Source organism: Malus domestica, chromosome 12, assembly GCF_042453785.1.
Source record: "Malus domestica chromosome 12, GDT2T_hap1".
In the NCBI taxonomy this organism is placed as follows: Eukaryota; Viridiplantae; Streptophyta; class Magnoliopsida; order Rosales; family Rosaceae; genus Malus; species Malus domestica.
In genome coordinates this window covers 5795582-5865874 of record NC_091672.1, presented here as the reverse complement: position 1 = coordinate 5865874, position 70293 = coordinate 5795582, and the positions used below count along the sequence as shown (strand labels likewise).

The 70293-nt window shown below is 36.3% G+C and overlaps 7 protein-coding genes and 1 pseudogene across 9 annotated transcripts in view; 4 read left to right on the top strand and 4 right to left on the bottom strand.

Moving 5' to 3' along the window:
- LOC103449659 (uncharacterized) overlaps positions 1-1361 on the bottom strand; it is a 3045-nt gene extending 1684 nt beyond the window's left edge. The window contains exons 1-5 of the mRNA XM_070809924.1: positions 1235-1361; positions 1051-1136; positions 873-951; positions 333-412; positions 150-216 (exon numbers count right to left, since the gene is read on the bottom strand). Coding sequence (XP_070666025.1) covers positions 150-216; positions 333-412; positions 873-939 — 214 coding nt within the window. The 5' untranslated portion in view covers positions 940-951; positions 1051-1136; positions 1235-1361. The remainder of the gene's footprint in view (positions 1-149; positions 217-332; positions 413-872; positions 952-1050; positions 1137-1234) is intronic.
- A 12079-nt stretch (positions 1362-13440) lies between these two features.
- LOC114819976 (3'-5' exonuclease-like) lies at positions 13441-14076 on the top strand. The gene has a single exon (XM_029089787.1). It carries the CDS (start codon positions 13441-13443, stop codon positions 14074-14076), a length of 636 nt encoding a protein of 211 aa, XP_028945620.1.
- Positions 14077-35538: 21462 nt separating this feature from the next.
- Positions 35539-42004, top strand: LOC103413578 (carbon catabolite repressor protein 4 homolog 1-like). The gene is made up of 12 exons (XM_029090409.2): positions 35539-36311; positions 38286-39039; positions 39384-39470; positions 39581-39664; positions 39748-39834; positions 39933-40019; positions 40180-40233; positions 40332-40423; positions 40516-40630; positions 40741-40888; positions 40982-41136; positions 41558-42004. The coding sequence occupies exons 1-11, from the start codon at positions 36154-36156 to the stop codon at positions 41125-41127; spliced, it is 1812 nt and encodes a 603-aa protein (XP_028946242.1). The 5' UTR covers positions 35539-36153; the 3' UTR covers positions 41128-41136; positions 41558-42004.
- A 500-nt stretch (positions 42005-42504) lies between these two features.
- LOC103449658 (F-box protein At3g58530-like) lies at positions 42505-47476 on the bottom strand. Its single transcript, XM_008388987.4, has 13 exons — positions 47237-47476; positions 47039-47098; positions 46590-46673; positions 45674-45804; positions 45508-45583; positions 45137-45207; positions 44706-44792; positions 44552-44624; positions 44393-44460; positions 44225-44293; positions 43690-43795; positions 43493-43605; positions 42505-42869 (listed from the first exon to the last, which is right to left on the bottom strand). The coding sequence occupies exons 1-12, from the start codon at positions 47411-47413 to the stop codon at positions 43540-43542; spliced, it is 1068 nt and encodes a 355-aa protein (XP_008387209.2). The 5' UTR covers positions 47414-47476; the 3' UTR covers positions 42505-42869; positions 43493-43539.
- Positions 47477-49715: 2239 nt separating this feature from the next.
- On the top strand, positions 49716-51387 carry LOC103449679 (protein WHAT'S THIS FACTOR 9, mitochondrial-like; annotated as a pseudogene).
- Positions 51388-52473: 1086 nt separating this feature from the next.
- LOC103449657 (DEAD-box ATP-dependent RNA helicase 37-like) lies at positions 52474-58151 on the bottom strand. 2 transcript variants are annotated; one of them, XM_008388986.4, is made up of 7 exons: positions 57810-58151; positions 56512-57312; positions 56345-56428; positions 54222-54464; positions 53901-54068; positions 53678-53791; positions 52474-53077 (listed from the first exon to the last, which is right to left on the bottom strand). In XM_008388986.4, the coding sequence occupies exons 2-7, from the start codon at positions 57262-57264 to the stop codon at positions 52574-52576; spliced, it is 1866 nt and encodes a 621-aa protein (XP_008387208.2). In that variant the 5' UTR covers positions 57265-57312; positions 57810-58151; the 3' UTR covers positions 52474-52573. The 2 variants fall into 2 exon arrangements, with proteins under 2 accessions (XP_008387208.2, XP_070666296.1); XM_070810195.1 differs by having other exon boundaries at positions 56512-57286; positions 57810-57991.
- Positions 58152-59177: 1026 nt separating this feature from the next.
- LOC103449655 (serine/threonine-protein phosphatase PP2A-4 catalytic subunit) lies at positions 59178-65666 on the top strand. Its single transcript, XM_008388985.4, has 11 exons — positions 59178-59492; positions 60787-60843; positions 61028-61111; positions 61821-61892; positions 62629-62700; positions 62978-63018; positions 64023-64089; positions 64492-64683; positions 64818-64907; positions 65002-65109; positions 65230-65666. Exons 1-11 carry the CDS (start codon positions 59400-59402, stop codon positions 65293-65295), a joined length of 942 nt encoding a protein of 313 aa, XP_008387207.1. The 5' UTR covers positions 59178-59399; the 3' UTR covers positions 65296-65666.
- A 586-nt stretch (positions 65667-66252) lies between these two features.
- Positions 66253-69494, bottom strand: LOC103449654 (lipid phosphate phosphatase delta-like). 2 transcript variants are annotated; one of them, XM_008388984.4, is made up of 8 exons: positions 68840-69494; positions 68625-68720; positions 68410-68484; positions 68187-68317; positions 67737-67840; positions 67522-67650; positions 66872-66987; positions 66253-66779 (listed from the first exon to the last, which is right to left on the bottom strand). In XM_008388984.4, exons 1-8 carry the CDS (start codon positions 68999-69001, stop codon positions 66369-66371), a joined length of 1224 nt encoding a protein of 407 aa, XP_008387206.1. In that variant the 5' UTR covers positions 69002-69494; the 3' UTR covers positions 66253-66368. The 2 variants fall into 2 exon arrangements, with proteins under 2 accessions (XP_008387206.1, XP_070666311.1); XM_070810210.1 differs by lacking the exon at positions 68410-68484 and having other exon boundaries at positions 68840-69156.
- Positions 69495-70293: the final 799 nt, after the last annotated feature.

Genomic DNA, 70293 nt, shown 5'->3' with positions numbered 1-70293 from the left:
TTTTTTTTTTTTTTTTTAAGAGAGAGTATTACAAGCATATGGGAAGACCTACTACAAGTTCATAATTCCCTAGAGGTACAAAAAGTACCAAAAATAAACTTCAGCCTAAAGAATTCACTGTAAGAAACATTAAAAACTGGAAAACTTACATCCTCTTTGCATTTGGCCCATACTTTGCAAACTGAACAGATATCTCCCGGCCATCAACAACTCTCCCTGCATAAGTATTTAGAATTGTCAAGACACTTAATAAGCAGTGACAATTAAAAAAAGGTAGCAGAAACACAATTATTAACAGTAATAGTAATTATAAAATCGGAAAATTCAAATACCATCGAGCCTTTCACCTGCTTTCTGAGCCTCATCTGCGTATTTGTATCAAACAAAAGCAAACCCCCTTGACTCTCCAGTCCTAAACCAGAGGAGGGAAATAAAGGTCCAAAATTCAGTCATCGAAAACAAAACAATTTTTGTTAACCATAAACAACAAAAAAAAAATTGAGGGAAGGACATAAATTCAAATGTGCAGTTCCTACAGTTAACTAGTACTCCACTTCAAGAGAAGCTATTGCTCCCCCAAACACCATAAACAGGTGATCATAAGCGTCGAATTCCCATATCTTCTCAGCATTCATAAAAATAAGAAAAATAATGATTAAATAAGAGATTGCACAAATAACAATAATTTGAATGTTTAGGTACAACCACAAACAAAACATTCGTAACTTGTCGTAATACCGATTTTCTCACATGATTTTTCTAAGTACATAGACATTGTTTTCAAACAAATCAAAGATATTCAATTTCTCAGGAACGAAACAGACTAATAAGCATTAAAAAAGAAAAAAAAAAACATCTTCATCGAGACAAACCTCGGGTCTCTGGGGATGAAGATGTCAACAACTTTGCCATACTTATCGAAAAGCGGAAACAGATCATCAGCGCTCGTACCTGTTCATAACAATTGCAATCAATCTACAAACTACCACCTTCAAACCAGCCAAAAACAAATTAAAAACAGAGAGAGAGAGAGAGAGAGAGAGCGCTTACGGAAGGTGATGTTGAGGACGAGGAGAGAGTAGGTGTCGGTGATGTCCGGAGGGCCAGACCTACCGAAGTGAGATATGGTTCTTGCACTGTTAGTGAGAGAGAGATTGGGAAATTGGAAATTAGGAATTTGGAATTAGGGCTAGGGTTTGTGGTTAGTATAATTTGGAGGGTACCAAGATCGAACCTTCGTTAAGTGTCCTTCGGAATCTGCACTCGAGTGCGCTGATAAATGTAAATGAGATGAGGAGGCTTCTGGAGGCTGGACTCTGTTTTCGGGGGACGTTGGCGATTGGATGATCGAATTTGGGTATTTGGCCCCATGGAAAGACTACTTTGGAAAATTTCAAATATTGCCCCCTTTTAAAGGGATCATTTTGCCCCTAAGTAAGTTTTATCATCTTACCTTCTTAATGTGTGAAGGAACTCAATTTTTTTTTACCAAAAACATAACAATATTCATTAAAAACAATTATAATAGTGCATTAAAGACGTGTAAAATATACGTATTTCAACATAATTATAAAAAGAAAAAAACTCTATTATCTTTGTTGATTATTTATTTATTTTTTATTTTTTTTGGCGAAACATCACAAGGGGATCTCGAGTTCGTTGTCGATATTTCTATCCCTTAATTCAAGTGTTTATATTTTCTTATAGGCTTAAATGTCAAAATGGTCACTGTGTTATAGCCATAAGGCCAATTTAGTTCCCGTGTTTTTTATTTTGCTAATTTAGTCCTCATATTTGTCTCTATTAACCAATTAAAGACATTTCATTCAATCTCTTTTTAAAAAATCATACGAAATGGCTAATTTAGTTCCCATGTTTTTTATTTGGCTAATTTAGTCCTTATGTTTGTCTCTATTAGCCAATTAAGGACATTTCATTCAATCTCTTTTAAAAAATTCATAAGAAAAATTATATAAGATATAATTACTCTTTCTCTTTATAGAAAAATTCAAATCAATAAGAAAAACACATATAATAGATGAAAAATGATTAAGGTAGTGACATAGAAAAGAGGAGGTAATGTTAAGGAAGAGGTCGGAGAGTTGAAAGGTGAATAATTTTTCTTTTAATTTTTAGTTTTATTTCATTTTTTAATATTTTAAATCAAATAAATAATTTTGTAAATAAGTTTATTTATATATATTTTTTTTTTACAAAAATTAGATGGAAGTGTCCTTAATTGGCGAAAAAAGATAAATACAAGGACTAAATTGGCCAAATTGAAAACACAGAGACTAAATTGACCCAATGACTAAAACACAGAGATCATTTTAACATTTAAGCCTTTCTTATACTGTCCCATTAGACCATCTCCAACCCTGGCCTAAAACCTAAAAATATTTAGCCCAAAAAATTTAGGTTTTAACCCAGAAACAGTTTTTCTGCTCCAACCTTTAGACCATCTTCAATGGTGGCTTATAACCTAAAAATATTTAGCCCAGAAAATTTAGGTTTTAGCCCAGAAACAGTTTTTCTGCTCCAACCCTTTTAGCCCAAAATTTTAGCTCGAGATTATCAAAGAATGGATTAAGGCTAATGTTTTTTAAATTAACTTTTAAAAAAAAATTATGTTGACTATCCTAAATTAATTATATGAACATTTTAACCTAAAAATATTTAAATTCCGATAAATTTTGAAAAATCACTAAATCAATACATGAAAATCATGATAAACCACATAAACTTAATACAAACGATATTTAATAAACCACATAAACTTAATACAAATGACAATTAATAAACCACATAAACTTTAAAAAAAAAAAAAAAAAAAAGACAATTAATAAACCACATAAACTCTAATATGCTCTTTTGCCATCTTGAAAATTTTGGAAATGAGAAGAAATGGTAGAAAGAAAAATTGGAAGAATTGTAGGAGAAAAGTGAATTTTGTGTGGATGTTTGAACAAATACATAGGTATTTATAAAGTTTTTGGTTGAATTTTAAGTTAAATAATTTTTTTAAAATTATTTTAGCAGTTGGATTTAAATTTGGACCGTTAGATCTTCTTTTTTACCGTTAGATTTGATAATATTCGATCTAAGCCGTTAGATTCAATAAATATATAAATATATAAATAAAAAAAATTTGAACGTGGACCGTTGGATTAACCAACGGTCCAATTAAACTGGTCGTTGGATGAACAAAAGTAGCCGTTGGATTTAAATTTGGACCGTTAGATCTTTTTTACCGTTAGATTTGATAATATTCGATCTAAGCCGTTAGATTCAATAAATATATAAATATATAAATAAAAAAAATTTGAACGTGGACCGTTGGATTAACCAACGGTCCAATTAAACTGGTCGTTGGATGAACAAAAGTAGCCGTTGGGCTACAGTAAGGCTGACAGCAGAGGGGACCAACCCATGTGGGTGGGCCTTCGGCTGGAAAAAAAGGGCGCGTGAGGCGCGTTGGGGGGACTGGGTTTTGGGGTGTGGGCTTCACAACCCACTTTTCACTTTCACTCATGGGTTCCATTTTACTTTGTAGGCTAAATTGTGGCTGGTATTTGCCTTCCTTTTAGGTTTGGTTTTGGTTTTGGGTTGGAGTGGGTTGGGGGGGGGGGAAGAGAATTTTAGGTTATAAGTCTTATAGCCTAAACTTTTAGCCCGATATTATTAAAGAATGAAGTTAGGTTAATTTTTTTCTTAAATTAACTTTAAAAAAAAATTATGTAGAATATCGTAATTTAATTTTATGAACATTTTAATCTAAAAATATTTAAATTCCGATAAATATTGAAAAATCACTAAATCGACACATGAAACTCACCAAACTTTCAACATTCACTAATCGTTCAACTTTCACCAACATTCACCAAACTTTCAACTTTCACCAATCATCCCCGATATAAACACATGTTGAATGTTAGTTGATCACACAATTACCTTCAATCATCCTTTATATTCATCAATCTTTCAACTTTCAAAGTGTTTTGGTTTCTTAAAAATCCTCAATATCTCATCAATGGGTGATAGAAGAAGACGTAGCAGGGCAATGCAGATGGCACAATACCAAGCAAGCATTGACATTAAGGATACATAAATGATCAACACAGAAGTTGAACTAGCAAACTCACTTATTCAATATGAGCACCATGCCAAATCTAGCTATTATGGTTCTGTCACGAGGCGTTCATCTGTGCAACGTGATAGAGAAGAGTGTCATGACCAAATGATGAAAGATTATTGCAAGAGATGTTATAGCTAATGGGTGCTCTGCAGACTCAACTGACGAGTATTGCCGACTTGCGAAAAGTACTGCTATTGAGAACCTGAAGCGCTTCTGTTAGGCAATTCAAGCCATATATGGAGCCACATACCCCCCGAAAGCCAAATCGTGAAGACTTGAAGAGGCTTCTACACAAGGCAGACAAAAAAGGCTTCCCTGGCATGATAGGAAGTCTCGATTGTATGCATTGGGAGTGGAAGAATTGTCCTACTGCTTGGGCTGGCCAATTCAATGGCCATTATAACAAGCCAACCATCGTGCTTAAGGTTGTGGCGTCTTATGACACATGGATTTGGCATGCATTCTTCGGCATTCCTGGATCAAACAACGATATTAATGTTCTTTGGTCTTCACCTCTATTCAATAATGTTGTCAATGGATGGGCACCAGAATTTTAGTACAAGGTAAATGGTAATAGGTATGAGCTAGGTTACTACCTAACTAATGGTATTTATCCTAGTTGGTCTACCTTTGTTAAAAGTTTTTCTCATCCCGATAGTGCAAAGAAGAAATTATTTTCGCAGAGGCAAAAGTCTTACATGAAGGATGTGGAAAGAGCATTTGGGATCTTACAAGCTTAATGGGACATTATTAGAGGGCCTGCATGACTTTGGCGTACCGAAGACCTTCATTTAATCATAATGACGTGCATAATTTTGCACAACATGATTGTGCAAGATGAGTACATCAAAATTGAAGAAGATTCAGACAAAGATGTGGATGATGACCAACCAACACATGCGAGAGCTATTGCAAGTGATGTTAAATATCTCGCTGAAACCACATATGAGACCCGACATGTAGGGTCACATTGAGTGAGTATATGAGACGTTTAATTAGAATTCAAGCTCTTCAAGGTCATGACACACTCCGTAAGGATTTGGTTAAGCATGTATGGCGCCGAGAAGGTGAACGTTGATGATGTTAGTTGAGCATTTATGTAATAATTTAAGTGTACTATGTTGGTATTTTCTAATAATAAATAAGTGTCTTCTTGTGCAAAGTATTTTGTGTAGTACATTGAATAAATTATTGAATGGAGGTTAAATTATTAAAGGCATCTATTCTACATCAAAGTGTGGAATAATAAGTACAATAATTATTGAAGGCATCTAGATTAATAGAAACAATAATTAATACACACGACAATTAATAAAGTACATAAACTTAATACAAACGACAATTAATAAACCACATAAACTTAATACAATCGAAAATTCATAAACTACATAAACTTAATAATGATATCCACCATCTTGATATGGTGATGGACTTAGTGGTGGACTTGGGATATAGCCTTGAGATAAATTATCTTCTTGAAATATACTCTTTATGGCATCCCTTTGCAGAATTTCCCTTTACTTACCACGTAAGTACTTCTTCCTCTCTGGAGTGTATTTGTTGAGGGCTTCCATCATCAAATTTATTTTGAACCTCTCTTGCTCCCTATCCCCGTTTTCCTTCATTTGCAAACGCATTCGAGCCGCTTCTTTTTTGCTAGCATTATGGATTTCGCTCAATTTTGCAATTCCAGTAGCAATGGGTCCACTCATTGGATCTTGGGACTTCCTTTTTCTCTTTGCTTCCTTTTGCTTATCTCATCCGGGGGGCCTTGCAAAAGAAGAAGTTGGGGTCATTTGTTCGATACCTTCATTGACACCTTCATTCGCACCTTCATTGAAATCATTTGGGGGCGGGGCTTCACTATGAAATAATCTTCCCCATTGTTGGTCCGCATCGGTTCCCCACCTCGGACAATCCTTGAGGACGTTTCAAGCATGATGCAACTTAAAAGCTTGATTTTTTGGTCAAGTAGTTCTTGCGGACATACTGAGCTATCAGAGTAATAACTTAAAAGCTTGAGGACGTTTCAAACCAGAGTTTTTTCTTCTTCTAATTTTTATGTCATAACTAGATTATCAGGATATGTTTCTTTAAAAAAAAAAGGTTGTTGCCTTAGTTCTTGATATTCACATTTGGGTATAAATAGTTTTCTATTATCGTCTATGTACTATCTTTTTCTAATTATTAACGTATCCAATTAAAAAAAAGGCATAACTAGATTATTGAACTACCAAAAATTAGAGTGCTGCCATTATCCTATTTTGCCACATGCATTTTATACAAATGCTAATGACATATTTATCCTTTTAAGAAAAAGACTTTTAGGCCTCTATTTATAAATTCTCGTCACTATTAATAAATACCTCCTTAATTCCAAAACATAACAAAGTTAGTAAAATAATTAAATTAAATAAAAATTAATAATTAATGAAAACATAAAAACCCAACTGCCACCCCATCTCCTCACACCCACTTAATCAAGTTTCCAGGGGGTCCCGAGGACACACCCAGGTCTCTTAATGCATTTTGTGCTGCTTTCTACTCATGCTCTTCTTCTTAGTAGTCACTATAGCGCGTAAGACTCAACCTGGAAGATCCAAATGACCAGCCACTAGAGTCGAAGGAGTCAATCGACGTCATGCCGAGTGTCAAGTGTTAGGTTTTGAACTTACACATATCATGATAAGGATGCCTAAACGTGGGTTTAAACCAATTAGGAGTCATGGCCATGTCAATAACTGATCTCCTAGAATTAAGGGATATGGGACGTGATAAGGATGTCTGCATTGCTCCACATCAAAGGAAACTGATTACTGCAGTTCATAGCAGTGGCTATCCAATCATCATGATAGATGGAAGTTGGAGAAGTTCAGTTTAATATAATAAAGGATTCCCTGCTCACAAAGAACACGTTCTGTAATCAGGGGTTCTATCACCATTGGAACATAAGGTCTTGAGTGAGTAGAAGAATTCCTATGCGTTACCAGTAAACACAGCCTGCACCAGATCTTATGGTCGATCTCTTTTTAATGCCAGCTCTTGTAAATGTTATATGTAAGATATGTTGTTTGTGATCCTTGTTGAAGACTAACCATTTATAGTTCCTACATTTGGTATCAGAGCAAGGTTAGTCTACTTGGATTCAAACTTAATTATCTTAACATTTATACCTATATCATTTACTGGAAATATTTGTTGTACGGGGAAGAAAATTGCCTCAACCTAGCCCCTAATGTTAGCATCGGTGATTGTTGCCTTGATTCATGACAACATCTAATTCCCTACTTCATGGCTGCCTTGGTTAATGATAGTTTCATTTATTATTTTGAGGCATTTATTTATGACTATTTTGATTTCTTGGTTCATGGTTGCCTCGATATCTTGTTGCCTAATTCCTAATTGCAAGTTCCTGTAATGTTTCTTGATTGTTTATATATGCAAGAACAAGTAAAAAGATGATTAGATCACCAAACTTGTGAAACTCAATCTCTGCTTAGAGAACCTGCATGTGGTGTTCATCTTGGTTGAAAAGACACAGAATTAGGCAAATTCTACAAAGAAGGGAAATTTTGAGTGGTTTGTTTTTGTGCTATGTTGCATGCTCGTAAATTTTTCTCTTCATAAGCATGTGTTTTTTATTTCACTTTTCTTCCTTGATCTCCTTGGGTGCATGCAAGTAAAGTTGAAACTAAACTATTTTCATGCACCGGTTGATGGTGTGTAAATGAACATTGCGAGAATGTATCTTTGTAAAATTATACTGCAGTGTGTGTGCTATCTGCTGCTGTGATTCTTCTGGTAAAGTTTCCTCGTTAAACAACATATTGAGTGCATGCTCTGGGACATGACTAATCAAATGATGTTTTTCATTAGTTTATTAGTATGATTATATCCCATTTATTTAAAAATGGAAGGTGAAGTGGCTTTATGATATGCATATGCAACGTGTTTGGCTGCAGTGAGAATGCAGTTTTCATCTATTTCTGTTGTGATCAATATAATGATTCGTATATTGTTGGAACTATATCACTTTGAGGTTTATCTTTTCCGCTACTATACTAACAGTTTGGTTTGCAGTAATGTTAAGAGCAATTAAGAACATTGTTCGATTACAGTAAAGGAAGAATGTTTGTGGTTTAAAACTCAAGAAATGTTCACATTCTTTTCCAAAGAAGGGGATGTATAAATTATTGGTAGTTTTAATCAGTGTATGGCATCATGTAGATCAGGCCATATTCTTGTCCAAAGATTTGTAATAATTGCATGATAAGATCCCTGAATGATGGCTATACAATGAAGGTCAATGGCAGTTTATATCTCTTGCCCAAAGGTGTGATATAAACATGCATTTAACAATCACTAATGATTGTTTCAAGTTTTCCATGTCTTCTTAATATAGTCCTTACAGTTTTCCAGATGATTTCAACTGGCGTATCAGGATAGATTTAAGGACTGGGAATCTTCACGTTTTGAGATTGTGCCGCTGCTGTGTTATGCGGGCAGAAGCAGATGCTAAGGTATCATTCTAATGCCTTCATTCTTTCCCATGTGTGCTGTCAGAAGCATTCCCATGTGGTTACTGTTAAAGTGTAACCTTCAGATTTCTTTCCCATGTTTGTTACACAAATCTTTCCCATGCGTGCTGTCAGAAGACAGCAGATGGTGCTACTGCATGTGTGCTGCCATATACTTGATATAATTGCATGAAAAGATCCTATAATGGTGGGTGTACAATAAAGAATGAATGGTTGCTTATAGTTTTAACTAAAGGTATGTTATAAGTATGCATCTCAACGATTTTTCCATGTCTTCTTCAGTGAATACCTTGACTATGAACTTGTGATAAGAAATCCTAATGCTTTATGCATGTATAAAATTCGTATGATGATTGCTACAGTTTTTTCTATAGCATGATTAATTGTTCTAATGCCATATGTTGCTGCCAAAGTTTTATTCACAGCAGGAAAAGGAATATATGGTTTGGAGATTAAAACATTGTAAGCATTGTGCTTTTGTCATTCTAGAATTGGTCGTCATGCAAACGATGATCGATATGTGATTGAAATCTGGAATATGATTGAAATCAGTTTCTTGATATCTAAGTATGTATTGGCAATAGCCATTGGTGTAGATTGTAGCTTAGTAACTTTAGGTTGAACCTGATACATGTGAAAATAATCTATAATTAGATTTTACTTGTGTAGAAAGTTGGTTTTTCATTTGACGTTTGGATGATTTCTACAATCAAATTGAAATGCTAAAGTTTTATGCAGGTTTTCAACACTAATAATCTCTATACTTGAACAAATGTTTGAATAAATCTTCATCAAAGTGGGAATTATTAGAAAATTTTGTTCAAGGGATTCTTAATTGAATTTTGTGAGTGACAGTTCATTGCATAAGACCAATCTTTCAAAAGAAAGAAATAGTGAATGGCTTGAACTGTGATAAAGTGTGTAGTATTTTATAAAAGTTTTAAGTCAACTTTGTTCCCTTGTCCAAAGACATGATTTGAGTTGTAACTTGAAATTTTTGTGAAATAACTATGCAAATAAAGATGCATGATTAAGATTGCATAACTGATATTTTATGTCTCTTGCCCAAAGGTGTTACATAAATTGCATGTCATGGTTATTCACTCAATGACTAGTTTATCTGCATAAGGCAGAATTGTGGCTTGGTTGGAAGCATTAGGCAAACTCATTGGAGTTTGATAAAGGATCGAATATGATTGTATCATATTTGATGTTGTTTCATATATATATGCAGTGTTTGAAATGATGAATTACTAATCAAACCGAGGTTTAATGAGCTGGTTATTGTAAAAGGCTTATCATTGGAGCCAAACAAAGGCTTGACAATGATGTTTGGTTTGATCAGTGGGAGTGTAAATAATAGACATGTTAAATATGTCTATTTGCTCTGTTAATATCATGCATGAGTAGTATTGGGGGATGTGATTTCAGAGTGTTAGTACAAATTATGAAGTACTAATTTTCTGGGGTTCAACTTTTAAAGCTATTCATGGATGAGTTGTTGTATGGTTGACATGACTTAAGTGATCACATAAGGGATTGGTTTAATACATTGGACAAGGAACATGATAAGTGGAAGTTCAAAAGTGGGAGAATGTTAGGTTTTGAACTTACACATATCATGATAAGGATACCTAAACGTGGGTTTAAACGAATTATGAGTCATGGCCATGTCAATAACTGATCTCCTAGAATTAAGGGATGTGGGACGTGATAAGGATGCCTGCATTGCTCCACGTCAAAGGAAACTGATTGCTGCAGTTCATAGCAGTTGCTATCCAATCATCATGATAGATGGAAGTTGGAGAAGTTCAGTTCAATATAATAAAGGATTCCCTGCTCACAAAGAACACGTTCTGTAATAAGGGGTTCTATCACCATTGGAACATAAGGTCTTGAGTGAGTAGAAGAATTCTTATGCGTTACCAGTAAACACAGCCTGCACCAGATCTTTTAGTTGGTGTTGCTGCTGTCTTTGTTGCTGGACAGATGGGTTCTTAGGTATGGTCGATCTCTTTTTAATGCCAACTCTTGTAAATGTTATATGTAAGATATGTTGTTTGTGATCCTTGTTGAAGACTAACCATTTATAGTTCCTACATCAAGATTATGAAGGTGGACAGTGGGTTCGAGTGCTCGATTTGCTTGAAGCAATTTAAGATTGACGACATGGCGAAGGAGAATAAAGTGGACGGGAACTTTGATGGGATGGGTCGGTGAATTTCTTAACCAACTTTCAAATAAGATGTGGAGGGTATGTAGAAGTGAATTTGGGAATCTTACAATTGGTTCCAAATTCGGAGCTAGGAAAAAGAAATAATGAAAGAAAAATAGGAGGAGAGAGAAGCAAAGAGAGGTTGTCGGCCGTGGAGTTGAGTGGTTAATGGGTCAGGGTGGCTGGCGGGCTTCGGTGATGCTAGACTTTTTGTTTCAATTCTTACTTTTGATTTTTGTTTAAGTTAACAGTGTTGGATCTAATCCAACGACACTTTTTCTACACCATATGATGTAAGAGAACGAGACTGATTAAAAGTTATTTTAGGAATAATAATAGTTGGAAAATACCAAGAGAGAGAGAATAGAAAGATGTAGTTCTGAGGTGTATGTTGAATCACCATATTGTGCCTTTATTTATAGTAGTAGGATAAGTTAAATTTTTACCCTTATAGGATTACAACTCTAGTAGGATATTAACTACTGATGGGAATATTTAAAGATATCCCTATATACATTAAGATTTGCAGAATCACATTCCTAATCTAATAGGACTGCAACACATTTTTATTTTATTTTATTTGTTTTATGGGTGGAATTATAATTTGAGTATGAAAATAGGACAATCGAGTAAAATCTAGGAACACTCAAAAATTAAAAAGAAGCAATAGTCTTTGTGGGCTCTTAACTTTTACCCTTCTCAAAATAAACCCAACCCAAAATTTTTTTTTTGTCAAATAAAACCCAAATATGTTTACTTTTATTATACTACATCAAAACTAAAAAGTAAAGTCAATTAATACTACAGACTAGTCGTATTTCTTTTCACTTGTAAGTGAAGGGTCTTAAATTTGATTTTCGCCAAGGGCGACTTTGAATTGCATTATTGTAACATCCCACATCGCCCAAGGAAGTGGATCTTGTAAGCCTCATATGTATATTCTCATCTCTACCTAGCACGAGACCTTTTGAGAGCTCACTGGCTGTGGGTTCCATCGGAACTCCGAAGTTAAGCGAGTTTGGCGAGAGCATTCCCAGGATGGGTGACCCACTGGGAAGTTCTCGTGTAAGTTCCCAGAAACAAAACCGTGATGGTGTGGTCGGGGCCCAAAGCGGACAATATCGTACTACGGTGGAGTCGAACCCAGGATATGGTGGTGGCCCGGGCCGGGATGTGACAATTATTGTTAGCTCATTGTGAATGCTAAGTTCATCCTCTCCCTAATATCATTTGTTCAAAAAAAAAAACACCTTCTACAGTAAGGAAAGAAGTGAAACATCGTTTTACCCTAATAAAAAAACGAAATCTAATGAAAAGAGCTTGAAAAAATTTAGTTTTAATAAAAAAAAACCATGTTATAAGTTTTGTTTAATGATTAGTACAAGGTCCATATTAAAGTAGTCCAACTAAAAATGACCTAACCATAATAAATTATGATTTGTCGATTTTACCCCTAACTTTTTTAGGTTGAGTTCCAGATTTTCGTCGTTAATGGAGTTCATCGTTGTTTTGCAGACCTTCTTCTTTTTCTTTGAAACAAAAATATAGATCCTCATGCTATTTAATTTATATTTTGTATTATTTTGTTGAAACGTGATCGTCGTTATTATTCATAAAGTATTCGAGGTACTATTTTTCAATTTTTTTTCGTTAGTGGAGTTCATCGTTTGTTTCTCCAGAAAATAAATTTGAGATCTGCATGTTATTCAATAATAACGACGGGTCACTATTTCTGGACTGTAAAAATAAACTATTTCTGGATTTTAAGTAACACTGTTTCTGGAATCTAAGTTACTGTTTCTGGAATCTAAGTCACTGTTTCTGGATCCAAATGAAATAGACACATTGTCTCTTAAAAGTAAGCTAGAAAATAAATAGTGAAATTCATTGTATATGGATTCAAAGCAAAATAAGCATCCTACTTCTTAAATATAATCAACTGATGCATGAAAGAAAAGAAACAATCAAAGGTTAAAACATAGACTGTATGTCGCTGTTTCTAGATTTTGGTTCTTTTCTTTCCAGATACAATGTTTGTTTGTGCACAGAAAAAACAAACACTATATCTTTTTTTTTTTCCAGAAACAGTGTTATATTTTGGGTTCTTTAGAAACAGTTTTATGTTTTGGTTCTTTTTTTTCCTATTTACATACGCCTGACATGTACGTACATCACCGGGACCGTAGATCCTTATTGGATTTGATTGGAATAAAATACTAACACTATAAATTGTTCGTCGTGCAGATAAGAGGATGAGAATGAGGACGATGATGAGGAAGATGAGGATAAGGGCACGAAAAAGGTAGACAATAGTTTTGAATGATTTTTTATTAAACTTTTAGCCATTTTAATTAAATAACATTTTTAGATGATTTTTTATTAAACATTTGTTGGCCAAGCCCTTTTCATTAAAAAAAAACCCCTTTTACCGCTGTCATTCCTCATTCATCGCCGCATACCTTTTGCGTCTATGCCCTAATCTTCGTAAAGTTATTCCCCAAACCCTTCAAAACTTCTCCACTCCATCTTCTTCGTCTTCACAAACCCTAGCCATGTCTATCAGTATCACAGACTACAAGTTGGACTACGATACGCACAGCCTATACAGAGTAGATTTCTTCGACGACTACATCACAACCCTTGTGACACACACTCCCTCCAAGGTCAAGTCCTGGATCAACAAAACCCGATACTTACACCGTTACCGACTTCACAAACTCATCATTGGACTTGATGTTGAGTGGCGTCCCAGTTTCAGTAACGGCGTGAACAACCCGGTCGCAACCCTACAATTGTGTGTTGGCCATCGCTGCCTTATATTTCAGTTGCTTCATACACCGGGGATCCCTAGTCGTCTTTTCAACTTTCTGGCAGATCCAGACTTTACCTTTGTCGGGGTTGGGATTAAGGACGATGTTCGAAAGCTTTACCTTGAGTATGGCCTCGCAGTAAGGAGGTTTGTCGATCTTAGGGAATTGGAAGCGAGAAGGTATGGCTGGAGTGTGCAGCGGAACATAGGGCTTAAGGACATGGCAGCGGATGTTCTGGGGCAAGAATTTGAAAAGCCAAAGACTATTACAATGAGTCACTGGGATAACCCGTCCCTTTCACTTGCGCAAATCAAGTATGCTTGCATCGATGCTTTTGTTTCTTTTGAAATTGGGAGGGCTTTACGCGCAGCCAAGTAAAGCGGTTGGGTCGATTATGTTCACAGTTTTTTTTTTTTTTTTCTGTTTTTTTTCGCTATGGATGGACAACTACTAATAAGTTTAATGCATGTGTTAGGCATATTTACTATTAATGTATGTCCTTTTGAATTTTTTATCCATGTCAAAATATTATGTTAGACATATGATTACATATGGTAAGTTCGGCAACTTTTGTGTAATAAGTAAATTGCTGTATATGTGTGTTTTGAAAAGTTTTTTTCCAAATCTTAGGTCTCTCCTATGTTTCTCAATTTGGGTATTTAAGAAATATACGTTAAGAGCTAATGAAATTAATTGGTGACTGACAAATTGATTGGTGTCTTGAACTAAATTTGTCCGCTTCAACAAATTGATTAGTTGCTTTTCTATATATACTGCTACTGCCAGCTTTCCTTCTTTCAGTATTCTGCATTCTGTACATTGCCCACCTATAATTGATTGATTATGAATCGAGAAGGACATACATTTTTCTTCTTGAAAGTGAATAGCTTTTTTCTGCTTGGCATCATGTATTTGAGTAGTTGGTTGATAGATGTTTCATGTTGCACTATCGTGAACCTTGGAACTTAATTTGTTTTTTCTAAGATGTGGTGTTGGTGGTTTTTCTTCAAACTGTGAAGCTGCGATTCTATATTAGTGTGACAAAAAGCCATTGTGCACTCTTCTTGCTTTTTTACTTTTTACTTGCAAGAAATGCAGTTTTTAGTTTTTTTTGTAGTGCTAATAGCAATTTCTAAGTTAAAATCATCCTAATATTGACATATATAACTTACCAAATATAATAATGGCTTTACCAATGTATTATGTTAATGGGTGTTGCCCTTTGCTTGACTCATGTAATTTGCAAACTCACCACCTTATGATTCATTGTATAGCTTAGTCCATCCCCACTTTTCATGTAAATATATCATTATATTTATAAATAAATATTTTTGTCGTTGGTATGGGTGTTAATGGTTTGGGTAGCTAGATATAAACTTTGTCATGTACGAAATAATGTATATATTGTTATATGTGGATGATTTTACTTGTTTTCGAGTAGTTATATTATGAAAGGGTTTTACTAGTACGTTCCAATGCGGGTTTTTATCACAAATGATTCTTGAAATTGACCCACCCAATCAAGATGGTCCTTGAAATTGAAAATCGATCAATGTAATCCCTGAAATTGACCGTTGCAAATCAATGTGGTCATTCCATCACAATTCAGTTAAAATTTCTGTTAAGTGCTGATGTGGCACAAAAAGGGATCCACAAATTTAATTAAATATTATTATGTGAATAAAAATATTTAAATAATAAATAATAATTGTTATTTTTTATAATTAAAATCTTTAGAAAAAAAAGGGAAGGAGATGATTGAACACTGTTCATCATCTTCTTCCCCTCCCACCCCCCACCCCACCTCTCCCTGTTTTTTCACACCGCAGAAGAAAACAGAACAACTGGGTTATTTTGTATTGTTGAAAATCTGTACACTACCCATTTCTCATACGCCTTAAACCAAAAACCCAGAAGAAGAAAAATTATAAACGGTAAATGAAGGAGAGAATGAGAGAGAGACCTGAAATAGAAGGACAACTGGATTTGTTGAAGCAGAAATTCTCTGCGCACGAAGTTCTTTCTTTTCATGGTTTATGGGTCGTTTCGGAATTTGATTGGAAGGCAAGCTAAGGGGATGAAGTGAGAGATGGAAGTGGGAGGGATAATGGTGATGGGGCCTTTGTTAAAAGCAAAGAGGAGGAGCTTGAAATTGGCAAGCCAAGCGAGGAAGAAAGAGGACGGGCCGTCGAGAAAAATGGTGGTCAGATTGAGAGGGAGGTAGAAGAAGAAGAATGCTACGGGTAGGGTGGCGAGGAGTCTGGTGGTGCCAGAGAAGTGAGCTTGCCGACGGTGTGACAGTAGGATAGTGATGCCACAACCAAAATCCACACCATGAAAAAGTTTGGGATTTCTCCTTTCAATTTCATCATTTCTGTGAATATTTCTTGTGAGAGTATAAATTTTTTAGTGGGAGGTGAAGAAGATGATGAACAGTGTTCAATCATCTCCTTCTTCTTTTTTTTTTTAAATTTTTTTAAGATTTTAATTATAAAAATACCAATTGTTTTTTATTATTTAAATATTTTTTATTTACATAATAATATTTAATTAAATTTGTAGGACCCATTTATGTGCCACATCAGCACTTAACAGCCAATTTTAAGGACTACATTGATTTGCAACAACCAATTTTAGGGACTACATTGATCTATTTTCAATTTCAAGGACCATCTTGATTGGATAGGTCAATTTCAAAGACCATTTATGATAAAAACCCTTCCAATAATCATGCAGTAATGGCATGAGGTTTTGTCAAGATTGTGACTCAACAGAAAAATAAGATAAAAGAATTGGCAAACGTCAAATCCAAGAGTATAAGCTGAAGTCCATGAGCAATCCCAAATCCATCAGAAAATAGAGAAAGCTCTAAAGTTTAATTGATACTCCTAGGCATTATCCTAATTCTAGTAGTAATTGGAAATCTAAATGAAACATAAAAGAAACCCTAATTAACTAGAGGAAAGGAAGCCTAATCATTATGGAACAAGGAAAGATTAAGTTACCAAAACTTAAACTTTCCCAAAACCCATTCAAGCAACTATAGAATATTCCAATGATACACCTTCCCATATTTTATCACGAAATACTTTATGGTTGAACGTGAATTTTTTCTCTTTCTTTGTCTCCTACCAAGAAGATGGTTCATTTTTGTTTTTAGTTTATAAGGTAATTTTTTAGTTTCTTGTTTTTGTGGAAGGGAAACTTTTGTTCAAATGTCTAAAACCACATGAGCTCCTATAACATCAAAGGAAATAATGGGGTAAACTTAGACAAAAAATTGTTACATAATAGAGTGTAAAAGGTAATGAAATTTTGTATAAAGTATAGAGGGCATAGAAAATCATGCCAACAACTAAAGGAAATTTTTATTAGTATAAGGCAATTTTTTAGTTTTAGTTTTTGTGGTTTCAGATGTCTAAAACCACAAGAGTTCCTACCACATCAAAGGAAATAATGGGATAAACTTAGACACAAAGAATAATTACAAGGAGTAAATTGATACATAATAGAGCGTAAAAGGTAAAGTGAAATTTTGGGTAAAGTATAGAGGGCATATAGAAAAAATCAAGCTAACAACTTGTTTGGACCCAAAATTACATCATCGATCCGTGCAATGAAGGCCATTGAATGGGCATAGTTTCCAACCGTTGGATGGAAAAGTGAAGATAATTTTATTAACATTAAAAGATAACATTATGGTTTCTATCATAATTATCTTTCAATAATGATTTATCTTGACATTTTCTTACGAAAAAATATATCTCCAAGCTGAAAACAAGCGGCACAATTCAAACTGATGTGGATGTGTGGTTGGATTAGTTTGGGTTGACAGATATGCATGCATATGATAAGGGTGAAGTAAAAATGGTGATTTGCTTGGGAAATAATTTTACACGTGGTGGTGATAAGATGGCAACAATTATGCATGCCAGTTATCCTTTAGGTGATTAATGGGATGTGATAAGACTTGTATAGCATTGCAATTAAATTGTAAGTGCTTACGACATACATGATTTACATACACGTGGAGGATTTGGCTGCCAAGCAGCATGGAGGATTTGAAATTAAGGAAAGTTTTGTTGCACGTGGTTTACATCAGGCATTTCGAATATGCTGTCTGACTAGCCCCAATTCAGGTTGTGATAATTATTAGCAGGGGGTTGGCTTATCAAGAGTTAAAGTGTGGCGGTGATATCACGTATTAGCACGGGAAAGAGGTGGTAGAGTTGCAATTGGAGTCCACAAAATTATCAACCCCGTACTCGTCCCTATAAATGAAGGATACCTGCAACATTTCAGCCCCCCTCCAACTCAACAGACAAACTGCCTTGCGCAAACTCTCACTCCATGCGAAACCTCTCAACAACCTTGAGATTTTTATTTTCTTTTTCGCCAACACATCTTCAGTTTGGATAAACAGTACTGTGAAGGCAACTGGCGAACATCTTCAATTTGGATAAACAGTACTGTTGTCGTAGAATCAGCCGACCGCGAAGTACCTTTAGTTTGAATAAACAGCACTGCGACGAGATCGACTGGTTATCTATACAAGTCTCCGTCGAGAAGGATTTTCAAATCCCTATTGGCAGATGTCATCTCATCAGCCTTCTCGGCGAAGTGAGGTGTTACTAGGTTACTACATTCGGCACTCTAAGAGCCAAATTTGATATTGAACTTCGCAGAACTAGCAGCCTTGTCTTCAGGCTCTAGAACCCGAAGGCCGAGATGTGTTCCTTCCTCGGCCGCAATCGCGAGATTCATAAGTCAGCATCGCACAACGCAACATCAACAAATTTTACTCACCGGCCAATCTTGGCCATCTAGTTGGCACGCCCCGCACACAACCGAAGGACATAGTTAGCTTATTAATTACTCGGCATGTGCGCCACATAGGCTTAGTGGTTTTTAAGGTCAACACAACTAAAGGAAATTTTTATCGCCATTCCAAAAATGTCATTTTCCAATCCTCATTTTTATGAAAATATGAGGCATAAAATATACAAAAGAGATGTGCATGATAGCACTTTTCATTGAAGAACGATTATTAAAAAAAAAAAAATTGATAGTTAAATGAGGGAGTTATACATTGTCAAATGCCATATTGATTAACCCATTCATTGGGCAAATACATAGTCTAACGGTTTTACGCCCTTTTATTTTCTTATAAATATTATCATCCTTCGTTTTTCTCTAGAACTCTTAATCTTCAAAGTAATATTTTTCAAGTTTTGTATACCAATGGAAAATTGAGTTGTTCACCCAATCCAAGTATTGCGAGTGTATGCTTATAAGGATCATAAATTGTTGTATCTTGTAGGGTAAGGCGCCATAACCTGCTACACTGAGACATTGTCTTAGAGGGGTGAAATCTACTCTTAAGGACAATGATTACACGCCTCAACCTAAAATTTTGTTCTAATCAATGATTGACGAAGAGCATTCTCTAATTACGAAAGATAAGTATTTTATTTTATTTTGTTTATTTTATGTAATTAGATGTGGAAATAAAAATTATCATATACTAATATTTATCTTATGTAATTTGTAGGAAAAGTAGCATAATGTTTCCAACAGGTTTTTCTGCCCTTCACGAACATAAAGGCTATTTTGACAACAACAAAAAAACTTCCTTATTCTAAATTCCAATTATTTATTGTATTGATTGAGAATTAAGGTTAATGCTATTTTGATAATTTGGAGGACAAAACTGCATAGAAAATTTAGTTATGCATTTATAACATATGTGGATAATTGACTGACATAGTCTTTGTGGCATCCGGGGTGCAGTGGGTCGACCTCGTAAAATTGTGCACCAAATTTCTTTTTGTCGTTATAAACATATACACTTGGCTACAGCCCCTTAATTAATCTTTGCATAACTGTTAATTGTTAAAAGAGAATGTAACAAGTGACTGAAGTGAGGAATAAGAAGATGTACACAGCCTGTGTAGCCATGAAAGATTTAAAAAAAAAAAAAAAAAAGGAGTATAGTATTGAGAATAAACGAAAGAAGAGGCTGGGAAGCAGATAATGTGACGGCCGTACTTAATTGTTGCATGACTCAAGTATATATATAAGTGAAGTGCAAGTATGGTGAATAGGGTTTTTTTTCTTTCAATTTATTGGGTTTGGGGTTCAAACTCTACCAGGCCTACCCCCTCCTTTTAGCGGCCATAAAGATTTTAAACGAGAAAATATGAGTAGTATTGAGAAGCAACGAAAGAAAAGGCTAGGAAGCAGAAAATGTAATGGCCTAACAATTGCATGACACAATTTTATAAAGTGGTGGATTGATGGATACAGACTTTTCGTTCAACTTGTTTTATATAAGGTGAGTATATACGAGGAATGAAGTAAATAAAACCAAAAACGAAGTGGAAGTAGACGGGACATGATTTTATATATCAAAATTTGGCGGAAGAGGCAAACTGGACTAACCATGAAGTAGTGAGGCATCCAAGAGGGTCTCAACCCCAGAGTATTTACAGGGCTTTGCAATAGACAACGCCTCCTTCAACCGCACCAAAGCTCTTCTGTAAGGATTGTAGAGGGTGAACTGGGATTGGGAGCGGGTGAATGGTGTCTTGGAGGATGGCTAAGGGTGGGGGAATGAGTTAAGCCTCACAATAGACTAGCAATAATGTGGTTCAAATTCACATTTGGTGAGAATCGAACCTAAGACCATTAGACAGTAGTACTAAACAGGAAAAACTCCTCTTTTGTATTTTATTTATTTTTTTTTTATAGCAACGGTAATTTTATGCTACAATTGAAAAGAACGAGCCCGTATGTCTATAACATCTCATGTAATAAAAAAATTTGTAAATTTGGTTTGGTTATATGTAGTTATGTACCAAAAAATTGAGTGAATTAAAGCGGTAAGCCAAATCAAAACACATTTGTTGTTTAGGCTGACAAAGTTAAAGAATAAAAAATGCGAGTGAAACCAAACATGTTATAAGCGGACATTTGCACCACGTGGTTGAATCAATCAATGTAAAACTTTAATTTTAATGAAAAACCCTTAATTTTGAATAAAGAGGATAATAACCATGCTATAACTTTATGTTTGACCAATGATCTAATTATTAACAACTTCGTAATATAATATACTCTAGAGTATACAAGAAAGTCTCATAAACAAAGAGTGTGTAAGTATAAATATTCTTGCGATTTAATGAAAATTACTAATTTGCTCATTAGAACTAATCAAAGTTTACCAATTAGAAGGGAAAAAAAAGGGCTACTTAAAATTCTATTGATAATTTGCATCCCCCAACCTCTTCTGTTAAAAAATAAAATAAAATAGATCAATTGATAATGCAAGTTGCCCTCTACCACAGTAGTGGAGAGGAGTGTTGCTTTGCACCACAACGTGATTTCGAACCTCATCGGCTTCCTAATCTAATATCTATTCTAACAAATCTATCGTTTGACAAAAAATAAAAGTTCTATTGATAATGAATTACAATATTCATTATTGTAATTAAAATTCTATGGTGATGTTCTTAAGGCCTGCAATGAAGAAGTAGCCTTTCTTGTCTGTCTTGGCTTTCACTGCCACTGGGTTCTTAGTATTGTTGCATAACAGCTTTACAGTAGCACCTGCCACAGAAACAAAAGATGAAAAATGAAAAATGAAACAAAAAAACAAGTCATAAAAAATCTAAACCATAAACCCTAAAAATTGGTTATATTTATGCTAGCAAACGTGTGTACCAATAGGCACATTTTTTTGGAAGAATAATGAAATCATGATCGATCAACTGTTTCAATGTAATGAGTTTTTTTTTTTTTTTTGTGAAATAGAAATGTATTATGGTGTATGAATATATAACGAAGGCTAATTTGGAGTAACCTTGAAGTGGCGAGGCAACCACGAGGGTGTCAAACCTACTTGCAGGAGTTGCAATAAACAACTCCTTCAACCGCTATGAAGCTCTTTGGTAGTGCGTGGGGAGATGGAGAATGGCTAGGGGGTTGAACCGGTGTGCGAGCAGGTGATCAGGGAACTGGTGCACTGCTGGGTGGGTGTGCCGGTTCATGGCTTGGTGATTGAGGCGGTGCTTGCCTTGGTTGGTAAACTGGTGAACGACTAGGTGAGGGAATCGGTGAACGGTTTGGTGAATGAGCCGGTGCATGGCTTGGCAGGTGAACCGGTGAATGGGTAGGTGAGTGAACCGGTGCTTGCCTTGGTGGGTGAACCAGAGCATGGCTTGGTGGGTGAACCGGTGAGTGGCTCAGTGGGTGATGGTGATGGTGATGGTGATGGTGATGGTGGGAGTGGTGGTGCCCTTGGCGGTGACTAGGAGGATGAACCGGGAAAGCTATCGGGTGAAGGTTTTGACCTAATTCCTAACACAAAGAAGCTGCTAAATAAAAGCAGAGAGAGTTGCACGAGCATTATAGCTTGAGTTGCACGGAAACTCATCTTCTCTTTTACTCCTGTCTTTCTTTTTTCTTTAGAGAGATAAGCGAGAGACTGAAAAGAGAGATATGGAGAAAGGGGATCAAGGGAGTGAATTTATAGGGGGTTAAACCGTGCAGTTTAAAGCAAAAATTAATCTCCATAAGTTTTGGAATATGTCTTGAATTAGCCTTCAATAACTCTTTGCTATTGAGCGAAAATTTTGTCAAATTTGCTACATGATTGACAATTAATATTCAATAATTCTCTGATTCATGCATGAATTGGTTACTTCATCTTGTTTAGTAAATTGAGAGTGACTGTAGAATGAAAGGAATTTGTGCATGTACTATATGCCTTTCTCATTTATAGTTGACGTTTTTGTAGAGGCAGTAATATAATATTAAGAGTAATGCTAGGTAAACAAAATTCTAAAATCAAATTTACAAACCAAATTATATGTCAGCAACAGGAAATAAGAGCATCTCTAATGATGATGTCAAAAGATAAATGTCAAATGTTCATTTGATGGCTGACGTGATAATGTCAGATTTTCTTTTTTTCCAACCAATATGTTTTTTTTGTTATACATGATATTTGTATAACCCATTGTAAAAAGAAATCAATTATAATAAGTTTTCAAGATCTATAATTGGTGTATTAATGGGACCCACACAATAAAACAATTAAAAATTATTTAACATCACATTTTCTCATATGCCAATTCACATAGGATTGACATATCGTTTGGAGCTTACTTATACCTTCAAATTTGATTACATGACATTCCACTTAGGATTTGACATCTCATTTGGAGATAGTCTAAGCATGTTAATCAACACTTATGTCACATCCCGACTCGGGTCCCCACCACATCTTGGGCTCGACTCTGCCGTAGCACGATATTGTCCGATTTGGACCCTGACTATGCCCTCACGGTTTTGTTTCTGGGAACTCACAAGAGAACTTCCCAATGGGTCACATATCATGGGATTACTCTCGCGTGAACTTGCTTAACTTCGAAGTTCCGATGGAACCCGAAGCCAGTGAGCTCCCAAAAGGCCTCGTGCTAGGTAGAGATAAAAATATACATATAAGGCTTACCTGATCCTTGTCCCTGGGTGATGTGGGATCTTACAATCCACCCCTCTTTAGGGGGCCGAAGTTCTCGTCGGCACACTTCCGACCAAGGATTGGCTTTGATACCAAATTGTCACATCCCGGTCCGAGCCGGGATGTGACACTTAAGTAACAATCATCAACAACCATATTATTTGATTTAAAAATTTAGTCTTCCTAACATTACCCTAATATTAATAGGAAAAAAAAAACAAAATGATTTTAATAAAAAATTAAAATCTAAAACAATTTCAACTCTTTTTTAGATGAAACTTTAAGCTGAAATATTTCTAAATTCTTTGGTAGTTTCAAATGGAGTTAAGCCCAAGTTTGAAGGAAAAAAATGTGACAATCTATATAAAAAATTAGAATATTAAATTTAAACTAAAGAAATGTTAGAATTCATTAAAAAGCTCTTATCTGTGTGCTCCAAAAGTAATAAAAAAACAAAAAGAGAGTCACATTTCATGAGGGTTTTGAAAATGTCCTTAATAATAAAGAAAATGTCATTAATTAAGAAATTTGTTTAAGAGTTTTTTAATAAAAAAAAAAATTGTGTTGCGATTGACCATGCTTGTTCCACAATATACGGAAACCTAATCCACCAAGGAATCAACATGTTTCCTATAAATCTTGGACTTGGAGTCCTTACAATCTAAGGATTGGCGTGTGTAGCAAGTAATCACACTCCTAAAAGGATTCAATATCTACTTCCTAGATATCCTCTAAGATTCTCCCGATTTAATAATGATTCTACTATCCTAAAAGGTCCCATCCTTGACTGGTATAAACACACCATTCTAGAGTTCATCTCGGAAAACACAAATGTCGCATACTTATTCTCGTGGCCATTCACTGAGCCTTATATTGCTTACTAAATTGACCGTCAGAAAGCCTTTGACCGACACACTCATTCCTGATTTTAGCTTGCTCATGGTTATTTGTTCTTTTACAAGTTACTTGAATCTGTGCATCTCTACCTCCTACAACTGTACACGAATTTGATTCCAACAAAGGGAAGCAAAGCTCCAGTGTCCCTATGGACGAGTCGGCATAACAATTACAAGCTCGGGGTTAACAGATAGGCTATAAAATTTGAACTAAACCTTGACCACCAAGACAACATCACTCCAGAGTTCAAGGCAGGTGAAGAAGCAGTTTACAAAAGCATCGATCCTGACAAACTGAAACACAGAGTCAGGAACAGATCAAAGTCGACCAATCGAGAGAAATAACTGTTTACCGCTTTCCTGCAGCCTAACGAGGATGTGTTCATGTGAGATCCCGTATTTATAGAGTTTATTTTAGGTATTATTACTACCGTGATTTTATACCTATCCAACTCTTAGCTGAGGTGAATTACCATTCATCCTATTTATGTCTACGTGGCTAGCAATCATTTTTATCAATCCAAATTGCTATGGGAAAGAAGGATTATGCGCTTAGAGGGCACGTATATGTGCTGAGGTGAAGCTACCTTGTGGATGTGTGCTCTATATTGCTATGCAATTGACACCTCTCAATAGGATGGTTATCAAGTCCTTATAGTTTATCCGTGTATATTAAATTAATAATATTTTTACTTAGCCTCCAAGTTTTGCAACCGTCATATCCTAGTATAAATAGGACTTTCCTATCTTTGGTTTCAAACATGAATTGTTTGATGAATGCATGCTATGCATGCAAGTGTTAGTATGTACGTATAGGTGGTGTGTTTATGTAATATATGTATGTACGTGTGTGTGTGTGTGTGTATGTATATATAGAGAGATTAGGAAAGAAAATAGTGGAAGAAATACATAGCATTAGGAATGATCAAGGAGCTTGCTGAATTACATGGAACTTAGTTATTGCAGTAGTGATGTTGATCTTCGTTTTAGCTTTGGATTTGAGGTAGGGGATTTCTTTGGGAACTTATCACCATTGGGATATTTGTCTTGTTTAGCTTTGTGAAATATGTGTTATTCTTGATATATCTCTGTAATTGATATATTGGAATATGATTTATATTATTGTTGGTAATGTGGATACTGTGATGATGATTATATGCATATGTCATTGCATATTGGAGTGGATGGACTTGGTTGGAATATTTGAGATTGGCATACGAAAATGGAAATGTTATTTTGTGTGGTTGAGTTCGACTCTCATAGGTACCAGCAAGGGTGGCAAAAGTGAAATTATAGGAACGATACGAAGTAGTGAGGACTTTAGCAATCAAGAAGAGAACAAGATGACCAACAAAATAGGAAATTTGGATTGATTGAGTTACGGGGGTTAGTTTATATAATAGAGCATTCGGACCACCGCTACAGTGGTAAAATGCATGGTATGGGACATGCAGGTCCGCGTGTTTTATTATATGGATTAACAGGTTGGGTAATTGAAGTTAAGATGCATTCATGATAAATAATTTATGTTTGATAACATGTTATAATTGATTACGTGTTGCATGACACTTGGTTTGCCATGACAATTGTCCTTGATAAGATTTATGTCCTTACTAAGCTGTGGTTTCGCTCACCTTATACATTTTAGACCTTGCAGGTTCCTACAAGTGTAAAGAATGGTAGACGAGTGGAGATTGTGTTAGATGAGAGATTTAAGATTTTTGATGTATTTTTGAACACCTGTAAGGATTTTGGAGTTATTTTTTTTTTATAAGAGAAGTTTGGTTTTTCTTTTATTTTTACTTTTACTCGCACACCTGGCGCGGGGTTAATTTTTTCGCCGACCCCTGGGTCTGGGGTGTGACAGTTTGCTTGGTATGTCGAAGAGATGCCAGGGACATATCCCTTCATAATTTGTCATTGCCTCCATCTGGGCGCTTACTCCGTATATAACCAAATCAAGATGTACGAACCATACATGGAGAAAACATCATTCGTCATTGATTAAGGTACATATTGCTATAAGGTTATGCCTTTAGGTCTTAAAAACATAGGAGCAACTTATCAAAGATTGGAGGAATGAAGGAAGTGTACGTAGACGACATGGTCGTCAAAAACAAAGAAAAGAGGGATCGCCATACCCACCTTCAAAAGTCTTTGGACCTACTCCGCAAGTACAACATAAAGCTCAACCTGGAAAATGTATATTTAGAGTAGCTTCGTGCAAGTTCCTAGACTACTTAGTCACTAGGTGCGGAACAAAAGCTAATCCATACTAAATCAAAGCAATCATGGAGATGAAATCCTCTAGGATTGTGAATGAGATATAAAGTTTGACGGGAAGAGTGGCTACCCTCAGTCAGTTTCTTTCACGACCCACCAACAAGTGCAAGCCCTTCTTCACGACAATAAAGAAGAGCAAATGCTTACTCTAGACAAATGAATGTAAGGAAGCCTTCATGAAGTAAAAGAGTATTTGTCCAACTCACCACTATTATCTAAGCTTGTGGAAGATTTTTTACTTATACTTAGCGGTGTCGGACTGCGCGTTTAGTGCAGCTTTAATTTGAGAAGACTTGGGGGAGCAGAAATTGATACATTATGTGTCAAAAGATCTTCTCAAACCAGAAGCCAAATACTCAAAGATGGAAAAGTTCATCTTTGGGCTGGGAATGACAGCTAGAAAACTATGTTCGTACTTCTAGTTGTTTCGAGTCGTGTACATGACAAAGTACCCATTCCTCCATCCTACATGGTCCCGATGCGTCATCCAAAGTCACCAAATAGGCCATCAAAATGGAGCAGCAATAGATCGTCTATCATCACAATACTTTGATAAAGAATAGGTGTTCGTAGACTTTCTAAGAAGTTCACCCTGATGAATCAGGGTGTACTTATCCTCGCAGATCCGCGAAGAACACTTGAGAATCTTCGTCTTTAAAAAATCTACGTGGACGAATCGTCAAATGTGAATGGAGTAAGAGTAGGAATGGTTTTAATGACATCAGACATATCCATACGAGAACATGCTTTAAAGCTTAGATTCAAAGTAAGCAACAACGAGGCTGAGTATGAAGCATTGCTCACCAGACTTAGGGTCGCAATGGAATTGCAAGTCAAGAAACTATTGATGTGGTCGAAACTAACACACATTAAACCCTATAAATTATGCAATCGTAGTACAAGTAAGTAGGGATCGTTTTATTCCAGGGATTAGAAGGGATGCTAATCAACACAAATTAAAGTTAATAAACTGAAAACTAAGTTAAACTAACAACAAAACAATGACTGGGGGGATTTTGGACCAATTCAATTAAAAGAAAAGTAAATGGTAGCAAGTAAATTAAGTTGTAAATGAAATATGGATGAAATGATAGCTAAAGGATTCTTCTCCACACATGAATCATATGCATACAAATCGATTTCCAGTTTTTCTTCCTATAAACCATGAAGGACAATGCCCCAAATTAACTATGTACAACACTAATTAACTCTACAATTTTCTTAAGTTCATTGAATTGGACTCAGCTACGCAACCAAATTATTCTTCTCGAGTTCCCTAACTATGAAAAGCATGATAGAGATACATCTCGAAGATCATTAAGTTTTATGAAAATCATAAGCATTAACAAAGTATTCGTAACTATGAAAAACATGATACTCTTGCCAAGGATTTACTTAACTCAATTATGACTAGTGACTTTTACTACTTACAAATATAAGTTTATTACTATTAGGTGAAATTCCTTTATATTCTAACATCAAATCCCTCCATGCAAACTAAGTATGCATCCTTAATAAACATACAAGAATAAGTTTTCTATAAAGCATATAAGTAAATAGCATTCATGTTTTATGAAACAATAGCTGGATGTAATCAATTTATATATAACATATGATCATGGTTTTGAATTCACCTCTAGCTAAAAAGAAACTTAGTTACACATGTTCATCATAAATGAAAAACAATCTAAAATAAACATTGAAACTTAAAACAAAGAGAGAAAGAACGCTGAAAATTCCAGCAACTTCAATGGATGAATGGTAGGTGTGGCAGCCCCCTCAAACGTTGTAGGACACTTCGTATACATATATATATATAGGGCACAACTAGGGTTTTCTTTAGAGTGAATAAAAAGAAAGGAAAATATATCCTTTGAATTGTGTAATTTGTCCAGAATAAAAAAAAAGGCATGTAAAAGTGGCTAAAAGGCAAGTTTTTAATGGGGTAACAGAGGCTGCAAGATATTCCAAAGTTATCCCAGCAACTTAGCCTTTATTTTGTATGTTTTTGCCTTATTTGGCACCTCCAAATCAAGCTAGATATCCCAATTCCTTTCCCATTATGATCTTGGTCTTCTAACAAGCTAGATTCATCTTGGATTCTTTATTTGGACTTCAAAACAAGTAACAACTTTGTTTGAGCTCCAAAACAAGCCACTAAACTTCTTTCCAACTAGGATTCCTCTTTATTGTGTAATTCCTTGCCTTCCAAGCCTCAACTTTAATTTCTCCATATTTTAGCACGTGTTTAACATCTTTTAAACACAAAAAATGTCCGGCCCATATACGATCCACACATGCTATCCAATCCAAGTCCAAAACTGCTCCAAATTGCTCCATTTTACTATTTATTGTCATATTTACCAACTGGACCTATACTAATTCGAAAATAACTTAAATTACTATAATAAATGAAAATTAAGTAAGTAAATGCAAAGAAATAAGATAACAAAGTCACATAAATATACTCCGATCAAATTCCCTCACACTTAGCTTTTGCTAGTCCCCGAGCAAAACAAGGAAAACAAAACAAAACATAAACCTTCCAACAATTGCCTCAGGGATTTCCAATGAAACATGACATGTTAAAAATCACGACTCACATAGATTTTAGCCATCCTTACTCTTGAGCTTATACTTAGCCGTAGTAACCGCTCACTAGCTCACATGTAATCAATTAAAACAACATTTGAAAGTAGTAACATGCCTTGGATAATTCACTCAATTCCTCACCGAATATACTCTCTATTTTCACATATATTTTCTGACTACACTCCTTGTACTAAGTATATGTGAGAAGATTGATGTAAACATGTAGATTAGCACTTACATATGTTATAACAAAGAAGGCACTTTTAGGAATTATTAATATAAACATGTATATGATCTCATGAACAGAGTGCTACTACTTAGAAGCGAGAACCAGGGATTTCATATGCTCGTACCAATTTCAAACTCCACATATTGAAACACATAACAATCAAAATAAAAGTCTAAGGATTGTAACAAGGCTAAGGTGTTGGCTAACAAAGAAAGGTTAAGGATAAACAAAGGTTCTGAAAGTGATAGTAAGCAAAGTAATGAAATCAACACTTATAATTCAACTTTTGATTGCAGCACCCAACTATAAACACAAAGGGGAGATTCATAAAAACTTTAGGGTCAAATTCACATTTTTGGACCTTTCTTCAACAACCAACACTTATGAACTCATTCTCACTTCTTTTCAACTTTTTTTTTTCAACGTTTTTCTTCTTCTTTTCTTTTTATTTTTTTATTTTTTTATTTTTTTATTTTTTGAAACATAAAACATAAACACTACTTCACTAGACTCAAAATAACAAATCTTTCCCCCACACTTGTTTTTCTGCAAATCATAGATCAAAAGGAATTCCCAATAAGTCATGCTTCACTATTATTTAAGATCAAGGGTATGGATATTCCTATACTAGGCTAGGTAGGGATAACGCAAGCTAACCATGAAAATAGGCTACATAAGGCTAAAAAATGGGTTAAACCTACAATATATGTGTAAGGGATAAGGTTTTTTTGGCTCTGGTGGTAACTAAATACCTTCACCTTGTTATTTGCTATGCAATCAATTTTATGCTTTGAACGAAATCGGCATGAGTTCTAATATTTAGAACTAATATGATGAAAAAACATTCTAAGTAGTAACCAAGCAAAGAAATAACGAGATCATGCAACGACTTTAGAAAACAAGAATATCACAGATTAATAACTCTCTAAATAAAGAATAAGCCCAAGTCTCACAGGATTGTAGTGTTAGTTTGAGTTTTTTCCTTCAAGCATATTACAAAAAATTGATTTTTTTCCCTTTGTAATTATATGTGAATTCATATATGACAACTACAACTAAGTATTAACCAAAGAGCATATCAAACTTCCACTCATGTTTGTAACTTTCTTTAACAGTTATGAAATTAAAAACTGAATCCTCATCATTGTGTTGGAAGGTACCCTAAGACACAAACAAACAAAATTAAAACAATTTTTTTTTTTTTTTTTTGTATTTTCTCAAACTTTTTCTATTTTTTTTCCAATTTTTTTTTAAACACTTTAAAACAATGAATAACAACATTAGTAGTGATAGGTGGTGAAATTCGAAGAGAAATCATGAAAAACAATCTGTTTACCCCCTCCACACTTAAACCAAACATTGTTCTCAATGTTTCAAAAATAAACTTAAACAAGAAAGCAATAAAAGATAACTAGAAAACAAGACAATCATGGCAAAGTAAAAACAATAACGAGAAGGGTACAAGAGAGCAAATATGGTTGTAGGAGCCGAAAATTGCCTTGTCTCTTTATTTGAGCACATGAGTTGCCTCCCAAGAAGCGCTTGTTTTAACATCTTCCAGTCGGACAACACCTCCATTTAATGTTCACTAGGACTAGCGGCATGGCGTTGATCTTTGAATGGAAGGTGATACTTGAAATGATTCGATAATGGTTTAAATTCTAGAGCGGGTGCCTGAATCATTGAAATCAACAACATGTTAGTAGAAAACAAAATTGAAATTTGAGGAGGTGGCTTACATGTGTGCTGCGACAAGAACTCAAGGACAAACACTACTTTGAAAGTTTCAGGAATGTTGCTCTTGGCCAGATTTGGTGTGAGGGCAGTGACTTGTCATGTGTTATAAAATTCAACTTCTTTGGGGATGGTTGTCTCAAGTACATCCTTCTTTTTATTGTACAAATCTCTTTAAAAAATTCATCACATTCTGGAACTTGCTTTATTATACCAAGAATCGGGATATTAGCTTGCAACTTTCGAAAGGCTTCCAAGATGTCTTTTTCACTCTCTTCTTTCTTGGATTGCATAAACCTGCGAGGACAAGGTACATTTGGTGGAATAAGGTTAGAAAGAATTGAATTTGGAACAACCTTACTAGAATTGGATGGTGGTGGAGCTAGGGTAGCTGCGACAATAGGATTAGAGCTAATTGTGTGTTGCGGCAAGGCTTATTCTAAGCTTGTAAGCTATGTTTGGACATCTTTGGTTCAGCTCCAACCTCTATACCACTTCCTAAAGTGATAGCTTCAACGATTTCTAAATCTCGCGTTGAATTGACAATAGTTAAGCTGGGGACTTGGCTTTGTTCTCAAATTTGTCCCATGAATTTCACGATCTGTCCAAGTTGATTTTTTAATTCGACCATCTCTTTAGCTTGGTTTTCTAGATCCTGAGTCAAAGAAGCACAATAAATATTTAGTGTTTGAAGAATTTTAACATGATCCATGGACATACTTGAATTTGGTTGGAATCGTTGTGGGGAAGATTGGGCTATTTGGATAGGTCTTGAATAAAACTCTTGAGGTTGTTGCCAATATCCTTCTTGTTGAACTTGTTGAGGTTCCCTCCATATAAAATTTGAATGATCTCTCCCACCTAAATTGTGAGTGTTGGAAAACAAGTCGTTTCTTGATTGATTATGGCATTGATAACTTTAAGTATTGACACTATCCCAACCTCCATTCTCAATTAATTGAGGATGTTGATTAGTTTGATATCCTTGCATATAGGACACACCAAATGTAACCACACTTTGCGTTATGGACCTTTTAATATTCTGCGACATAAGAGAAATAAGATTTGTCATTTGAGCTTGAAGATTAGCAATTGCCATGTCTTGCTTCTCTAGTACCTGAAATTAAAGAAATAAAACTAAATCAAACATCAAAAGAAAAAAAAACAAAAAAAACAGAGTGATTAGCAATTTTACTAATCCGCGGCAAAGACGCCAAAATTTGATGTGGTAGAAACTAACACATAAATTAAACCCCATAAATTATGCAATTATAGTACGAGTAAGTAGGGATCGTTCCATTCCGGAGATTAGAAGGGATGCTAATCAACACAAATTAAACTTAATAAACTAAAAGCTAAGTTAAACTAACAACAAAACAATGACTAGGGAGATTTTGGACGAATTTAATTAAAACAAAAGTAAATGGCAGCAAGTAAATAAAGTTGTGACTGAAATATGGATGAAAAGATAGCAAAAGGATTCTTCTCCACACATGAATCATATGCATACAAATCGATTTCCAGTTATTCTTTCTATAAACCATGAATGACAATGCCCCAAATTAACTGTGTACAACACTAATTAACTCTCCGATTTTCCTAAGTTCATTAAATTGGACTCAGCGACGCAACGAAATTATTCTTCTCGAGTTCCCTAACTATGAAAAGCATGATAGAGATACATCTCGAAGATCATTAAGTTCTATGAAAATCATAAGCATTGATAAAACATTCGTAACTATGAAAAGTATGATACTTCAGCTAAAGATTTACTTAACTCAATCATGACTAGTGACTTTTCAGAAAAAAAATCAGACTTTTTTTAGCATTGATAAAACATTCGTAACTATGAAAAGAACATTCGTAACTATGAAAAGTATGATACTTCAAATGTTCTATTTCTTTTTTTAGCATTGATAGAATATTAGTTAAATTGCTAATCACTCTGTTTTTTTGTTTATTTTTCTTTTGATATTTGATTTAGTTTTATTTCTTTAATTTCAGGTACTAGAGAAGCAAGACATGGTAATTGCTAATCTTCAAGTTCAAATGGCAAATCTTACTTCTCTTATGTCGCAGAATATTAAAAGGTCCATAATGCAAAGTGTGGTTACATTTGGTGTGTCCTATATGAATTTTTTTTCTGAAAAGTCATAAGCATTGATAGAACATTCGTAACTATGAAAAGTATGATACTTCAAATGTTCTATGAAAATCATAAGCATTGATAGAACATTCGTAACTATGAAAAGTATGATACTTCAAATGTTGCAGGACACTTCATATATATATACGGTTAGGGTTTTCTTTAGAGTAAATGAAAAGAAAGGAAAATAGATCCTCCGAATTGTGTAATTCGTCCAGAATAAAAAAGGCATGTAAAGGTGGCTAAAAGGCAAGTTTTTATGGGGTAAAAGAGGATGCAAGATATTCCAAAGTTATCACAGCAACTTAGCCTTTATTTTGCACGTTTTTGCCTTATTTGGCACCTCCAAATCTGACTAGATATCCCAATTCCTTTCCTATTCTGTTTCTAGTCTTCTAACAAGCTAAATTCATTTGGATTCTTTATTTGGACTTCAAAACAAGTATCAACTTTATTTGAGCTCCAAAACAAGCCACTAAACTTCTCTCCAACTAGGATTCCTCTTTCTTGTGTAATTCTTTGCCTTCCAAGCCTCAACTTTAATTTCTCCAGATTTTAGCACGTGTTTAACACTTTTTAAACACCAAAAACATCCAGTCCATATGCTATCCACGCATGCTATCAAATCCAAGTCCAAAACTGCTCCAAATTACTCCATTTGATTATTTATTGTCATTTTTACCAACTGGACCTACAATAATACGAAAATAACTTAAATTACTATAATAAATGGAAATTAACTAAGTAAATGCAAAGTAATAAGATAACAAAGTCGCATAAATATGCTCCTATCAACTATCAGTCAATTACAACTCTAACTCAATACTGATAGTTAACCAAGTCAAGAGAGAATATGCAACTCATCATCCGATGATGGGACTCTACCTAGCTAAGGCTAAGGCACTCCTCGAATGATTTGACAAGTAAGAGATCCATCAAATCCCTAGGAATGAGAACTGTCACGTTAACGCAGTAGCAAACATTGCATCCATCGTTGACTATGTGCTTTGACGAACAATCTTGTTCGAGTACCTCGTTACCCCAAGCATTCACGAGCCCAAACCATATAGTCGTCACAAACAACACAAGGGAAAAACTGGATGAACGAGATCATCGACTACATCTAAGACGGAAAGCTGCCCGAAGATCGTCATTTGCCGATTCTCGACTCGTAAAACTACCAATTCTTCTTTGTGTGCATTGGATACGGCTGTGGCTGCATTATGGCAGTCCACACCATTTTAACAACCTCCATGACCTTATTCTCGGTGTTGGCGGCTTAAGATGTAGGTGGAGTTAGTGTTGTGAGTTGGGTTTGGAGGTGATGACTTGATAAGGGTGGTGGTGGTGACCATTAGTTGGTGAAGGCTATGCTTCCATGACCTTTTAACTAACATAAATTTAATTTGAGCTTAATGGATATGACATTTTCAATAGGTTGGACACTTGTTTTAAATGTTTAAAATGATTGAGACAAATTTGAGCCGACTAAAAAAAGTGGGGAGATTTTAACTTTAATATATCAAGAATCATTAGTTAAACAGAACAAAATATGCGCACTAATTGTGAATGGTTGATTAGTAAGGTTCGCACCAATCAATAAGTTTTTTTGTGCTCATGCTCATCCCTTTTTTAACTAAACACTTCCATGCAAAATATTCATTACTAATGAGATAAATTAAGAATTCTCAAAAAACAAAAAAAACAAAAAATGTCAATTCACAACATGATTGAATATTTAACAAAATCAGATAAACAAATATCATCTAATAGATTACAAAATGAAATACAAAGACATATACGTGAACATAAATCTATTTTATTTAGGGGTGTACTATCAACGCACCCTATTTTATTTCTCACACATGCCTTGATAATTTCTGTCCGTTGATCTTCTTCAATTCATTCGATCCGATGACCGAAATTTAAAAAAATGTATTAAAAGTAAAATGAGATGTGTGGATATCACACCCCTTAATTTAAGGTGGTGAGGAAAAATGCGTTCTACTTCAATTTCTATTTCAATTTCAAGTTGGAAACTTGTAGAAACCAAATCCAAAACCGAAACCAAGGGTGCGTTTGGTACGTGGGACGGGATGGGACGGAACGGGACTAGGCGTTCCGTCCCGCGTTTGGTGCGTCAAAAATGGGTGGAACGGGTTGTTCCACGGGACAGATTTTGGGTGTTTTTGCGTTCCACCTCCCCCTGGAACGGGTTTGTTCCACGTCTGTGGAACACAATGTTTTACCATTTTAAGACAAATATACCCCATGTCTTTTTCAAAAATTACACCTTCGTTCCGTCCCGTTCCGTTCCGTTCCGTTCCGTCCCGTCCCGTCCCGTCCCGTCCCGTTCCGTCCCGTCTACGTACCAAACGCACCCAAAGGAACAAATACACCAAACAAATATAAACACACGCTCAAAAAATGAATAAATAAATAAATAAACAAAAACAAAAACAAAAACTAGAGAGAGAGACCAAAGCCAAGGCCAAGGTCGTAGAGAGAGATTCATACGGTATTAAAGAACAGAGCCATAGCCACCTCTCTTCTCTCTCTTCTCCCCTCTCTCTCTCCCTCTCTCCTTCTCTCTCAATTCAGGAAATGAAGTTGGAGCCAAACAAGATTACTTTCACTTCCTCTTTAAAACCCTAATTATCGACCCCCTCCCTCTCTCTCTTTCTTTCTCAAGAAACCCAATCTTCTCTCTCCACAATCTTCGATCCCTCTCCGCCAATCGATCCACTTCAATCACTTCTCAAACGCAGAGGAAGAAGAAGACCCTTTCTTTCCCTCTTCGCCTTCACCGGAACCCCACAATTTCCCAATCCAAACCTCTCGATCTGCGGCGCTCGATTTCGGCGACTGATTTTTCTTTAGGGTTTTTGGGTTCTCGGGTCCGTCAAGGCTGGCGGGGATTCGGGTCAAGTAAATGGCGGATACGCCTGGTATCCGCCGCCGTCGTTCGTGTGTATTCTCTCGATTGGGTAGGATAGGATTACGTTGCTGTCAAGATTTTTCTGCTGCCTAGAGTGAGAAGCGAAAACAAAGCATGCTGAGCGTGCTACGCGTGCACCTCCCTTCGGACATTCCCATTGTAGGCTGCGAGCTCACGCCATACGTGCTTCTGCGCCGGCCTGACAAGGATGTCACGACAGACGATGTGCCAGAGTCGGCCCCTCTTGATGGCCACTTCTTGAGGTACAAGTGGTAAGTGACAATTTCCCCAATCAATTTCAGTTTGTTTTTGTCATTTCTTATTTGCTTAATTTGGTTTTCGGGTTCTTTTCAGTTTTTGGTATTGTGGGGGCTTTGAGCTTTGTTTGGGCTTCTGGGTTGGTTTGTTGGTATTGTTGTTACATGGGTTTTCTCAAAGATTGTAGCTTTATTTTCGTCTATAGGGAAAAGGTTATAGGTGTGTTGAATTTTAGTGTAATGTGTTTGTGTAATGTATCTTTTGGTGTATGTTTTAAAATCATAACATCTTTTGGTCATTTTGTGTATTTGTAGTTCTACATTCACCACTGTTTAATTATGTTCTTGAATTTGAATTCTGTGTAGTTTTTTGTCCACTGGTGCAGTATTATTGTACTAATTTCCTTGAATTGCGTAATTGAATTAGAAAAATTTAATGTTCTCAATAGCATCATTTACTTCAAATGAAAGGTGAATTATTTGTCCCTGACTCAAAGCTCAATTGAAACATTGCAACCAGGCCAAATTGGGTTACGAGCTAGACTTTACAAGTCTAGAATAGTTTGTTATAGCAATAATTAATAGGAGAGTGATGAATGCTGCAACAAATGTAGCAGTGCTAAATGTCAAATTATTGAGACCGGTTTGGAAATCCAGGTTGCATTACTACCTTTTTTGTTGCTAATACACGTGTTTGGAGCACATATCTGCCCAATGGTATGTAATAAAAAAAATATTTAAACCTTTTATTCTGCTTCTGAGCTTGGGGTGAAAACTAGTTGCCAGGTTGGGGCTTATAGCTCCAATTATAGATATCCTCCACGGGTATAACGCTTGCCTTGCACCTACGACCAGAATTTGAATTTTCCCATTCTTTTATTCTCAAGAAAAGAAAGAAAGAAAACCTGACTACGGAATTTTGACTGACTTTTAGTTATCTATCCGTATTTCCTTCTGGGTTTATTTTTTCAATAATAGCCAGTTTTTGTAGGTCCCATTAGAGAACTAACCTGTTTTGGGCTACGTTGGGCTGAGTCACAATCAAGATCAAGTTAAGATGTGGGCTGAGATTGGGGTTTATATGTTCAAGATCTCAATCCACATCTTGACTCATATATTGATCACCATTTTGGTGTTCAAGTCCAAAGCAGGTTAATCTTCTGAGTTTGTTGAAAAAGGGATAGTTTTCCAGTGGGCCAATGCGATGGGTTATTTTACGAAGGAATCCTTGTTTTGTTTTCCACTTGACCTAAATTCTTATTCAACGGTTGTGCTGTTTTGTGTTATAGTTGTGTCATGTGTCAGGGGACAAACTAACCTTTTTTTTTTTTCTTTTCGGGTCATTGTGGGGATAAACAATGTTGCCTACTTCTTTAAGGTTCATGTTATGCACTAAATGATGAGATTCTATCATTCAATGACAAAATATTGATTGCTTAATTAATTTATATGATGGTGGTTGATTGGACCAGCATATTTCACTTGCTTATCAAGCTTATATTTTGTACGGTTTTTAATTGACATGCAATTAATGAATTGAGGTCCGTCATTAAGTGACAATATTAGGTATTATTTACACCTGATAAGCTCATAGTGCAAGTATTGACAAGTGTGACACCCTTTCTTTCTTATACTAAAATTGATGATAATTAGTATTTAGTCTCGGATTTCATATACCTATGTCACTTGAGTGCATGTTTGTGTGCTTTTTTTTGGGTGGTGGTGTGTGTGTGTGTGTTTTTTTTTGGTGGGGGGGGGGGGGGGGAGTGCTTTAGTGCAGCAAATTTGGTTAGTTAGAGGATGTTGACAAATTTTTTTCCTTCTTAAGTGCTTAAATGACCCCTTCCATCTGTGGAGTGAGGGAAGTTAGGGGACTAGTGAATTCAGCACGCTGATTGATCTTGAAGCTTCAAGATGGACTGAATATTTTATTTTATTTAATGTCAGCTTCTGTGATTTATGTTCGCCCATTCTTGATCTTGATTGCAGGTATCGTATACAAAGTGATAAAAAAGTTGCTATCTGTAGTGTACATCCATCTGAGCAAGCCACATTGCAGTGTCTAGGTTGTGTTAAGGCCAAAATACCTGTTTCAAAAAGTTACCATTGTTCACCTAAGTGCTTCTCGGACGCGTGGCAGCATCACCGTGTTTTGCATGATCGTGCTGCTAGTGCTGTAAATGAAAATGGAAATGAGGAAGAAGAGGTGTTTGGACGCTTCAATAGCTCTGGATCTGGAGTTCTTAACACTAGCTTATCTGGTTCCGTGTCAAGCACGAGTTTGACAAATGGTTCAGCACCTTTATATCCTGCAGCTGTTACACAAAGGAGTGGTGGTGAAACATGGTTTGAAGTGGGCCGCTCTAAAACATATACACCAACAGCTGATGATATTGGGCATGTTCTAAAGTTTGAGTGTGTTGTGGTTGATGCTGAATCAAAAGTACCTGTGGGACATGTCAATACCATATTAACTTCCCGTGTCATTCCAGCACCTTCTCCAAGTCCACGCCGTCTGGTTCCTGTCAATGGAGTTGACGTGATGGGGCATTTAGATTCAGATGGCCGTATTTCTTCTTCTGGAACTTTTACTGTGCTTTCATACAACATTTTGTCTGATGTGTATGCCACCAGTGAATCATACAGTTACTGCCCTTCATGGGCACTTTCTTGGCCATACCGCAGACAAAATTTGCTGCGGGAAATTGTTGGTTATCGCGCAGATATTGTTTGTCTCCAGGAGGTACACATTCACGCTTTATTAGTTCTCTTACGATGATATTGATAATTAGAGCATTATGAGAATGTCTTGGTATGCTCAAGCCAAATTTTTTTATTGAATTCATGAAGATCAGGTTATAATTAAGGTTTGATATACTGGCAAATGACACTTAAGAAAGTGGCGACAATTTTAAAGAACAATGACAAATGTTGCTTTAATTTCTAGCCATATTTGAAGGTATACCTGTCAACTAAATATTTGGAAGCATTGAATGCTACATGTCATAAAGAACTCATTCATTTCAGTGTAAGTTATGAAATAACTATGCATTTTGTGTTATATGAACTGATCATTGTCCCTTTCAGGTTCAAAGTGATCATTTCGAGGAATTTTTTGCCCCCGAGCTGGACAAACATGGTTATCAAGCACTATACAAGAGAAAAACAAATGAGGTCTCTTAGCTCATCCTTTATACATATTATGGCTTGAATGAACTTCATGTGCGTTATGCTCATGGTTTTTTAAATTATTTTGGCCTTTAATTTACATTCTCTGGCTTCAGGTTTACAATGGAAACACACAAACAATTGATGGTTGCGCAACATTTTTCCGTAGAGACAGATTTTCACATGTCAAAAAATATGAGGTTAGGAAAGTGCGATATATAACAGTGGATATTTATTTATGTTTTATTTGGTTCTTAGTGTGAAGCAATTTGTGTTTATGCAGGTTGAGTTTAATAAGGCTGCTCAGTCCTTGACTGATGCCATGATTCCAAGTAATCAGAAGAAAAGTGCTTTAAATCGATTAGTTAAGGTGGGCTTGTTATTTATGGATTATTTTGGGTTGAACTTGATCTTTTTGAATTGGTCTTAATCTAAGAAGCTCATACCTGGATCTCAATATGTCTGTAGGATAATGTTGCTCTCATAGTGGTTCTGGAAGCAAAATTCAGCAATCAGGGAGCTGATAATCCTGGGAAACGGCAACTTCTTTGTGTGGTATGACTTATATTTTTTATACTTGTAATATTTGAATGGTCTTGTTGTTGAATTTGTTTGTACTCTTTGGGATTTGTTATCTTTTCAACTGCCCCAATATCAATGCAAGGGCATCTTTCAAGGCATCTGGTAACACGTTTTCTGATGGAATGGAGTACAGGCAAATACACATGTAAATGTCCACCAAGACCTGAAGGATGTCAAACTCTGGCAGGTAACTTGTATTTTTGGTTCTTCCATATACATTAGTGTATTGGTTCAATCAGTTTGAAGTTGGCATTCAATTTTTTGTATTCTTGCGTTTCTTACCAGGTTCATACTCTCTTAAAAGGACTAGAGAAAATAGCTGCCAGTGCAGATATCCCGATGCTGGTGTGTGGGGATTTTAATTCAGTTCCTGGAAGGTCTGTTGATTGTTACTGATGATCTTTAGTTGGATTCTAGAATTTATTACCGGTACGTTGTTTGCTTAAGGTACTGCTGAACTTTGTTGCAGCGCTCCTCATACACTTCTGGCTATGGGAAAGGTAGATCCATTGCATCCGGATTTACAAGTAGATCCTCTTAATATATTGCGCCCTCTCAGCAAGCTGATACATCAGCTGCCACTGGTAATACATGCTTTCTGTTGTATTGGCTTCTTGATCATCTTTTTGTTATTAGTGTTGGGAGTGTGGAATATGCATATTTTTGGGTGCTGAATTACTAATCCAACTCACAGGTTAGTGCATATTCATCATTTGCAAGATTGGGGGTTGGTCTTGGGATGGAGCAGCAGAGAAGGAGGATGGATCCCACCACAAATGAGCCGTTATTTACAAATTGCACTAGAGATTTCATTGGTACCCTAGATTACATATTCTACACTGGTAAGTTTATGGATTACAAGTTTGTTTGATATGTTCATTTTGATGCCTCACTTTGTTAGAACATTATTCATAAAAGGTAACGTGTGGTTGCAGCTGACTCCTTAACAGTGGAGTCCTTGTTGGAGCTCTTGGATGAGGAAAGCTTAAGGAAAGACACGGCTCTTCCTTCTCCAGAGTGGTCATCAGATCACATTGCACTTTTAGCCGAGTTTCGCTGCAAGCCTAGAATTAGACGTTGACACATTCAGGTAGTTATTCAAGTCTTTGTTGTTATATATGCCTGTATGTATATGGTCTTGTTTGAAATTCTTGTTTGTTGGGCTTCATTTGTTTTCGTTTCTATCTTTTTCTGTTTTCATTTATGAGTAGTTTTCTCAGAGATCAATTTAGGAAGATTTTTGGCATTTAAAAAGGAGGAGGGGGAGAGATCAGATACATTAATGAAGTACAGCCAATGTAATTATGTATGGCGGTATCACTAATTAAATTTGATGGGGTGACATCTGCTTAGTTGATTCAGGGCTAAAAGTAACACTTTCTACTTCAAAGAAACCTCTCAATTTGAATTATCAAACATAGTCATTTCTTGTGTTGGTATGAAAGAATGATTGCATAAATGTGCGCCGACTTATGTGGTTTTTGTGTTGATTGTAACCTCTATGCATGTAGGAGAGAGCTCCGGAGACATCCATGAAAAAGGCTGAGGGAAGCTGTTGGATGAAGTTAAGTTATTTTAAGAATGGTAGATCATGCCCCACAGTTCTTTCCAGGTATCTCCTTGCGGGATCCTTGCTATGATCTGCTTTGTATTATGCCACCGTTGTCTTTATAGAAAAGCTATTATGATCCCTGCTCAATTGCCGATGTCGTTTTTGCCTATAGAATTTTCTAGATGCTCACTGGTTCAGTATATCTGGTCTTAATCCTGTAACTCTAATCCCTGAAAGGCAAGTGGTTAGTAGGCCGGCAATTGTTTGCTCCTTTTCTCTTTTATACCTTGGGGTTCTCCTGTGCTCCTTAGGATCCGGTCACAGCGCCCTCTCCTCTTTTTCTTCCATTTTAATTTTTGGTAAGGAAACACAAAGGATCAGGAATAAGATTTTGATTTTGATTTTTTTTGTTTTTGTTTTTCTTTCGGGTTCCATAAAGTAGCTCATCTTGTTTGCAACTGGACTGCATTTGGTTTTTTCCATTTCGTCACTAGTTTGAGATGAGTTATTGTAGTCCGAAATTCGATTATCGACCTGAATGCTGGATGCCAACTGTTAAGATCAATCCTTACTGGATAAGAATATGTGCATACTTTACACAAATTGATTGAACCGAGATGCCTGTGCCTGTGGTTTATTCGTGTTTTTTATTTATTTATTTATTTTTTTTTTTATCGCTTTTGGAATCGGAGGGGAATATGAATGTTAATCTGGACTTGAATTTTGTTTCTAAAAGAATGGGCACGTTTGCTGGCCCGGTTGTGCGCTCAAAAGTTGATAGATCAGGCATATGATATTTAGACACGCAAAACTGACACAATTAGGCATGGAACTGTAATCAATGCCGTGCCAGCGATAAGCAGAAGCTCCGGCCAATAACGTACACAGCCCCACGGCCTCTATTAATTTACCGGATCAAACTCTCGTCCAACTTTGATTCATCAAATTCGAACGATGCTGCTCGGAAAATCCTAGGTACAAACATAACACAATCACAGTTCATTTGGTTTGTGTTACCCAGACGAACAATATGCACATACAATCACAGTTCATTTGGTTTGTGTTACCCAGACAAACAATATGCGCATACAATCACAGTTCATTAAGCTCAATTAGCGAGACGCAGACCCGTAAAATTCTAAGGTTACGATTCACCGAAGATCAGAGTATAGTCAAGCTGCATGAAATACCGAATGTCTGCACTAACTCTTCCACGGTTCCACCCTCGCATGTCTGTAGATTGACTATCAATGCAATTTCGAAGAGTAATCCTGAAAAACATACAAACTGGCAATCATAAGTCCGAAGGGTTTAAAGATATTCAACCGAAAAGAAACTAATGCAATAGATATTGCGGGGACTTTCGCGAAACATTGGTGAAGCTCGTTCCTAATTCGCCTCAAACTTACAATCTAGGAGAGAATCATTAGCATAAAAAGACTGGAAGATGAAAGGATGAAAGAAAAACGGCAGCTATTTGACCCCCCCCTTCCCAAACTGTGAAAGCTTCATGCTAAGCATTTTCACCAGAATGACTACGTCGGAAGATATATCTGCCTCGGTAATAAATTATAAAACAGACTCAACGGATAACAAAATGTTGGTACATGTAACCATCTAATCGTCTGTCCTTATGTGTGTGTGGCCTTGACAATAAACCTTGCCAAACAGCGGGGAATACGAGCTTTAATAGCTCGATTATTGTTCCTTCCTTTTTAAAGTTCGTATAAGTATACAAATGCATGAAGTAAACCATAGCAACACTTCAGTAAGTTGTTTGCTCATATGGAGTTCAAGAATCAGACTTCCCTTTTAATGGACAGATTGTGATTTCTTATCTGTTAAAAGTCGAGGTTTGTCTGCTCATCAAGGTTACAGCTCAGAGATAGTATACCTTAATGGAAGAATACAGAACCTGTTCATCTGCAAGTTTCCAGAGCATTAGCTGTGCACTTTGAAGCACCGCAACTTTGGAAACATTTGAAGCAATTCATCACGGCTCCGTTTCTACAAGAGAGTATTGATACAGTAGAAAAATTGGTCAAAGATTTAGTAACTAAAAATTGTACCAAATATTAACTAGATCATTACCTTAATTCCAATACATCCATTAACATCAAGAGTCGTAAGTGTGTTTGAGCAGGTCAGTGAAAGGGGCTCCAAGCATTTATCAGTCACCCCAACTATCCCAAATAAGCTGCATTGTTTCATTCATAAGTCAGTAAGATCACTGAAATGCATGCAGGTTTCATTCAACAGCATGGGAACTCCATAGGTTTACTTAAACAAAAAAGTATCAAACAATGTTTCTTTTTCTGTTTCTATGCATGTACTCTTTTGCCATGGTTTCAAAATAAACCGTGATATTTCCTAACTTCAGCTCAATCCAATGTCTTCTTGCTCTCTAAATGGGTTTTAAATAAAGAAATAAAGAAGAAAAACAACAATAGTTACTGCTCTTGCAGACCGGCCAAAAGATTTCAACCCTTGTGATTCCATCCCAGTTGTCAAAGACATTCAAATATAATGTAACGGGATAAGTGACCAGAGTTTGAAATTTCTCAAGTCAAGAATGCACAGGCCAGCATCAAGTAAGTTCTTCAAAAAAATTCTTATCAAGACTTACCTGAGAAATTCAAGCGACGTACAACCCTGCGCAACGGCTATGACCCCCAAATCAGTGACCCGTACACACCTATTAGAAAGTGAAGATTGGTTTTGTAACTGTAGTTAACTTGTCTCCTTTGCTTCATATGCATGTTTAAGAATTCAAATGCTTCAGTTACCAAATTACCATGTCAAATTGAGAGACAAAAGGCTCTTGCATCTAGCTATACAAGACACCCCTTCATCCGATAGATTCTGAAATGTGATTTCCATAATTATTTACCATCAGTTTAGTAAAGTGTTCCAAAAGAGTTACGTCAGCAAAACTAAGTCTAGTTAATGTTACCTGAGCACCGCATAAATCCAAGAATTGAAGATGGGAAAGAAGTGATATTTTCTTGTAAGCTTCATCAGTGAAGCTGAGCAAACAAAACACAGCCAATAAAAATACAGGAAGAAGAACATAGCTCAACTTTATATACAAAGCCGTTATCAAATACCTTGACAGGGCATACAAATTTAGACTATGGAGACAAGGACAACTGTGCAATATCTGCTGCAAGCCAGAATCTGTTAACTTGACACACCTGTGCATAAAAAGTTATAATATGTAAGCGCGGAAGGGAGCTAATGGCTTTTTCATAGGAGAATCAGTTCCACCCCTCCTTTGTGTAGAAGGTAATGTGTATTTTAAAGGAAGGATTCAGAATGTCAGGTTATAACTATACATTTCCACTTTAACCAACTCCACTAGCATCACCATGTCATGTCAACTATCAATTTTCAGATAGGTCATAACCCGGAAACCACACAATTGAAAAATCATTGGTGTGATTCCCTGTTGTGAGTGTCACATAAGCAGATAAAATATTTTAGTTTCTCACAAATGAACTTTTCTCCAGATGATACAATGATTCTCAGCGTTTCCTACCTGGTCAGGTTCAACAACTGTAATTCTGGATAATTCTCAGCAACTAATTGCAAGCTTTTGTCTGAAAGATTCTGCAGTTTCCACATCAAAGTAAACAATTGAAATAAATCCTTCACCAAAAAAATATATATATAAAAACTTAAAAGGTTGCCTAGCCAATATAACATATAATAGTAACCTACACTATCTACTTAAATAAGGGATACATATGAAGCATATCATAACGGACCTACTTCAGGACACTAAAACCCAATCTTTTGCAGAAGATTGAATAGAAACTATACAGACTCTGCATATATGTTTCAAAGTGTATAGTTTGCAATTCACAAAGAAGTAAGCACTGAAAAAGGATGGGACCCAGTGACAAGTACCTTACAGCCACTTAAATTCAGATCAACTACATGCTTGCAGTTTTTCACCAGGTGCATTATACCTATATCTGTTGCCCTGAAATTCAATTCAAGTTCCGAAATTCATTGAAGGAAAACAACATTTCAACTAGATATGAGATTTGAAAGATAAATAAACTTTAAATACCTCACATTCCAATAGATTGAAAACTCCTTCATATTGGGGCAAGAACTGGTTATAGCTTCAATTCCCTTATCAGAGATCTTCTGGCAGCCATTAAGATTCAAAACCTCCAGGTTTTGAAGAGAATCATGACACTGAGGAAATGCATAATTTTCTTTTACACAATCAAAGGTATGCAAAAGCATCTATCTTGAACAATATTGAATACTTCATCAAGTACTCATAGTTCTTTGATACCAGAATTATAATAATTATGTTTAGCTAGCTCGTCCAGATTCCATATTTTGAGGGGAAAATTGAGAATAATAACAGGTGATCTACTGTGTAAGGGATAGAGGTTGTCAAAAGCTAGGTCTGATAAAGTAATTGGTTTTGTTTCCATTCACAATATCATGTAACACAAACATGTCTTGTGCTGTAAGATCCCACAACTCATGAAACCACAAATAACTTAAAATATAAGGACATAAGCTTAGTTGATTCTACAAGTGGAAAATTTAAAATCATGAGGGTTAGCCCAAAAATTAGACTTAATCACAAGCGTGATTAGTCCTAACCCTGTCATGCTTCTCAATGTTCTCATACTTTACAAATACTAACAGTACATTGGTAAACTGTTTTATAGTATGCTTTCTATGTAGCAAGAATGTTCATAAGAGTGCAAGATCCATACATTACTCATTAAACCTATTATAATGCCGTGATGCTGGAAAATAACACCTTCTCTGGTGTTTGTATTAGTTAATATTTTAATGCAAAATGGAGCAAGGCAAAAATTGTTACAATTATTAACCTTCTAATATTCACTAGCGTTATTATTATAATTACAATGTCCTTTCCTCTTACACCAGAAAATCGATATCTTCCTAGTTCTTTGAATATGAATTTTGCCGCAAGCTCTTACTAGAATGAATGTTACCTTACTCTTTACGAGTTCAAGATACTTGTCTTCAATGTCTTGTGAAAATTCAAGGTTTATCTGCTTCACATGCTGATACCTCGCCTTGACACATTGCATCAAGAAACCATATCAATATAGCAATGAATACAATCATCCACTTGAAGCATTTTGTAATACTACAACAAGCAAACTCTACATACCAATCATTTCAAAAATACCATTTATTGCATCATTGAAGAACAATTTTTTATTGAACTTCCAAATTTAACGGAGAAACCAATCATCATTTCTCCCTTCTTAAAACTTGAATTAGGCACAAAATAGCCGCTATTTTGCGCCACATTCGAAGTTATGATCACCTAAACAACATTATTTCGGTATTTTTCACTAACAATTACCCCTACATCATCGAATGCCGGTATCAAACAAATTAGTTTCAATCAAATTTGCTATATCCAAGTTCTAACCAATGAAAGAGCATCCACAAGGCGATTCCCAGCATTATTCATTTCTCGAAGTTCCAGAAGCTGAAACAAGAACCAAAACCCAGTTACCCATGTCACAGAAACACATACAACACACATCACTTAAAAACCCATCTCAAATTTTGAACTTTTAACCAGAAAAACAAAGTATTAAATCGAGAAAAAAGGACAAAACAATACCAGCCAAAGGGAAGGGTAGGAGATGAGAGTTGCGTTGAGCCATGGGCTGACTAGCAAGAGAGAGATGAGGTCCCTCTGAGGCAGTCTTGTGCTAACTATTTTCAGAACTTTGGGAAGCGTTTCTCTGCTCCAAGCCACCTCCTCCCCACCTGCTTCTTCTACTTGTTTCTCTTCCATTTTTTGATCAGAGAGTGTGAATCTGGTTTTGCGTTCGTTGCTTTTTTTTGCCAAAAATGTGTAAATAGGTAGGAAGTTATCGGTATTGGGCTATTGGAAGCGGCCCCACTTCGAGAATTTTTTTCACATAACAATTTATTATTGGACCGGGACGTCATATGATGCGGATCCGTTCTATATAAGTTTCTCTTCTTAACTTACCTCAATATTTCCTTGGTTGAAAAATGAGAACGTTTAACCACGAATTGGTGGTTCAGTGGTAAAAGACAGATTATGAGGCTTCCTTTAAACTAAAAAATGGAGGTCTCGAGTTTGAAACCCGCTGCTGATGTGGAAGCCAGACTTGTGTCTAAAGAAAGGTTGAAATGCCTCCGTAATGAAGGTCATCCATTACAAAAAAGATCTTCCGAGTGGATATATGGAAGTAAGCTATAATGATCCAAATAAATGTGGGTTTATGAACCTATTGAGATTACTCAAGAATTTTGCTATTTCAATTTTGCTATTCCTTGGGAGCAATGTAGCTAAGTTACAAGGAAGCCTTGACCAGGTAGGCAAGATGAAGTCTCTTCGTCTCCTACTCTCAATTGCTGAGGAATCAGAAGGTCTCTGTTACCATTAGATATTCCAAATGCTTTCTTGAATGGGGACTTACAGGAAGAAGTTTACTTCAGCTTCTTCTACCTCCATCTACACTTTAGCTGGCTCTGTATCAATAGAATAATATTAATCTTCATTTATAAACAAGGGATCTTAAATTCGACTCTCATATGTCATAGACTTGCATGATACTCAATGCTGAAATTTTGAACGGAAGGGCATTGGTGAAGTCAACAAGAATGCTTAACGATAATAATAAAATGAAACTACAAAAATTAAGATGATCAAGCAAGTTTTGTTCTTGACAGACACATCCCAAATAATATTATGATTATTCAAGAGATTGTCCATAAATTTGAATGACCTAAAGGTAAAAGGGTTTTTTTAGCTTGGAAAGTGGATTTTGTCTAAAGCATATGACAGGTTGAATTGGTCTTTTCCAAAGCATATGACTACATAGCTTCCTAGTCAGTTCTGTCATAAACTTGATATATTAAATCGTGATTTTCTGTGGGGAAACTCTAGCTCCGTTAGAAAGGTCCATTGGCTTCCTCTTTGGAAGCTGCACATACCACCAAAGTTAAAGGTCTTTGCTTGGTTGGTCACTCAAGATAAAATTCTAACCAATCAACAAAGATTTAAGAGGAAGATTGCATTAGATACTAGTTGTTCCATATGTGGTGGTTTTGTTGAAAATTTATTTCACCTTTTGAGGGACTGCTCTAGCTAGAACTGTTTGAAATGCATTGAAGGTTCCTAGTAATATACTTTCTACTTTCAACTCAGACTTGGAGGGATGGTTTGTTGCTAATATACACTGTAAAACACGCAGTCATGAGGGTCCGAAAGGTGTAATCTTTTCTGGTTTGCGTCTTGGCATATTTGGAAGTGGAGAAATTATATATATTGTCCTTCCTATCAACTTCTCTTTGATCTTGTGAAGGGTATTTTGAAGTATGCTTGGGAGTGGACTGATGCTAATAAGGTCAGTCATTCTAAACCCTGTAGAATTATTGAAAAGTTGACTTGGATTTCTCCAAATGAAGGATGGATGAAATTGAATATTGATGGTTCTCGTTAAGGGCAAAACGGTGTTATGAGTTATGGAGGAGTACTTAGAGATCATCATGGCTCTTGGATTGGGAGCGTTTCAGCTAATATGGGAGTAGGAGAAGTCTTTGAAGCTGAGCTACGGGGTCTCCTTTTGGATTTGAAATGACTTTGGATAAGGGTGCTAGGAGGATAATTGTAGAACTAACTCTACTATTATAGTTTTACTCTTTAAATTTATTGTGCATGATCTGCATCCTTTGGCTTCTTTGTTATACGGGTGTCATCATTTGAGTTCTCAATTTGATCAATGTGATTTAAGCCATATTTATAGAGAAAGGAACATCGTGGCTTATGGTTTGGCAAACTGGATTTTTCTTTGAACTTGATCTGTATTATGTTGGATGACCCTCCTCGTTAAATTGTTGGTTTAAAGCTAGATGATATTTTCAGGATTGCTAGAACTCGGATAATTTGTGTATGCAGTCTTTCTTTGTTTAGCAGTTCTGCTTAAACTTTGAGCCCCTTTGTAACTAAAAAGAAAATGAAACTACAAAAACGAAAATGAAAACGTAACAAAAATGTACAAACGAATGTGAAAATCCAAATAAAGTACGGGGACCGTTGCCTACTGTTGCAATTCATGACGTACTCGGCTCTCCAATGCTTCATCGCTCACAGAGTCACCAATGGCCCCCAAAACCCCAAAACAAAACCCAGAGGAAATGAAAGCCTTCCTCTTTTCTCTCCTAAAACCCCAAACCCCGTCCTCCTCACCCACCAACCTCCTCCTCCTCCACCGCCACCACCAACGGCGGAGCATAACCAAAGTCCGCCTCAAATGGGTCAAAAACCGAAGCATCGACCACATAATCGAGACTGAGATCGACCTCAAAGCCGCCTGCCTCCTCAAGGACGCAATCAAGCGCTCCCCCACTGGATTCCTCACCGCCAAGTCCTTCGCGGATTGGCAGAAGCTCCTCGGCCTCACCGTCCCCGTCATCCGCTTACTCCGCAGCAGGTACCCAACTCTTTTCCAAGAATTCCCACACGCCCGTTACGCCAATTTGCCTTGTTTTAAGTTAACAGACACTGCAGTTTTGTTGGATTCATAAGAACAAAGTATTCAAAAAACCCATGAGAGTGACAATGCGGAGAGGTTCTATAGAGTGCTTATGATGACAAAGTCTACGACTTTACCTCTCCAGTCATTGTATACTTTGAAATGGGATCATAGGATCTGGGTTTGCCTGATGGTTTTGAGAAAGTGTTGGTTCCGAAATACCCTGATTGTTTTCGGATTGTTAAGGCCTCAAATGGGGTCGGATGTTTGAAGGCCATACAATGGCCTAAAGAGTATGCTGTTTCGGAATTGCAGATGAGTAGAGAGGGTGGTGATTTAGGGGATGAGTATAGGCAGATCAAGAAGGGGGAGACGGTGTTGGCATTTCCGATGAATTTTCCGAGGGGTTATGGTGGGCAGAAGAAGGTGAGGGCATGGATGGGGGAGTTTCAGAAGTTACCATATATTTCACCATATGAGGATTCTAGGCATATTGATCCTAAGAGTGACCTTATGGAGAAAAGGGTGGTTGGGGTTTTGCACGAGTTCTTAAGCTTGACTCTTCATAAGAAGACTAAGAGGAACTACTTGAGAAGCTTGAGGGAGGAATTGAATCTTCCTCATAAGTTTATGAGAATCATCACAAGGTATCCCGGGATTTTCTACCTCTCGTTTAAGTGTAAAACCACCACTGTTTCTCCCAGGGAAGGGTAGCATAGAGGGAAGTTAGTGAACCCGCATCTGCTCACACGTTTGAGAGAGAAGTTTTGTCACGTCATGAGAACAGGGCTTCTCTATCGGGGTAAAGGTGTGAACTTGCTATCCGCTGATGAGATTTTGCTTAAGAGTGTGGAGAGTGAAAGTGGGCAGGAAGCATCTGAAGAGGAAGAGGTTGGAACAGGTGGTGAATATGAGGATGAAGTATTGGATTCAAGTTCGGAGGGGTCTGAGGAAGATTGATGTTTGTATCAGAAGTTAGACAGTTTGCTTACATTCCATATCAATTGCACTCACTTCCAGTTCCAAGTAAGAAACTTGACCAGAAAGATTGATTTCATAGATTTTTCCTTTATCGCTGTACTAATATTCGTTCTCCGGATTGCTGCTTGAGATGTTTGAATTTTCTGCACAAATATGGTAATGATTATTAAGTTTAGGTCAACCTTGTGAAGGATTGCGACAGTAATGTTTGAAGCATTGCAAATTAACTTTCTGATGGTTTTTAAGTGGAATTATCAAAGAATCCAAGTTTTGTTCAAAATGCTCTCTGTTTGTTTACAGTTTTCTTACTTCATATCTCATTTTCCCATTTGTTTTGTAATGTAACCTTCAATACATTGTTATAATATCAACTTCAAATCGTTGTACATACTTTCAGTCTCGCAGTTTTCGATCTGGGAACTTATGAACTGGTGAATAAAATCTATCTCAAATACTATGGGATGTGTTAGCTGCAGTTAAGTGAACGAGGTCTAGAAATGGCTGCTGTAGCCAAATTCTAATGGGTTTTTCTTTGTTGTCAGTTAGTGGACTCTTATCCACTTCTGTGTTGTTCTTTATTCTTTTAATAAAATTGTTTCTTCTCAAAAAAAAAAAAAAATGAACTGGTGAATAAAATGAGTATCAAATATTGGAAACCATAACGGGGAAAATAAAACTATTATTGCATAAAGTTAGGGTGAATGAATTTCGAGTATCCTAGCCTCTACGATGGCGTTGAAATCTTTACAGTAACTTGTAGATTTGGTTGTTTGTTGTTTGAGATAAAACCTAGGATCATCTGGTTCTAATTCTGTTGACCAAAAAACTTTTCTTGTCATCCTCCGGTTCAGTAGCCATCATTGCTTGCCCTTAATTTTTGTTCTTGTGAGAGACATCGGATTATGTTATTTCTTCTTGTTTCTTTCGAGTCGTTATGTCTAGATAAGTTGTAAATAAATTGATCCAAAATGTGTACGAAGAAGAAAGTTTCTTGCATTGCAATGATCCTCATTCCCCTAATGTGACATCATTTCACCGTACATAAACCGTACATAAGGGATAATCGAAACTATGTACTCTCTTTGTCATCAGATTCCTATGTAAACATTCCTTTTATTTGAATACCGTTTAGGTGTCCAACAAATTAAAAGTTATAATAACAAGTAACATCCTTTAAAAGTAATCTTTAATGATGATAAAAAGAATGAACAGTTTTGATTATAATGTTTGTACGGTAAAATGATGTCGAAACCCGGACGGACGGCAAAACTCCCTATGGTGCTTTCCACCAAACGAAGTTAACTAAAGTCCTCTCCTCCCACATCAGAAAAAATTAAGAACCACAAAATCAACAACAAAGGAAAAGGAAACAAAATGTGTAATCCATTAATTTTCAAGAGAAACAATATATATACTCGTCAAAAACGCAAAATACGAGGAACAGCATCCAGTATTTAACGGGAGCACTAATCCCAGGCACTGGTCATACCACCATTACCCGGACCATAACCCCCAGAGCCGCCACCATAGCCACCAGAGTTGCCATATCCACCACCATTTCCTCCACCATAAAAATCTGAACCCCTACTGAAAGAGCCGTCCCTTCTAAAATCACGGCCACCAAACCGACCTCCCCCTGATCGTCGGTTTCTGCCTCCTCCGCCATAAGAAGCCCTTGATGCATAACGAGCAAGCCAAGCAGGTACTTCCTGATTTGCTTCTTGCATTAGATCAGCGAGTGGTTTTGCCAATGAGAGATTGTTCTCGTTAAAGAAAGCAGTTGCCAGTCCTGATTTGCCGGCTCGCCCTGTCCGACCTATCCGGTGAACATAATCATCAACGTCATTTGGAAGATCAAAATTTACCACATGAGCTACATGGGGGATGTCAAGACCACGTGCTGCCACATCTGTTGCCACTAATATTGGTGTATTTCCGCTCTTGAATGATCTTAATGCATGTTCTCTTTCCTGCATACAAGCACATCGTATCGTAACAATATCCGGATTCGGATTAATGCTAAACTTGCATGGCCATCATAAAATACCAATGAAAGAAAAAAGGATGACAATTTCAACCAAGTGAAGCTTTCTATTAAGAATCGTCATTTCATAATAATGATGTTACTTCCAGTTTGCCCTTGGGGTTAGCCTAAGTGGCGGAGGGTGGATAATGAATTAGGATTAGGATTCGTCTAGTATTCGGGTCCCTCTAATGTAACCAAAGAAATTCCTTCCAGTTCTACCCAAGCTGGAAATTTTACATATTAACCAGACACGAGAAGTCTCACAGGTTCAAAGATGGTTTAAAACATGACTAAAAAGAAAATGGATGGTTCAGAAACACTAAAACTTGCTGCAGGTAAAGTAGAAGCATAAATCGCTCAGTTATAGCAGCACAATAGCTCCACAAAGTTCCTTTTAGAGAGAGAGAGAGAGAGAGAGAGAGAGAGAGAGTTTTAACTTCTTTTTTCCAACAAATTTTGTCACTAACAAAAAAATATATGACACCACATTAGGAAAAATATCACTTCTCATAGACTATAAGATCAATTTTCTGAACAGTCTTACCTGTTGTGTTCTGTCACCATGAATAGTAGTTGCTGGAAACCCATTCATGCACAACCAGTGTTCCAATGCATCAGCTCCCTTCTTTGTCTCCACAAAAACTAACGTCAGAGATTGCTGCAAATTCAATGACAAACGACTATTAATACAACACAGGATACTGATATACCGATTCTTCAAAAAAAATCAACAGAACTTTAACAAAGAGTCTTCCTTTCCATGTTACCTTGCCATGAGCTCCATTTTCCCTCTGTGCATGAAGGAGGTCCATGAGATGACTTCGTTTATCAGACTCATGAACAAATTCAACTCTTTGAACAATTAAATCAGTACTTGAACCAACCCTTCCAACAGCCAAAAATATATAATTTGAAAGAAAATCTGATGCCAGTCGCTGCATTCCAACAAAAATTTGCAAAAGCTATCAGATACTTTCAGTTTGGAATTCCACTGTATAGAATGTTCATACTGCATTAATATGACTATATACAACTCAATAAGTAAAAGAAAGATCCAATAGGAAACCCAGCAAACGATTAAAACAAACCTGTATCTCCTTTGGAAACGTAGCACTAAACAGCATGGTCTGTCTCAAACCTGGCGGAGGCATGTCCATCTTTTCCACTATCTTCCTAATTTGAGGCTCAAAACCCATGTCCAGCATCCTATCTGCCTCATCAAGAGCCAAATATCTGATCATCTGCAACGACACTCTTGCCCTCTCAAGCAAATCTACCAATCGTCCCGGAGTTGCCACAAGAATATCAACTCCTCTCTCAAGCTCTCTCAACTGACACAATATAAGAAAACAAAAGAGTGGGAGGTGAATCATCAAAACAAAAACAAAAACAAAGTGAAAGAGGCAGCACGAATAGGCACCAATAACAAATTGTTTGAGCTGACAATATTTTCCACAATAGGATTGAGTCAATCAACATTTTGTGCTTTTAAGAAGAGATCAATGAAGAGAGATTTAAGCAAGTGGTATTGACATTAGTTGAAGAGGAAAATTGCTTTATTAACTTCAGTCGAAAAGGGGAATTGCTTTAATTGACCTATGCTAGAAAATGAAATGATCATTGATCTATGCCTATATATGAAATTACTTATTGACCTAAACCAAATTTCCTATAAGTTTAATACTTTGAATGGGATAGAGACCAAATTGAATACAAGTCATCCAAAAACATATCCTACGGTAAAAAAACTTTAACCACGGCCTCAAAATTATGATCATTGATTTGTTTGCAGACTCACTATTTCCCTCTCTGTTAAACATATTAACCTAAAGACCAACCCATCCTATATAACTTGAGCCTTCATTCTATAATAAGGAAAGATAGAGACCAAATTGAATACAAGTCATCCAAAAACATATCCTACAGTAAAAAAACTTTAATCACGGCCTCAAAATTATGATCATTGATTTGTTTGCAGACTTACTATTTCCCTCTCTGTTAAACATATTAACCTAAAGACCAACCCATCCTATATAAGTTGAGCCTTCATTCTATAATAAGGAAATATCGTTACTTAAATAAATTATCTGAAAAATGAACAAATAAATAATAAAAAGTGGAGACGAAGAAGAAGGAAAAGAATGAATGATCTAGCATATAAACCAGAATTAAATAAATTCTGTAATGTAATAAACATTTTCTGGTTTGAAAAAGATGTACATCACTCTGCATCATCATCACTAAAAGAAGAAAAAAGTGGTATAACCTCTTTGTCGAGTAATTACAAAGATGAAACAGATACATACATACATACATATATATATGGGTTAGGATCAAGGGACAAATATTTTTACACTTCTTTTGAATCATTATATTTCATAACATCTAATGATCCTAATTATGAGTGAAGTGGAGCTTTTTAATCATCTAATGACATGGACGCTGATGTGGCATTATATAACTAATGAAGGAAAAAAAGATTGAAAAGAATAAGAAACTGAAATAAGAAGAAAATCATTGCTGCTGCAAATCCTAATTCATCGCCGCTGCAAACTGTAACCTATTGCCGCTGCTTCTTCATCTTCTTCATTTAGACATAATAAAGGACATGACGACCAAGTATGTTCAAATGATGTAAAAACCAAGATGGCAATCAACTAGTGGTATATTCATGTTGGGAAAAAAACATTAGATTGGACTGAACGAAGTTAAAATAAAGAATAAAATAAATAATCTTTAGCTCATTAGGGTGCGATAATCATCCGCCGATCTAGGCGGTCAACTAAATGAATGTATTACACCCTGTTTCTAGCATATATGTACTTGATTGATGATGTCATATGATACTTCTCTAGAAAAGATGCAAGATGAAGCGGCTTGATGATGATGTCCTGTGATACTTCTATATAAAAGAGATGTGAGATGAAGCAGCATCAATGGAGGGGCAGGACAGGGATAACTTATTAATTTACGTTTGGATTCTTTTCTTAATTAACTTTCCACATCAGTTTCTATGTCATTAGATGATTAAAATGCTTCCACATCATTCTTAATTAGAACCCTTGGATGTTATGTAATCTAATTGCTCAAAGGAGTGTAAAAATATTTGTCAAAATGTTTGTCCCTAAACCTAACACTATATATGTACTTATGTATTTAGACATGGATCCAAAGTATCAGTAAGCCACAATCACAGTCAAGTTATACAAACCTGTTGATTTATTGGTGCACCTCCATAAGCAACTACCACCTTGACACCGGTTTGATAAGCAAACTTTCTAGTTTCTTCATGTATCTGCAAGCCAATCAAAACAGAAACAATAAGATTTTGCCTATAAACCACTACACGTTATGTGACTGACATAAGCACAATCTAACCTGGCAAGAGAGTTCTCTGGTCGGGGAGAGAATAAGAGCAAGAGGATACACAGTACGTGCTCCACGAGGTCTCTGAGCATACTGCCCTAGCATGATTCCACTAATAATTGGAAAGCAGAAAGCAGCTGTCTTCCCTGAACCCGTCTGAGCACAAGCCATCAAATCCCTACCTCCCAGAGAAATAGGTATTGCATGACGCTGAACAGGAGTTGGCTTCACATACCTGCACCTTCGAATATTTAAATTCAATGCCTCCCCTAAGTCTATCTCTGCAAAAGTATTCACAGGTGGTGGCACATTATCCCCACTAGTTTCCACTGGGATATCCTCATAAGCATCAAAGTTAATGCCTGTGTTTTCTTGATCACTAAATGTCGGTTCCGAGATGTCTTCATCGCCAAAAGGGTTTACTTCCCGCTCCCTCCCACGGTCCCACCCCCCACTTCTATTGTTCCAACCACCACCACCTCGACCACCACTGGAACCATATCCCGGACGCCCAACATCATGCCTAGAACTGCCAGCACCCCAGGCAGGGCCAGGTGCAGGCCCATTGTAACCTACGCGGTCATTGGCTGGTAATGGGGCAGGATGTGAAGGAGCCGTGGCATCAGAAGACGGCGGCCTATTACGAAGATGTGGCGGGACATAACTTGATCGTGCAGGGCGAGATGAGCTGTTATTTGCAGATGAACCGATAGTCGGATTCTCTCCTTGAGAATTTGCGACAGAATCCGCCCATGAAGTTGTCATAATTGTAAAAACGTGACCCCTCCTTTTCCAATAAATTTAATTCGTAACCTAATGCACCAAACACACAAAAAAATCAAACTCTAAATAAAAATTTGTCCAATGATTTATCTATAAATATCTTGCAGATCAAAACCCTGATCAATCTTAACACTATACCATTCGAAAGGGGATTCGTCTACGAAAATTATCATTAAAAACTGGATAACATGAAAATTTTAGTTACAATTTACATAACACTAACAGTAAACTCTATTAATTTTTTTTAAAATAACGCGATTAATTAAACACATAAAAAATTACAAACTTTCGATTTAGCGCAATAAAATCACGCAGAAAACTTCTGCACAAATCTGAGCAAAAATATCAAAGTAAAATCAAGCAAAATAAATTCACAATTCAAAAAACTAAACAATGTCGATACACGAAAAATCGGAAAAAAAGAACAGACATAAAAATTCGAAACGAAAACTACAGCATGCATTCGAAGAGAAGATTAACACATGCAAAAACGCTTAATAATTACAGAGACTGAGAGAACTTCGAACCTCGATAAGCAGTGAAAGTAGCAGAATCGGATCGGGAACCAGAAAAAGCTGAGAAACCCTAGCTTTTCTGAGCGCAGGAATGGCAGGATCGGAAGGTAGGCGAAGATATCGCTCTGGCTTTTCGCTTTCTTCGTCGATGAGAAATCCTCCTTTCTTTTTCCTGAGATATTTTCGTCTCCTATTCAAATGGGATCAAAACTCTTTCTTCTCCTTTTCGTTTTCTTTTTCTACGCAGCCGAAACGTGTTACGAGGAAATTATTTTTTATTTTTGAAATAAAATTTTTTAAAAAAATGAAGAAAACGTCCGTACAATTCGGGGGCGAAAGGTGGCTGCCGTCGTATAAATAACCCTGCGGTGAAGCGTGAAATTGTGAGGGTTACAAAATCTGTATGCTTTGATTTTTGAGGTCCCTATTATTTCTCTAAAATCGTTCTACGATATAGAGACTCAATTTCTTGTAAGTAATAGTCACTTACGATTTAGTAGTAATTCACAAGTTATATGTTCGGTTCTCGTTAAAAGTAAATTTAAACCATTTTAATACTGTCGATTGTGAGGTTTAACTCACTTCCACTCCATACCATAGTGTAGGTAATATTTTTTTTTCTTTTTTTTTTAAATTTCTATGTAATTGATAAATTGATTGTATTTTTTTATTTTTATGCAAGTGTCATCTCTTGTTAATGAATGTTTCAACCTATTCAAACACTATATATTGAGTGGAAATTGTGTGTTTCAATCAATCCAAACTCGACAAGTTGGGTTGAAAATTGTGTCCCCATTAATATTAATGTGAGTATTTTTGCTCACCATCATTTAGTGTGGTGTATGCTCATTGTTAGATGAGTTTGAATTTCGATATTCGTATAGTAGATAGGCACAAATCTCAAAATTAAAACTCATCTAACGGTAATAAATAAAGTGGTGAGCATACAACACACTAAATGATGATGAACAAAAATGCACTCAATATTAATATACTTTCGTTAAGCAAAGCAATCATTATTAGTTTACATAAAATAAAGTTAATTAGAAAGAAAAGTTCCCTTTATTAGGGTTTAGTCCACTCGAACTTTGCACTCCTGCGCATAAAAAAAAATTAAATTGTAATAAAAAAATTTTAATTTAAGGATATGATATCCAAACATATTTTTTTATTTCTCATACATATTTTTAATTTTTAACTGTCAAATTAAATGAATCGAAGTCGAATCGGTCCTTATTTAAACATATGAGCTGTGCAGATATCAGCATGGGTTTGGGCAGGGACTCTCACAATTCCAAGAGCAAGCCCACACGAACAAAAGAGAATGGCATGAAGTATAATAATGGAAATTGAAGGGGTACAATTACGTAATTCAACAAATACGTGGCAGTGCATGGTGTCTAATCAGAGCCTTCAAACCCACTCGCTCTCTCCTCACGCGCTCTCTCGTTCGATTTTTGTCTCCGTCCTCTCCACCTCTGCTTTAAGTACGATCACAGAGTGAGGACCGGAACCAATATCTTAATCTGGGGTTAGGGTCATCCCTAATCCGAATACCTGTAAAATCCACAATTCGATTTTTGAATTCGAAGCCGAGAGAAGATGGGCGTGAATTCGGTATCGACGGACACGAGCAGCGATCTGAACGAGCAGATCGAGCAACTCATGCAATGCAAGCCACTCTCAGAGCAACAGGTTTTGCTACATTCTTCGTTTTCTTGAGTTGGTTTTTGGTGGATGATTGAGTGGTGTTTGATTGAGAAATTTGGGGATTAGGGTTGTGTTGGGGTCAGTCTGGTTGCCTGGAAAATTTGGGAAGGAAAATGGGGTCATGGGGTTTCTTCGTTTGTTGTTGGATTTGTGGTAATTGCAATTTCTAGGTGAAATTTTGGTGTGTATTTTCTTAAGGGGAAAAAAAAGTTCTTTACTTTTCTTGGTTCTCTTAGCCACCAAATGGGGAATTTTTCATTTTCTTTTATGTGTGTTTGTAGTGATGTAATTCAGGTTCTGTTTATTGTGTTTTTAAATCAAATGCCTTACTTTGTCTCAATTTTTTGTGCCTTTCATTTGTTTACCAATTTTGGGGACAACTCATGAGCTCCATTAGTAGTGATACAAAAGTTTCTGAATCATTTTGTCATGATTTGGAGCGAGATGCCCGGTATTTTGAGTTTTAATGGAAAGAGGGGTAAAGATTGTTAGGCAATACAATTTGATGATTTTGTGCACGGGAAACTCTGGAATTGTCACAATTGGTACACTTGCATCTTAGATTTACTACAAGCTTTAATCTGTATCTTGCGGAGAATGGTAGATTGGCCATTTCCGGAATGACATGAAATTAGTTAGATTATAGTCTCATAACTCTATTTCAGTCGAAGAATGTATTTTGGCAAGGGAACCTTTGAGTTGATTACGTGAAGAACCAAATTGTCTTATAACAAGCTTCTTTTTTGTTTTAAAAATGGATGGGATTCCTATAAATATTCTAGCGATTGACTATAGATAAGGAAGTTGTAATTTTCAAAATGAATTATCTTATACACATACAAAACTATGTGAAATGGACTAAAGTATAATCTGGGACTTTTACCTCAGTATTAAACTTGGCTATATGCCAGAATGGTTTATTTATACACCTTTTAAGTTATCTTCCCTTTTTTTTTAAATTATCTCTTGTCTTTTAGTATCAGAACTGTTCCTCATCAACATCCACTTCCTACTCTTTTCGTTCTGAAGTTTTTGTAATGAGTGTGCAAATAAAGTTCTCAAATTGCTCTCTTCTCCATTTTCTCTTGTAATAAAATTAGGGAAGTGCTATCCACACACCCATTTTTACTTCTCACACACCCCTCTCAATTTTCAGCCGTCGGATCAAATGAATTGAAGAATATCAATGGCCAAAAGTTAACAAGGGTGTGTGAAGAGCACTATCCTAAAATTACACAAAGTATCTGTACATGATCATTTCTTCATTGCTTCATTGTAGGTGAGAATGTTATGCGAGAAAGCAAAGGAAATTCTAATGGGAGAAAGCAATGTTCAGGTGAAGATTTTGCCTTCTTTAGTCTCTTATTATATTTGGATTACATTACATATTTCACTGTTTTTGCATTTTTTATGGGGAAAAAGCTTTTTTTTTTGTCCTTCATTTGAACTGGTAACACTGGTGTAGATCTTTCAAATTATATGGGTAGATACTTATATTATTTATTTGCATGTACTTACAGCCTGTGAAAAGCCCAGTGACAATTTGTGGCGATATTCATGGACAGTTTCACGACCTTGCAGAGCTTTTTCGAATTGGAGGGAAGGTATCAGCTCTGACTATGACCTTTTTGTATTTAACTCTTCTATTTCAGTTGATGGAATAAAATATCTAAATAAACTAATTGAGATCTGCAAATGAAGATTGAAGTCCTGCTGAGGTATTGTAGAGTAAATTGCGTAATGGGAACTGCATCTAATTAACATCAGTTGGATATTATTGACTTTGTCAACACCATTTAAATACTGACTTTGTCAATGATGCTGCTTGTTATATTAATATAACTTTTTCCCCTGGACCCAATCTGTCATTTTGTGGTATCCAAATTTTTTCGGTTACTTGTTCTGCTTACCTAGTTCTTTTTCCTCCCTTTTTTTCTTTTGATGTTCTATTAACAGTATTTCATCGAGTCATGTCTTTTTGGTGTAGTTTGGTTTGTTTTCATCTTGCATTGTATTGTTTAGAAAAATATAATAATAATAATGGGAAGAAAACTCATATGCCTTGTCAATTGATTTCACAATGATAAATTTTAGGGAAGTGATTTTCACACACCCTTTTTAGCTTCTCACGCCCCTCTTTATTTATGGCCATTTGATTGAATAAATCAAACGGAATCAACAACCAGGATTAAACATGAGTGTGTAAGAGGCTAAAAAGGGTGTGGGATACTCACTTCCCAGGATTATTTTTCTATTTTTGTTGATTTTATTGCCAAAATTCTTATTAAGGGTTGTTATCAATTTCTTTGACAGTGTCCTGATACCAATTACTTGTTTATGGGAGATTACGTGGACCGTGGCTATTACTCTGTTGAAACCGTGACGGTATGTAACTATCAATCTTTTGGATTTTCTTATGGTCATGAAAAATCATCATGTGTGATTTCCCCAGAGTTTAGCTCCGTCAAGTACTGTCGTAGAGTTGTTTTTCAGTTCGCATACTAGCATATGCTCTGACAAGTACAAGCACCAGTACTAAAGAGATATACATGTGGCCTTTTTTACACTTTGGTTCGTATTACTTTGATGTTTGTTTGTGAAAAACTTGGCACATTTTTCGTTTTGCATAATTTTATTTAGTGTGTGCATGGGTTAACCAGGGTAAGTTGTTTGCCTCTCTAACTCTTGGGTTTTAAATTCTACTTTCTATGTGTACTGGCTAAAATTCCTGGCATAAAATTAAAAATACCACGGAAATGATTCTTATATGTGGGTGTATATACTTTCATGTGAATGCTTTACATTTGATTAAAGGTCACTATCTGTTATTTTGTCAGTCAATCCATTTTCCTTGAAACTTTGAGTGACAATCTATGAAATTCAGGCTAGCATTTGGGGTGATGTATCATATAAGTTTGCCGGTCACGATTTGGAAAGACAGTTCCTTTAGGGGCCAAAACCAAATTGTTTTAAATGGCAATGTTTGGTACTTTGACTGGCTTCGGATGAAACTGGGTCTTTCCCCCTTTAAAATGCATACTTCTAAAATTTGTTTAAGCAATTCTATATTGTTTTCATGCTTTCAGATTTATTGCTGATAACAGCTTTTTTATTTATCCAGCTCTTAGTGGCCCTGAAAGTGCGTTATCCTCAGCGAATCACTATTCTCAGGGGAAACCATGAAAGTCGTCAGGTATTTTACCTTTTGCCAATTTATGTTGTTTGATTTCACTTTCAGCAAATGTCATAAAGCTTATGTTTTGTTTCTTTTGTTACAAAGAATATCGAGCGTGTTGGAAAAAAGAGGGCATTCTGTTCAATCTTCAAATTTCTCTCTTTTTGGTTGATTGCTGGTTCCATGCAAAATTGTAATGGACCCTGCATTTATGAATTTTAAATTCTGGTGGAACATTGATCTGGAAGCATTATGGTGGTATATAACTTCTTACTTGTTTCATTTTTTTCTGCAGATTACCCAGGTTTATGGATTTTATGATGAATGTCTCCGAAAGTGAGTGTCCTGCACACCAAAGAAGTATTTTGAAAATTTTACTTACCTTGAATGTATATGACTGTATTGGTTTTCATGTTGGAAGCATAAACACATCCATAATGGGCAAATGATTGGTATCAATTGATGAAGGGGAATTAAATTAGTTAATCCTAATGTAAAAAAAGGATTGAAACTTAGGAACTATTGGAGTCGTTATTGCCATTGGACAGTTAGATTCAAACAAACTGAGTATGAAGATGTGTTTGATTTGGATGTAAACTCCATGTGATTCTGAATACTTCTTCTGCCTGAGATTGGAGAAAGTAGAATCAGACTTGGACTGAGGTCAATTGCAGGCGTACTAATACCATTTCATGGTTACAATAGAAGGCATATTAGTACCGCTCCAATCAAGGTTTACGAAGCCTTTTATTCTCCTGGTTAGCATAAGCTTCATGTATGACAAACAAACCAACTGTTGTGCAAGCTCACAAATTATGCAAGATCTTCTCGAAGATTATTAACAATTTATCAGACATGTTATTGAGATGCTATTTAGCCATAATATTGCTTGAAACACTCTGTCAGGAACAGCTTCTCCTTAAAACATTTGGTTTGTTTCTTATCATCATCTCAACAAGATGTGAAGTCTTGAGTTCTTATAATTACAGGATACTGCAGTTTTTGAAGCTTCTATTAGACTATGCTGAATCATTCCTACTGTAGTCTGTTTGTGTATGTGGCATGGTTCAACTTCTGATGCAATAGAGCATGAGGTTATCACTCTCTTTCTCTTAAGGCCTCTTGTTTGTTCGTCATTTGGGTACTGGTTTGGCATTTCTATCTAATATTGTGATGTAAAGACGTACCTTTTGAGTTGTTTTAGTTTTAGTACTTCGGCCTTTTAGATTAAATTGTACTTTTTTATGGTGGTTTCTTACACTCTTATGCATGTAGAACAATCTGCTTCTAGCTCCTCTGGCAAATCAATGACAGTGCATTGTCTGATAATCTAATTACAGGTATGGAAATGCCAATGTTTGGAAGATCTTCACCGACCTTTTTGACTACTTTCCACTGACAGCATTGGTGAGTAAAAGTTTCCACCAGGTTGACCCGTGTGATACTATTTTGGATACAGATGGAAATAATTTTCTATGGGTTACTTTTGTGGTTTTCTGTAGCTTAAATTCACCTTGCTCATTACCTCACTTTAGCTGTAACGTGATCAGTGAACAACTCTTCACAATGTTTTTCTGTGTGAAGAGAGGAATAACAATAGTTCAAATTCAAAACACTGCAAGTATTAGCATTCTTGATAAAAGATAAAAGTGAGAAGAGATTTATGTTTTCAAATTGTTTCTTTTGATAATTTGAGCTGATTTCCTTTGTTTCCTGCTTCTTTCAACTCACTTTAATCATTGATGGGGCTGAAGTACTCCCGTTGATTACCTATTATTATACTTGTATGTGCTGATCTCTCCTTTTTAGGTTGAGTCAGAAATATTTTGCCTGCATGGTGGATTGTCCCCTTCAATTGAAAACCTTGATAACATAAGGAATTTTGACCGTGTTCAAGAGGTTCCACATGAAGGGCCGATGTGTGATCTGTTATGGTCTGACCCAGATGACCGATGTGGTTGGGGTATTTCACCTCGCGGTGCAGGATATACTTTTGGCCAGGTAACTTCAAATATGTCGTTGGACTCTTATTTTTGAAAATATTACAATGACTTGTGTCTTAATATATACTATATACAATGTTTGCATTGTGTCTATGTGGTCCTTACTGGTCAAATACTTGTTCTTTTTTGCAGGATATATCTGAACAATTTAATCATACAAACAATTTAAAGTTGATTGCAAGAGCTCATCAGTTGGTTATGGATGGATTCAACTGGGCACATGTAATTTTCTTATCTGTAAAATTGGGATTTTTATCGTCTACTTTGGTACGCAGCGGATAAGGTCTATTGATCTAACATTGTTTTGTTTTGACAGGAACAAAAGGTGGTTACTATATTTAGTGCACCTAATTACTGCTATCGCTGTGGGAACATGGCCTCTGTTTTAGAAGTCGATGACTGCAGGGGCCATACCTTCATTCAGGTGCTCATTCTATCTCTGTCTCTCTCTCTCTCACACACGCACGCTCATAAGTAGTAAGTGTTGAGGCATAGTTTGATAAGCTTTGTGAGTGCTTCAAATATATGCTTTATGCTTTCGCAGTTTGAGCCAGCTCCGAGGAGAGGAGAGCCAGATGTTACGCGTAGAACACCCGATTACTTTCTGTGAAGCAACTGCATTGGTGTCATTTCTTTTGTGGTTCTTCCACTCTTCCACACTTGGGGTAGCACATTGTTTTAGCACAAGATGACCATTGGGTTTGCAGCCCACGTCTTCCTGTCGGGTTATAGGATTCCAAGACCGATGTAAAATACACAGGTAAGGTGCCTGCTGATTTGTCTTACATTAGAACGTTGCTGGATTTCCCATCGAATAGTTTGCCTAGCTGTTGACGCTCCGTAATTATTGTATCATATCCAGCAGAAGATGTGGATATTCTTTTTGGTTTTGTATTTCTTTTTCGTCCTTGTACGTTTTGCTCACCCTCCCCCCATGGGGATCATGGGACTTTATTATTAGTGGATGTTTTTGCTCTTTCATTCGATTACTCAAATGTTTTGCGATGCGATGGATGGTTCTTTAGTGCTCACCCACTTGAACAAGAACGCGGGATCTTGGCCGAACGTTCTCCAGTTCTCGCTATTCCAATACACGTCTTGAGAAAAGCCAAGTGCTTGTATATGCAAATTCTGAATTCAAGTAACGTGTACTCTTTCACAGCTGTTTCTTGCGTTCATTTGGAGATTCAAGGCTTTGAACTTTGAAGGATATCAAATGTGTCGAACTAAGAGCTTTGAGCGCTGGGGTCACTGCATGGCAATATGGCATTGCGAGGAATGCATCTACACCGATTACATTGCTATCGTCTGAGGATAGCCAACTCCGCAAGGGGATCGTAGTTTGTTTGGTCACCCGCGGTTTGATCCTATCCTCGCCCAATATTGCTGTCAACACCGTAAGGAGCTTGTAGCTCAAGTAGTTAAGAGCATGTGCCCTTGCAAAAGTCTCGAAGTTTGATTTCCCCCTCCCAATTATCGCTCGTAATTACAAAAACAAGATACCCGAAAGTGAGTGGAGGAATTATCCTAACAGTAATACAAATAAATTCATGTAACTGCAGAAGGGTTTCCCTGGAAATAGCGAAATCGATTTGGTACGTCACTGCAAACATATACTTTTTACAAACTGGACAGGTAGCAAAATTTGTAGGTGCATATTCTAATAATATGAATAATGAAGCATTACAATCGTAGATGAGCGAAAAGGGAAGGAACAAGATCAACGACGGACCATGCCAGCCCTGCATATTGAAGGAATCTTATACCAGTATCAACGTCAAATGATTCTTGCCCGGAGAAAAAGAACAGTTTTTGGACATAACCTGATTGCTTCAAGCCATCTGATTTTTTGCCATCACCTGATCCCTTTAGTGACGCGATGTAAGTGGTTGATCTTATTGGGATGCCCAAGGTGTTGGCTACCACTGGAAGAATCCATTTAGCAAGAGCTTTGCTACAGAACTTCACGATAAGTATGGTTGGTATTCCCACAAGCACTCTTCCCGTAAACCCAGGGACAGTCAATTGTGATGTAAATACACGCGGAACGGCTTCATGGTGGAACTGATGATACGTCTGCTGGACCCCAGATACCTGGATAACATTGTTGTTTTTAGTTATGAATAGTAAATGACTATGCAAATTTAGCAACAATGTTTGATGTTAAGGGATCATTGATTACTTACAATTCCTAATGCAACACCATTGAAGGCTGTGTGGTACTCAAAACTTGGAGTCGGAAACTCAGGAGTTGGATAAGCAAAAAGCAGTATCAAGCTTAGGCCGCCCCAAAAGGATGTTACTGCAATACAAACAATTTGCATTAAGAATATATACTAACTTGTCAAGTTGTAATTTCCATAACTGATTTCTCATTGCATTCCAAGAGTGTTGAGGTACCACCCCGTTCTACTTATCGCAAAATATGTCCAAAAAGGTTCATGTTTCTGCATTCTTCTTTAATCTGAACCTGATTCACAATACACGTTTGATAGTACAACTTTGGTGCATCACAAAAAGAGGCCCCGTTTCTAGAGGGTGGTTATCCTGCATTAGATAGAAAAATCTGTCCCATCCTTGCTTTAACATGGTACTGAAAGCATTTCTAGAAACCTTTTATCCATTTCGGATGCATCAGACCAAGTTCCATGCTTATTTCAATCCTAAGAGAGCGTGTAGTGGTCATATTTGTATATATCCTGTATGCTCACCACCTTTGGGCTCCCACCTGACTGTTGCAAACTTCTTGCATTATTAAGTTCTTTAAAAGCTTAGGTTTGTGCTCTAGGTTGTTTTGACCGCAATATACGAGTTAAATGACTTGTAGTGTGCTTACCATTTTGTTCCGAGACCACAAAACTGTCAACGTATTTGTAAACACTGAGCCAGAGCCAAAGAATCACCAATCCAATAGCAAGCCCACTTATGACATCAATAGGACTGTGCATGCCGAGATAAATTCTTCCTATCAATAAAACACAAGTTAGGTTCGAGATTAAACAATAAATATAAAGAAGCTGTCAGACAACTCATAGAAAAAGATAAACTCACCTAAACCAATGAAACCCACAAGCAAGCAGACAAGAGCGAATCCAGCAATTTTAACACGGGCATCTTCATTCTGACTGTACGATAGGATGTAATGCAAAAGGAATCTGGAAACACCTAACCGAAGAGCAAACGGTTAGTACAGACACGACAGTAATTCATACAGCATGCGCTTGACTTTTTGATGCATGTGTTGATAATTCATGGCTAAAATGCTAGTTAGTCTTGAATAACACAAGTTTTGCCTCAACTTGAGAAATCAAGAATTTGGCGAAATACGCGTGAACCATATATCCCGGTTCATTCAGAATATATGTTCAAAATCAAGACCTTCATGAGCAAGCAGCATGCAGTTTATAATCTTGAACTAAAAATAAAACAATTTATCATTAGCTCTGCCTCAAAGTTTATGCTTGAAAAACAAGCTGCACGGACAAGAAGAAAAGTAGTTACCCGGATAAGCATACTGTGTTTAGAGCGTGAGAAGATGGCAATCCATATTCCAAAGCATTATCTTCCTCATCTTTCGTAGCGGTTATTCTTCTAACAGGTGGACAACAAGGTCTAGGAGCTGATACCACATCCTATAAACACACAAAGACGAAAAATATGTAACTTGAAACCCGAAATCACTTAACCAATTATAAAAAGTAAACAGTAAGGAAGAAGTGGTTACCTTTATGCAGTTCCCCGTATAATCACAGAAAGCCATCAACAGAGTCATTTGCCTTGCCAATTTGCCATGACCGGTCTAAAAACCGTCAACGAAAAGCAACAATGACAAGAAATTCCCAGAATTTCGGTTAATACAACAAACATACAGCTAAAAAATGACATAAAAACAATCACAGAAATTAAAATTCACCATTAAAGTGAGAACAAAATGCTTACCCAAAAAAGCAAAGGAAGAAAAGCAGTGTAAAATGGCACAGAAACAACACAGGACAAGGCAGAGAAGAAAGAATCCAAGGATCTATGCTGGTAGTTCTGCAAAAACCCAACAAAACCCAAATTCAAAAAATTAAAAAAGTCAAATAAAAATTGAAATTTCATGGATTTGAGCAAAAATGATCATCTGGGTCGGGTTGGATTTGACGGTGTGGAACCTGGATCTGGAGGATGAGAGGAGTGCCGGCGGTGACATGGTGGGCCACCCATGGTTGCAGGAAAGATCGAAGCTTTCGAGTCACATCGAGATATGAAGCTACTATCATCCATGACACAATCCCGCAGAGTGTTGCCCCTTGCCACACTGCTATGCTCTCCATTCCCTTCTCTCTCCTCTCTCTCTGTGTTTCTGTCTCAGAGAGAAGAACAAGGAGGAGACTATGAGAGACGCAGAAAACAAAGAAAACCGAACCTTTCTTTTTTGTTCAAATCAAAGATAACAAAAATGGAAAATCAAAGATTAACAAAAATGGAAAACAAATAGTAGGACTTGGACTTCTTGGCAAAATAATTTTTTAATATATATGGATATTTAAAAACTCTCCCGAATTTATTTTCTGAGATTACTGGCTCTGTTTTGATGCATTGTTTAATTAGAGAACATCAAAAATATATTTTATATGGTCACTTAGTATTATAATCTAATACGATATCTCTTTATCTAGATGTATTAGATTCAATTCTTGTAAAAAGCGAATTTGAGTCACATTATTGCTGATCCATTATGAGGCTTAATCTACTATCTCATCCCTTAGTATGGATAATATAATTTGTTGAAAAACACGGCCCATTTGATTCAAAGCAACATAAAAAAGATTAGTTTGACGTCAATGTGTGGTTACGATGTTCAATATTAAAACAATAAATAATAAATAACGTTTAATAATATAAAGTCTTATTTGTCTGCCTGGTTTATTCGTTGGACAGTTGTCGTTGGATTTTGACTGCCGGAGAAATGTCTGCCTCTCAGTAAAGAACAGACCACTTTCCAAAACCAAATATTGCAAGATCAATAAAGAAAGGGTTTTTATTACAAATGGACCGTAAGATTGACTTAAGTTATCAAAATGGTCCCTCACTTACACAATCAATTAGTGTTGTTCTTGAGATTATGTATTACACATTAATGTAGTCATTGCCGATAAAATCTGTTATTTTTTTTTTTAATTTGTTGATATGGCATACTTGAAGTCTGCACAGCCAATCATTTGACGCCACATTTATTGATTTTGAAAGTGAGAGATCGTTTTGATGACTTAAGTCAATCTTAAGGACTATTTGCAATAAAAATACGTTATTCACAACTCGTGAAATATGTACTTTCCCCCAAAAGGATGCAAGTATTATCCATTAAAAATGGTGTGAAAATGTTGTTGGCTTACCATTGTTTCCAAAACCTAAAATTATTAGTGTGGACCAACAATTTTATGTTCTGAACAATATTCCTCCTAACTCATGAGCTAGAGGCCCCAAAAACTGGAATTATAACTTAATTTGGAAGATTGCAGTTGCAATAATTTAATCATTCCGATCAATAATCATTTGGTCTCCGCTCATTGCAGGAAGGTTGTGAATTCAAATATCATATTGACGATCGTCTGTGTGTATAAAT

Excerpts from the sequence above, each read along its gene's own strand:
- LOC114819976 (XM_029089787.1), top strand. The coding sequence starts at position 13,441 with ATGTCTATCAGTATCACAGACTACAAGTTGGACTACGATACGCACAGC.
- LOC103413578 (XM_029090409.2), top strand. The coding sequence starts at position 36,154 with ATGCTGAGCGTGCTACGCGTGCACCTCCCTTCGGACATTCCCATTGTA. Across the intron at positions 39,665-39,747 it reads CACATGTCAAAAAATATGAG|GTTGAGTTTAATAAGGCTGC; the intron begins GTTAGGAAAGTG and ends GTGTTTATGCAG. Across the intron at positions 40,424-40,515 it reads TTTAATTCAGTTCCTGGAAG|CGCTCCTCATACACTTCTGG; the intron begins GTCTGTTGATTG and ends ACTTTGTTGCAG.
- LOC103449658 (XM_008388987.4), bottom strand. The coding sequence starts at position 47,413 with ATGGAAGAGAAACAAGTAGAAGAAGCAGGTGGGGAGGAGGTGGCTTGG. Across the intron at positions 45,208-45,507 it reads TGAATTTAAGTGGCTGTAAG|AATCTTTCAGACAAAAGCTT; the intron begins GTACTTGTCACT and ends TGGAAACTGCAG. Across the intron at positions 44,625-44,705 it reads AATTTGTATGCCCTGTCAAG|CTTCACTGATGAAGCTTACA; the intron begins GTATTTGATAAC and ends TTGTTTGCTCAG.
- LOC103449657 (XM_008388986.4), bottom strand. The coding sequence starts at position 57,264 with ATGACAACTTCATGGGCGGATTCTGTCGCAAATTCTCAAGGAGAGAAT. Across the intron at positions 56,429-56,511 it reads CCAGAGAACTCTCTTGCCAG|ATACATGAAGAAACTAGAAA; the intron begins GTTAGATTGTGC and ends ATTGGCTTGCAG. Across the intron at positions 53,792-53,900 it reads AAAATGGAGCTCATGGCAAG|CAATCTCTGACGTTAGTTTT; the intron begins GTAACATGGAAA and ends TTGAATTTGCAG.
- LOC103449655 (XM_008388985.4), top strand. The coding sequence starts at position 59,400 with ATGGGCGTGAATTCGGTATCGACGGACACGAGCAGCGATCTGAACGAG. Across the intron at positions 62,701-62,977 it reads GAAACCATGAAAGTCGTCAG|ATTACCCAGGTTTATGGATT; the intron begins GTATTTTACCTT and ends TTTTTTCTGCAG. Across the intron at positions 65,110-65,229 it reads GGGGCCATACCTTCATTCAG|TTTGAGCCAGCTCCGAGGAG; the intron begins GTGCTCATTCTA and ends ATGCTTTCGCAG.
- LOC103449654 (XM_008388984.4), bottom strand. The coding sequence starts at position 69,001 with ATGGAGAGCATAGCAGTGTGGCAAGGGGCAACACTCTGCGGGATTGTG. Across the intron at positions 68,485-68,624 it reads TTCTTCCTTTGCTTTTTTGG|ACCGGTCATGGCAAATTGGC; the intron begins GTAAGCATTTTG and ends GACGGTTTTTAG. Across the intron at positions 66,988-67,521 it reads TGTGGTCTCGGAACAAAATG|TAACATCCTTTTGGGGCGGC; the intron begins GTAAGCACACTA and ends TTTGTATTGCAG.